Genomic DNA, 72,089 nt, shown 5'->3' on the forward strand with positions numbered 1-72,089 from the left:
CGACCCCGCTCTGAACCGCGGTGGTCCTGGGTGCCACTTGTAGCCCGGGACCGCCGGTATTAGGGGGCACGGTCCGATCGCCCTGCCCGATAATACAGTAATCAGATGCAGCTGTCAAACATGACAGCTGCATCCGATTACCGGACGCAGCATTTCCCTGGTGTCTAGTGGAGGAGATCGCTCCTCCGCGACGTTATCCCGGAGGAGCGATCTCCATAACTGAAGCCGGCCGGGGACCGCTCCAAGATGGCGGCGTCCTCGACTCGGCACTCGTTTGTTATCGGCTGCAGCAGCCGAAAGCAAACGAGTGCCGATCTCATTGATCTTTGCTGTATATCTATACAGCAAAGATCTCGATGAGAGATCAAAGTGTATATACTAGAAGTCCCCTAGGGGGGCTTCTTGTATATGTGTATAAAAAAAAAAAAAAGGGATTGTCTTTAGTAAAAAGCCCCCTCCCCTAATAAAAGTCAGAATCACCCCCCTTTTCCCAGGTTTTAAATAAAAATAAACAAATAAATAAATAAATAAATATACATATTTGGTATCGCCGTGTGCGTGATCGCCCGAACTATTAATTAATCACATTACTGATCTCGTAGGGCGTAAGCGCCAAAAAATCCCAAAGTGCAAAATTGCGCATTTCTGGTCGCATCAAATCCAGAAAAAATGTAAATGTAAAAAATGACACCTCATACAGCCCCATAGACCAAAGGATAAAAGCGCTATAAGCCTGGGAATGGAGCGATTTTAAGGAACGTATATTTGTTAACAATGGTTTGAATTTTTTACAGGCCATCAGATACAATATAAGTTATACATGTTATATATCGTTTTAATCGTAACAACTTGAGGAACATATATAACAAGTCAGTTTTACCCCAGGGCGAATGGCGTAAAAAAACATTCCCCCCAATTTCACCACACTTTGAATTTTTTTCCGGTTTCGTAGTATACGTTATGCAAAAATTCAGCCTGTCATTGCAAAGTACAATTAGTGATGCAAAATAAGCGCTCATGTGGGTCTGTAGGTGTAAAAATGCAAGTGCTATGGCCTTTTAAGAAAAAGGAGGAAAAAACGAAAACGAAAATTAGCCTGGTCCTGAAGGGGTTAATGGCCACACATCTCCCTGTGTAAACAGGGGATGTACAACTGATAGCAATACATTTTAGTGGACTCACAAATGATACAGGGCTGTAAAGGCACTGCTAGCAAACCTTAAAGTGTACCTGTCGTTATAAAAAAAAAAATAAAAAAATTGACACGTCATAGAGACATGTCAAAAGTTTTAATTGGTCTGGGTTTGAGTGCTCAGACCCATATCATTCGGGAGAACGAGCAGGGAGAAGACGCACTGCAGTGCGTCCACTCTCAGCTCTGAATTGAAAAGAGAGTCTGACTTATAGAGCGGGGAACGGAGGTGCTTCAGTCGTCTCCCCATTCCATCTCCTGATCGTTACAGGTGTGAGCACTCAGACCAGTACCAATCAAAACTGTTTACATGTCTCTATTACAAGTCAAAAGTTTTTTTATAACGACAGGTACACTTTAAGTGTCTACATAAAATACCAGTGTGAACCGACATGACTTCCTGTTTATTTTCATAAACATTGTCCTATAAACCTTGCTAGTCAAGATGCTCCTGGGCATGCAGGTACTCCCTCCCATTCAGCATTTCTGACATTCATTGAAAACACACCTTTATTATTTACATTATTCATTCACTGTACAGAGATTGTGTCACTCGCATGACTTTATTTCTCCTTTAGGGTGAGCCATGGAAACTTAAAATAAACATCATGGCTTGTTTTTTTAGTGTTTAATGTTGTTAGTTGAAAAATCACTTTTAAGTGAGGTTTAACTTTTTGGTGATGCTTTAAAAAATATACCATATTATACAATCTCATAGACAATGATTACATATTATACCTCTAGCTGTAAGGGTCCTATTCTACGGGCCGATTGGGGCCCAATTAATAATGTAAACGAGCGCCGATCTACTAGATTCGGCCGATTATCGCTCCGTAGAATAGGCTTCTAAGAATGTCTGTGAGCTGCACACTATTGGAAATCATGAACTGGAGAGAATGGAACCGCTGCACATCCCATCTATGGCTGATACTAATGCCGCTAGGCCTATATTAAAAATCAACACCAGAGTGTCTGTATATGAATTGATCAAGCCATATTGCCCCGTGTACCACCGCGCAGGTCCTCTGGTCCACACGGGTCCCTACGCTAACTCCACACCGTGTCGGTCAGCGACCGCCAACCCCGCAAAGCGTGCACGTGCAGGGAAGGGAGGCCATGGAACGGCCCTGCAACCCCAATGTCACAGGACCAGACCCAAAAAGCCCCACCAAAACCCAGCCAGCACCACCGGCGGGGAAGGCTGCCCCCAAACGACACAAGTATGGATATGGTATTACACTTACCATTGCTGCTCTCACAGAATGGGGAAGACATAGGGTCCAGACATGTGAGCACAGGCATATCCTGCTAATTTTGGTCATGTGGGTCTTATAAAGGAGTGCTAGCTGTTCAGAGAGGGAGAACTGTAAAACACGAACTGGAGAGAATGGAACGGCTGCACATCCCATCTATGGTTGATACTAATGCCGCTAGGCCTATATTAAAAATCAACACCAGAGTGTCTGTATATGAATTGATCAAGCCATATTGCCCCGTGTACCACCGCGCAGGTCCTCTGGTCCACACGGGTCCCTACGCTAACTCCACACCGTGTCGGTCAGCGACCGCCAACCCCGCAAAGCGTGCACGTGCAGGGAAGGGAGGCCATGGAACGGCCCTGCAACCCCAATGTCACAGGACCAGACCCAAAAAGCCCCACCAAAACCCAGCCAGCACCACCGGCGGGGAAGGCTGCCCCCAAACGACACAAGTATGGATATGGTATTACACTTACCACTGCTGCACTCACAGAATGGGGAAGACATAGGGTCCAGACATGTGAGCACAGGCATATCCTGCTAATTTTGGTCATGTGGGTCTTATAAAGGAGTGCTAGCTGTTCAGAGAGGGAGAACTGTAAAACACGAACTGGAGAGAATGGAACCGCTGCACATCCCATCTATGGCTGATACTAATGCCGCTAGGCCTATATTAAAAATCAACACCTGTTTGTCCCATTCTATCTTTGATAGCTATGGTGAGTGCAATACCTTATCCAGACTTGTGCTGTTTGGGGGTAGCTTCCTCCGCCGGTGGTGCTGGCTGGGTTTTGGTGTGGCATTTTTGGGTCTGGTCCTGTGGCATGGGGGTTGCAGGGCCGTTCCATGGCCACCCTTCTCTGACTGTGCACGCCTGCGGGGGTGGTGGTCGCTGACTGGCACAGTGTGGACTTAGTGTAGGACCCATGTGTATCAGATACCTGCACGCGGTACATGGGGCAGTGTGGCTTGATCAATTCACATACAGAATTCTGATGTTTTTTATGCAGCTGAGAGGTACTAGTATCAGCCATAGGTGTGAGGTGCAGCACTCTTTTTCTTCCCTGAACCGCTATTGGAAATCATGTTGCAAAAGCCAGAAGCATCTATGTAATACAATGCAGACAAAAAAAAAAATTCTAATGATACTGTATGAGGGGAGGAGATCACTCAGGAGGCTGTACTCTTCAGAAAGTTTTCAGTACTTAATTATGAAAGCATGTAGCATTGGAACTGCTTGTGTAGTTATTCCAGTTCATTCATTCAGTTCTGGTAGTTTCTCTAGATTTACATTCAGAGGTGGCAGATATGTCTCAAAAATATTTCTCTCGTATGTCTGAATGTACAAAACGAAACACCATGCACAGACTCCACACAGAAGTATGGAATACAATTTTATCTATGAAATTCTTACAATACCGTACCTCACTAATTCTTACTGACTTTAGGCTGGGTTCACACTACGTATATTTCAGTCAGTATTGTGGTCCTCATATTGCAACCAAAACCAGGAGTGGATTAAAAACACAGAAAGGATCTGTTCATACAATGTTGAAATTGAGTGGATGGCCGCCATTTAATGGCAAATATTTGCTGTTATTTTAAAACAACGGCTGTTGTATTGAAATAATGGCAGTTATTTACTGTTATATGGCGGCCATCCACTCAATTTCAACATTGTGTGAACAGATCCTTTCTGTGTTTTTAATCCACTCCTGGTTTTGGTTGCAATATGAGGACCACAATACTGACTGAAATATATACGTAGTGTGAACCCAGCCTTAATGTGCAACATTCTTCTCCATGAGTTGGAAGAGTCAGATCAGTGGCGCAAATTAATAAAGTTATCTGGGCATTAAAAAAAACAAAAAACACAGCAACTCTCTTGCAAAACAACACCACCCCTGTCCTCAGGTTATGTGGGGCATTACATTCAACTCCATTCACTTTCATGTAACTGAGCTGCAAAACCTGATCCGAACTGAGAACAGATGTGGTGCTGTTTCTGAAAGAAAGTGGCCATGTTTTTCTAAGCCTGGATAACCCCTTTAACCTTTAAAATCACAGTACTGGATTCCCACTTCTGTGCAGCCTGTTTTTATTTTCACAGTGTTCCCCTCAGGGCACTTCAGCACAATGTCACCGATTATAAAAAGAAGTTCTCTTCGTGAAGAAGCCAGTGAACATAAATATACAAATCTTGTGAATAAGAAACCAACTTCGGCTGCAGTGTAGTGCTACATGACACTAGACTGTACTCAGAACTCCGGGACAGAGCAGGCGGGATCAGGTCAGAGCTGCTGGGCTGTGCCAGTCTTGCTGCTGGGCGTGCTCTGTGTTCAGCACCTGTTCTCACTACCAGACTTCTAGAGACAAGGCAGGAAGTCACTGCAAGGTCTTTCTGAATCAGTTCTTTGCATGCAATGCCAGGGATGATGCCAATGACTGTGTGACTCCCATAGTCACCGAACAAGGCACATCTGTATGCTTATTCCTAAGGATATACGCCATGAACCAGCGAATATGTCGATGCTTGCTCTACTCCTTGCCCATCTGTCTCATCATATTCACTCGGGTAACTACTTCATCTCCTGGCTCCAGTCCAGAGACCAATACCCAGCATGGGGTCACACCAGCTGAGACTCGCCTGTCAGTCTTTACACTTGACTACCCCCATGTACAGGTGCCATTTGAGATCACTTTATGGATTCTGCTGGCTTCCCTGGCTAAAATTGGTGAGTAGATCTAATGTGTTCTCATTACAGATCTGTCCTATACTGGACATTATGACTGTCATTTCTATAGAATGGGTGTCTGCATCCAGCAGCTTGTGGGCACTTATTTATTGTGCAAGGTTGCGGTATAATAATACATTATAGTCTGCTTAATTTTAGACTTGTCACAGGGCTGACAGGTGCCACTATGTCATATGCCATTCACCCTTTATTGTTATTGTCCATGTACAAAGCGTGTAAAACTTACAAGCAGTGGAAGCAATGTCCTGCAAAATGCCCAGACCTACTGTATGGCATGATTTATAATTTATCGATTTATTATTAGATTTCCCATACCTGCTCTGAGTTGTGTATGTTTTCTGTGCTCTATGTAGTATATATACACTGTATAATATACAGTGGTGCTTTGGATTATGAGCATAATTCGTTCCAGGTCTGTGCTTGTAATCCAAATCCAGTCTTAAACCAAAGCAAATTTTCCCATAAGAAATCATAGAAATGCAGACAATTGGTTCCACACCCCAAAAATAATAATTTATTATTCTGAATAACATGTAAAGATGTACAGATGAAACAAATATTCAGAAACAGCAGAATATGTGATGATATAAGTTACTGTACAGTAATGGAGAGGATGGGAAACACAAGGGCGGACAGAGACTACAGGGAGTATGAAGGAGTGAGCAGGACAGATGTGGGCACATACACGCAGCACTCTCTGTCTGGGAGAGAGGGGTTTCAGCTATGAAGAGATTACCCCCCACAGTCCTGTCCCCTGATGCAAGCCCCAGCCTGAAGTGGATCTGCCATGATTTGGAAGGTGAGGGAGACTTCCTGGGTCAGAGTACAGTACTGTAGACCCCGCTATGCAGACCATGCCCCTCCCCCACTCCCCTCCCAACCAGTACAGGGAGCTCATAAACCAAAGCAATGCTGTTAAACCAAGTCACAGTTTTGAAAAACTGTGAGCTCTTAAACCAAAATGCTCTTAATCCAAGTTACTCTTAAACCAAGGTACCACTGTATATTAGTATCTATGCTATAGCTATAGTTGTTGGTAACCTAGACAACAAGCTGTCAACCAGGGGAGGGAAAGAGCAGCATATCCAGAGAAGGAGGCAAGTTTGCTAAATGAATGTATTTACAAAAATATTATTTAACTTAATGAGTCCTACCAGTTTAACTATGTTAGCTGAGATGGGAGTTCCCCTTTAAAGTTGGTAATAAAGTGCATTTGGCCATCATATATCTGTGTCTACATTTTACTAATAGTCTTGGTTGGCTTAAAGGGTAACTGATGACCTCCAGAGCAATTGTGAGTCCTTTTTGAGTACTTTTTGCAGTCCTCCAATTTATGATCAGATATTAGACAATATAAAAGGATTTGATTATGAGTAGATTAGGAAATGGTAAATTGTGCAAATCTTTAAAACTGGAGCTTCACTGAAACCCCAATTACACAGGGTCAGGGCCGGACTGGGACTGAAAATCAGCCCTGGCATTTCAGAGCACACAGGCCCACTCTCCGTGCGGATAAAAGGTATGAGATGATGTTGTGTGTGCAGCATGGCTACATGTTGTATCATCACAGCCATGACTGGAATTACAGATAATAACACAGTTAATGGGGTCAGAAGCTTCTGTCTCTGTTCTGTGTAGCGGTGCTGCAGTTACAGGTTGTCACCATTACACAATGTACAGAGACAGACTGTTTCCAGCCCATACCACACCACATACTGACTAATGCCACCGCATACTGACTAATACCAGCGCATTCCTGACTAATATCACCACATACTGACTAACACCACCGCTGCTACTAAGTAACATCCAATGTACACAGATTACTATGACCTCATCCAGTCATATAGAGGTGGACGCAGCTCCACACAGGTTCTGTACACCATATACATTATAGTGCAGTTATATCAGGTTACTCACAGGGGACGTCTTCCCTGATCAGAGTTTTTCCCTTTTCATTTTCTTCTTCTTCTGCCCTGGGCCATTATGAGAACTTCTCCGAGCCACAAATCCACAGAATCTGCCAGACAGACATATTAGGCTCCTCACTCTGGCACCATAATCATCTCTCTGCAAACTGCACATCTGTATTGGCCCCTTTACACCTTTACACCTGTGCATCCCCTATAGTATATGGCCCTCCTCTCTGTAGCCCCTCCTTATAGATGGCCCCCTTATGTTGTCCTCCTTATAGAACCCCCCATGTTGTCCCCTTATAGATGTCCTTCTCTCCCCTATGTTGTCCTCTTATAGATGGCCCCCTCTCCCCTATGTTTTCCCCTTATAGGCCCCCTCTCCCTCTATGTTGTCCACTTATAGGCCCCTCACCTCCTATGTTGTCCCCTTATAGGCCCCCTCTCCCCCTGTTGCCCTTCTTTATAGATGGCCCCCTTTCCCCCTATGTTGTCCCCCCCTTATAGATGGCCCCCTCTCCCCCTATGTTCCCCCCTATAGATGGCTCCCTCTCCCTCTGTGTTGTTATCCCCCTTATAGATGGCCCCTTCTCTCCCCCTCCCTTATAGATGACCCTTTCTCCTCTTCCCCTCCCTTATAGATGACCACTTCTCCTCTCCCCCTTATAGATGGCCACTTCTCTTCTCCCCCCTTATAGATGGCCCCTTCTCTCCCCCCCTATAGATGGCCCCATCTCCCCCCTTTATAAATGGTCACTTCTCCTCTCCCCCCCCCTTATAGATGTCCCCTTCTCCTCTCCCCCCTTATAGATGTCCCCTTCTCCTCTCCCCTCCCTTTATGGATGTCCCCTTCTCCTCTCCCCCCCTTATAGATGGCCCCTTCTGCTCTCCTCCCCCCTTATAGATGGCCCCTTCTACTCTCCCCCCCTTATAGATGGCCCCTTCTCCTCTCCCCCCCTTATAGATGGCCCCTTCTCCTCTCCCCCCCTTATAGATGGCCCCTTCTACTCTACCCCCCTTATAGATGGCCCTTTCTCCTTCCCCCCTTATAGAGGGCTCCTTCTCCTCTCCCCCTTATAGATGGCCCCTTCTCCTCTCCCCCCCTTATAGATGTCCCCTTCTCCTCTCCCCTCCCCTTATAGATGTCCCTTTCTCCTCTCACCCCCTTATAGATGGCCCCTTCTGCTATCCTTCCCCCTTATAGATGGCCCCTTCTACTCTCCCCCCCTTATAGATGGCCCCTTCTCCTCCCCCCCTTATAGATGGCCCCTTCTCTCCCCCCCGCCCCTCCGTGCAAAGCAGATTAAAAAAACAAAACACAATTCACCTAACAACCCGTCTCCTCGTCGAGCCTCTCTTCTGCAGCCTCCGCCTGGCCCCCGGATGATGCGTGGCTACCGTCGGTGTAGCATCCTGTAGGCAGCGCGCGCATGTAGGCAGCACGCGCATTAGAGAGCTCCCTGTGCGCCGGGGCTGGGACTTCCGGCACTGGGAGTGTCTCTAACGTGCGCTCCGTGTACCGGAAGTCACAGACACAGGGAGCTCTCTGATGCGCACGCTGCCCGGGGATAGGACGCAACACTCCCGGCAGCTGCGCATCATCCGGGGGCCAATCCAGTCTTTCTCCTAGCCCAGTGACTTATTTTCCCTACGGTAGGGGAAAGGAGTCTCCGGGGCAGGAGGAGCAGGGGGATTTGCCAGAAGTGCCCTATGGCCAGTCTGGCCCTGCACAGGGTGATTAGAGGGAGAAAGCGAGCTCCGTCCATTCAGGGCAGCGCTCGCTTGCTCCTTGTTCCTCGCTTACTGCCGGCGGTATTACACATGTCGACAGCAAGTGGGTAAATGTGGGGGCGCAGGGAACTGCATGGGGCTCCCTGGACAATCTTTAAATTGTCTGGGCAGACCATAGCAGATAGTGGTGGCGGCAGCAGATAGTTGCTATTGTTGTCTATCGTTGAAAGATGGTAAAAGACACCGATCAGCCATAGTCCATAGTCCATCAGTCCAAATAAACCTTTTATTGCCTGGGAGCTGCAACACCCGCAGAGCACTGCCACTATGACACACCTTTCTGTTTTCCCCATTGACTCTACAATGACTACAGTGAGTACAGTGTGTATGATCACATAATAGGACTGGTTATGACTCTATCATGGGATTAAGCCTACAGTATTATTTTAATGGTGATTGTTCTCTGCATAAAATCTGCACCTAATGTAGTGAATTTGATGCTAAGGATTTTAATGTGGATATTATGCTGTGTCCAATGACTGAAAGAAAAATAAAATTATTACCAGGACTTTTTAGGAAAAATAGATAGGTCATCAGTCATTGATTGGTGGGGTGCTGACACCCTTCACCCTTGCTGATCATCTGTTCAGCACCTGCACTACACAGTGAACAGGGCAGGAAGCAGTAATATCCATTCACTGTGTAGTGGTGGAACCTCTGCAGCTCAGTTGCTGTTCATTTAAACAGTAGCTGAGCTGCAGGTACATTTTTACCATTGCTACACAGTGAGTGATGCTAACTGCTTTCAGCCCAATCACTGTGTTGTGTGGGTTCTGAACAGGAGCAGACTACCCCTTTAAATATTTTTCTAAATAAATTAATTTAGCAAGCTTGCCTCCTTCTCCTGATATGCTGCTCTTTCCCTCCAACTGTTGACAGCTCATTGTCTTAGTTACCGACCACCACTCTGCTCTAACAGCAGACCACTGTATGGCTGGTACATATATAGTTTGTTAAATGTTTCTGCAAAAAGTATTTAAATTGATGAGCTATACAAGTTGACCTATAGTTAGCTGAGATGGGAATAGCCCTTTAAAAGTTTTTTTGACCTATCCTTATTTTGGGTCATACATTTGACCGAAAGCCAGAAACCTGTCAGAAAAGAATATTGAAATATGCCCGATATATTCCTGGCACACCTATAGACTTTAAAGAGGCACTCAGGGCAACAATGAATAATCTGGGGGGTGGGGTGGGGGGTGCAGTTTCAGTAGCTTTTTTGCTTCTTTTCATCATCTGGGCTCCTGAATCTCCTAGTAATGGCCCTACAGGAACTACCTGCTCAGGTAGTCAATGAGTGCGGAAGTTACCCACAGTCATCAGTGCCACTGATTGACTGAGCGGGCATTCCTGAGCCAGGGCCATGACGTGACAGAATTGGGAACTTTGGGAGCCCGACGGGGGAACATGAGTGATGCTGTGCTATGAGGACATGGAGATGGATAAGTAAGACTTCCTTATTATGTTCCTCCTCTCTAAACGGATATTTCAGAGATCTAAAGGCCCTATTACACAAAGCGATATTATCGGTTATTACAGCTGATAATCGCTTTGTTTAATAGAAAGGCAACAATCAGCCGACATGCAACATGTTAAAAGACTAAAGGCTAGGATGGCAACGATCTGCTGCCATCGCTGATGCTATCTCCTATGGGCTCCCTGGACGATGAGCCCCTCCCGCAGTTACTCGCCTCACTGACGACGTGTGTAATATCGCTGGCAGCAAGCGAGGAACGTGGAGCAAGCGAGTGATGACCTGACAGGTGAATGCTCGCTTAATCCCACTGATCGCCCCACGCAATAGGGGCTTAACTGTGCTCAGGGTGCAGTTAAATAGAAAACACACCTATACCCATCTTGCGCCTCTCCTGCTATCTCTATCAGTGCCTGCGACAAAGAACAAGGACCTTTTCATTTAGCCAATCCGTGGTTGACAAAGGGAAATGCATCAGGCCCAGCACCAAGACCGTGGCAGGGGAAGGTAAGTATGTTTTTTTGTATTTAACTGAAACCTTCACAGGTAGATAGAAAAAAACTTCCAGAATCCCTCTCCCATACTCTGAGTATGAAGGGACAGTGCACCAGAGCATCATGCTGGTGTTTTTACAGGGAAGGGAAGGATTGGGAAGGTGTTTGCTATTAGCACAGAATGCTCTCTTGACAGCCTGTGTGAGATCAGAGAGGCAAGCCCGATTCCCCCCACCTTCTTCCAGACTGCTAATGGTTAACCCGTTAACAGGGGCGGATTAACTTTACCAAAGGCCCCGGGCTGTTCACCAAGCCTGGGCCCCCCCACCCCACTGTAACTATGGAAGCACTAGCCTGGCCTTCATAGTACAGGATAGATAATGTCATGGTGTCCTGATTTGTGCAAAATTGCCATTAAAAAACTGTGATTTTTTGCAAATCATGGCAGAAGTGTAGCCAGGAGACAGTACACCACTGAAAGTATAAGTCTTTTTAGGTGGTCATGGGCCCCCCAGGAGCTCAGGGCCCCGGGCTGCCGCCCAAAACGCCCCTATTATAATCCACTACTGCCCGTTAACCCTTTAGTCTCGAGTCTTCATTATTGTACTAGAGACTCTGCCTGTGATGCAGGTTTTATAACCCGAGTCTGTATAACCTGCCTCCTGCAGGCTTTCCCTCCCACGTTCTGTCCCCTGATGCAGCTCATTAACAAACTATTTTGATGCTAACCTTGTTTGAGCATTATACACTGTAGTGCTGTAGTGTCATACACTCTATGTCCTATATACTGTGGGTATTTTTTTTTTTTTTACTGGATCTTGCTCTATGGTCAGAGGTGTGAGCTCTATGGTAGGTATATAAGTACATATGGTTAATGTGCGCAAAAACACAACCTGATTGATGGAGGTTTGACCAATGGAATGCTCTATTCATTCTCTTTGGGGCCTCCAAACATTGCCAAGATACCACTTTAAACTGTGAGTAAAAAGAATACCATAAAACTTTATGAATCCATACTTAAAGGGATATTCAAGTATCAGAAAATCATGTGCTTCAACACAGACTGGAAATAGAAAATAGAGGTACTTCAAAATATGTATTGTCTCCAGCTCCCTTACTCCTCCCACTCTCTCAAGTTATCAGCCTATGACAACTGTAGGATGTTGTAAGTTGTGTTTAATACACGCAGCCTGCCTTGTAATAAATGATGCTACAGAAAGAACAGACAGGGAGTGAACACAGCAGGTGCTGCAACCCACTGAGATGTTATGCAACAGCTTTAGGTGGGGAACTGGCAGTAGTGATGTCGGAGGGGATTATAGGGGACTGTGACGAACAGCTGAGAGAAAGCAATGCATTAACCACTGCTCAACCAATAAGTACAGCCAGGAAATACAGAACTAAGGCCACAAAAATAAATAGATTTTGGTGATTTCAGAACTGGGGCAGACAGGCAAGTAATGCTATATACTTCTGCAGCATGTATATTTCTTGTAAACATTGAAAATCATACAGTGACAGCCCGACCTGTTGTGAGCATAGTGTGTAATTGTAAATGGTGGGAAGACTGGAGCTTCCACAACTGAATGGTGATTGGATAACACCAGTTATCTGTACTTTTATGACCATCTTTTTGGTTTACAAAGTAAACGTATTCCTGGCAAATGCTCAGAATTATTTGCTTCATCTCTCCATTATATTCTGTATAATATATGGGTATATACATTTATTATATCATATAAAATGAGGTAAAACACTGCAGGCTAATACATTCCCGGCTAACTCTATGCAGATGTCTGCTGGCAGATAATTAGAGCTGAATAATTGATATGCATCCCTCTCAGAAGCTGGGCTACACTAATGTTGCCTTCATTTAACAATTACACTAAACACAATTAGACAACGGCTTCTCAGATGAGATTTCTGGATCAGGATTAAATAGTACAGGTCTCCTTTATATCTATTTATATGTATGTACCTCTCCATACTCTGAAGGAAGTTACACTTACATTAACCATACATCCTTCACAATGCAAATGATAGGTAACAAAGTTTCTGTTGTGACACAACCGGTTTTAGTACCTGAGCAACTCAGATAAAGAGGTCTTTTATAGTGGTGCTCACAAGTGGCTTTCACATATATTGTAGTTGCTGCAATGTTTTGTATCTAGTGAACTTTTACTTCCATGATAGGAAAGATAAAAGCGAATTGCTTATATGTACATGACTTTAAAACCAATCTATCGGATCTCCTGTGCTGTGCCTTCCTATCCGAGAATAGCATAGGTTGGGCTCTGTTCACACATCTTTTTTTTCACTCCATGTGTTGGGAAATCTCCCAGAGCATACAGTAATCTCTGTACAGAGGCTAGAAGCAGAGCGAGCAGTGATAGCAAAGTAATAAAACATTATTAACCCCTTCAAGACAGAGCCCATTGATGCCTGGATGTCCGGGTAAAATTAATACAATGTTCCTTCCTGCCTTCTAAGAGCCATAGCGCTTTTATTTTTCCACCTACAGGGCTGGTTGGGTGTCATTTTTTGAGCCATGATCTCAAGTTTTTATAAATATCATATTGGTGTAACAGTAAAATTTTGATTGCTTTTTATAAAAAATTTTCTGCTATATAATTTTAAAAAATCAGCAATCTTGGTGGTCACTCACCATGTGGGAACAATATTGTTATATTTCAAAAGATCGGACAATTCCGCAAGCTACAATATTATACGATATGTTTATTTAAAAAAAATATTTTTATATTTTTAGTTTTATAATGGGCAAGGAGGTATATTAAACTTTTATTGGGAGGCGGTTTATAAGGGTTTTTTTTAAATACGTTTAAGAACTTTATTAGACTTTTTTTACACTTTTATTTTACAGTAAAACATCCAATCATTAGATTGCATGTACTGATCTATGCTATTCCGTAGAATAGCATAGATCAGTGTTATCGGCAATCTATGAATAGAGCCTGCCTGAGAGCAGACTCTATACTTGGATGGCCAACCCGACAGGACGGAGGTAAGTGGATTACCCCCGCCCGTCGGTACAAGCTATCGGGACCCCTGCAACATGGTGGCAGGGGTCCCGATCACTCAGTGGCAGAAGCTTGTTCTGCCATTGAGTACCTTAAACGCCACAACCGCTATAGATTGCAGCGTTTAAGGGGTTAATGGCATTACCCTGGGCTCTGATGTGTGCGGGGCCGCTCGCACTGCAGCGGCCCTGCACACATCAAACCCCCTGAAGTCAGGAACGTATATGTACATTCCTACTGCACGGGGTATGTGCAGTAGGAACGTATATACACATGTTACTGATTTGAAAGGGTTAAGGCTAGATTCACACTAATGGATCAACAGCAGATTTCACACTGTGAGTTAACAGGGAAACCCGCTGCACGTCCCTCACTGTCATTCTGAATAGGGTTACATACGCGCAGCTCAATGAAAATGAAACATAAAAATTAAGTAAACGTCAGCCCCCCTTAACCCACCATGGCCCGGTGCATACACTACCTGGTCCATGCTCTGGCCTTCTCCTGTGGCTCCCAGCATCCTGACTCCTCGCTCAACCAAACAGTGGCTGCGGCGGGACAGTGCACTGACACAGGAGAAGGCTGGAGCCGCGGACCAGGTAACATATGCACTGGGCCACTGTGGGTTAAGGTGGCTGGCGTTTACATATGCGCAGTGGAATTAAATGTATGTACTGTATTTTCCGGCATATAAGATGACCCCTGAAGATTGTCAGAGGTTTGCCTTACACACTGGAAAATTTTAACTCCTGCCTGACTGCAGCAGGGTTCACTAGCTGAAGCCCTGCTGCGGTCAGGCAGGGGTTAACAGCAGCTTTAGGAAAAAAGCAAAAACAACAATCAACTCACCTGTGACCCTTTCTCGGCAGCCACGTGTCTCCTGTCCTGTTCCTGACACAGGCATTGTGATGTACACTGCCTGCACCAGAGGTCCCTGAAGCTCTCCTGGGCAGCTGTGCATCTGAATTTTTGTTTTTTGTAGTGGTCGCTAAATTTTGAGCTCCCCCACCTTATGGGGCAACCAAACCCGGCGTATAAGGCGACCCCCGACTTCTAAGAAAATTTTTTGGGGTTAAAAAGTCATCTTATACGCCTGAAAATACGGTAACCCTATTCAGAAAGACTGTAAGGGATTCGTAGCGGATTTCGCTGCGAACTCGCAACATAAAATCTGCTGCTCATCAGTTACAAGTGAATCTAGCCTAAACCAGTGTATTAGAAATACATTTTTAGTCTCTCGAGTACCCCTTCAATGTTCAATCTGCCCCTCCCATCATGTGATTTCACAGATTACACAATAAAAAAATATATTGCAAACTGTAATTGCTTACCTTGCCACTGGCAAATCAAAAGACATAGCGAGCCACACCTATGGCATTTGTTCTTTGGGGAAAAAAATATATCTCATAAACATGTGTGGTGACTGGACAATGTGTGGTGAAAGGTTGGTTGTTTTATGACAGTGTTTTAGTAAATTGCCTAGTTAAGATATTAGCTAGATTAGATGTCTTCTACGAGGAGGAACAACATTGGACTATAGTAATATACAGCACTCACCTATAGCCTCACCTCTACATAAGAAGGAGCTTCAGCTATTGTCTTATCTATCCAAAAGGTGTCACAGGTGTCTGTGATGATAAAGAGGACACTGCTGAAAAGTGAAAGTCTCTTTGTAATATAAGCCCTAGTGGCCAAAATGAAAACTGCAAGATTTCAGTATTATTTTGTAATATAGACAGTAAAATGGAAAACTAGAAAAAGTATTGCCAAAAATTGTTAAAGGGAACCTGTCACCCCCGCACCCAGGGTGGAACCCTCCCAACGGGCCCAATATGCAAATTAGAAGAGATGAGTCCGATGTCCATATGAAATCAGGACATCTGAGTCATCTCTTCTAATTTTTATATTGGGCCATCTATTTTGCTGTGGTTTGGGGCATGAATTAGCCACGTTGTCCACTGTATAATTTACTTATATTGTTATTTCAGATTAATAAATAAGCCATTTGTCTTGTTCCTTTAGTGAAGACAACAAAATGGTCTATTATGATGACTGCCAACTTTTCTCCATTGATGGAATACAAAGTGATCCAAGCACATGGATCTTCATCTTGCTCCCAACAGCACTAGATTGTATTACAGCTTATTCTTTCCCTTTCTTACAGGCTTCCATCTCTACCATAGGCTGCATACCATAGTACCCGAGAGCTGCCTACTTATCCTGGTTGGGCTTCTTCTTGGTGGAATTATATTTGCTGTCAATGAAAAGTCTCCCCCTGCAATGAAAACTGATGTCTTTTTCCTGTATCTTCTACCTCCAATTGTACTAGACGCAGGCTACTTCCTCCCCACGCGCCCCTTCTTTGACAATGTGGGCACAATTTTCTGGTATGCTGTGGTGGGAACTCTCTGGAATGCCTTTGGGATTGGAATATCGCTATTTGGGATTTGTCAGATTGAAGCATTCGGGTTACTGAACATATCTTTGTTGCAATGCCTGTTGTTTGGCAGCCTAATCTCAGCTGTGGACCCGGTTGCCGTTCTTGCAGTTTTTGAAAATATTCATGTAAATGAACAATTATACATTTTAGTGTTCGGGGAATCCTTGCTGAACGATGCGATTACAGTGGTGAGTATACGAACAAAGATCTGACTCTCTTTTATATAGTAATATTATTTCTGGCAAAATTGGTATTCTGTTCTTATTAGTATTAATTGTAGTACTATTAGGGTGCTTTCACATATAGAGAGTTCCCAGCAGATGTTATGCTGCGAGTTTAGCAGCAAATCTGCTAGGATACTTGGTACCATTATAGTCTATGGACCTGCATTCTTGCAGTGGATTTTCATTCCGCTGTGAGAATGTAGTGATGGTCTTGTTTAACTATTTAACTGCTATGGGGTTAAAATAATAAATATCCAATGTTTACCTTCCCTTATCCGATCCTCTAGCACAATAATCATTGAGCTGTCCTGTCTTAGCCAGTGATCGACTCAGTGACACTCTTTTACTAATGTATACCCTGTTTTTGCATAAAAACTTAGGCCTCAAGCATATAAACCAAACAGTATGTGTATAGTAACCAGGGGCGGATTAACTTTACCATAGGCCCCGGGCTGTTCACCAAGGCTGGGCCCCCTCATCCCACTGTAACAAAGGCAGCACTAGCCTGGCGTTCATAGTACAAGACAGATAATGTCATGATGTCCTGATTTGTGCAAAATTGCCATGAAAAAAAAACAGTGATTTTTTGCAAATCATGGCGAAAGTGTAGCCAGGAGACAGTACACCACTGAAAGTATAAGTCTTTTTGGGTGGTCATGGGCCCCCCAGGAGCTCAAGGCCCCGGGCTGCCGCCCAAAACGCCCCTATTATAATCCACTACTGATAGTAACCAAGGCACTAGAGTTCACATCTACAGTATAGGCTCCACTGTCTTATGATGCAGGGTTGCGAAGTGTAGAAATTATGAAAATACAATATATAGCAGGAACAATATTAATCTGACATGGAAAATGACAGCAATTTCTTACATATTTGTCACTTGAATTTTAATTACATTTTTAATTAGAAATACAATCATTCAGGGAAAAAATAAAACATTAGGGTAATTTTTGCGGAATTTTAAGCGGAGCCCACGTCACAGACTCAGCTTGAAGTTCTGCCTGTCTTATTCATTAAATAGGATGCATCAAGTGCCCTCCGCCAAAAGAATTGACGTGTCAATTCTTTCAGTGAAGAGTGCACGAGGCATCCAGAGTCCGCGGCCCTTACTAGGTAAAATTATCTATAGAGGAAAATCTGTAGATTTTATTGTGTAATTATATTATTAGCGTAATATATAAATCATAGCCATTAATCAGAATTAAGTTTTTTTTTCTAAATTTCCCCCCAAAAAACACACAAAAACATTTTCTTCTCCTAAATCTATTCTGGTTTAGGAGGGCCACTAAATGAGACTATATGGTCAATCAGCCAATGCACCAGCGACACAGACTGTCCTTGTTACTGCTTGAAACAACATAACATGCGGCAGTGCAGAAGTCCCCTTAACCAAACAGAAACTGCACTTTATTAACTGTTTTTACCTTGTGTGGTATAACATGTGCCAACGTCTTAAGTTCTGTGGTGAGTAAGTTAATTGAACAGGCTGGTATAGAGAGTTCTGTACTTCCTTAATGCATAATAATAGTTATCGTCAACGTAGAATATTTTCTTATAATTGTAATAAGCCAGTATAAAAATAAGTGAGATGTCTACATGCCATAATATGTATGTGCATTCATTGCCCTAAATGTTTTACAACTATTCCCATAAAGTTTACCCAATCATCAAACGGTCAGCTAAATAGGCTGCCTATGTAAGGACAGCACATAACTGCTATAGGTCTGTTCTCCCAGTAGCCAAAATGTATGCTGTTTGGCTAACAGAAGCGTTATAAGAATACATCAGACAAAGTTATGGATCCACTATATTTATAGGTGGGATGAACTCCTCCACCTCTCCCCTCTTTGTGGAGACTGAAAGGATGCTGCATACATACATTATCGGCACCTCCCCTCATAAAAACAGTGTACAGTATTTAAGTGGGAACAATTTCATCTGCAAATTGTCTGATCCTCCCGTTAGGTGCCAAATATTTTTGAGCGGATGTTAAAGCTGGGTGTTGTATATGCAGAATTATTCTCCACCAGAAAGTGATAAAATAAATGGAAAACTGGCAACATGGATTGAACAGATAATTTTAAGGACAAAATGGTTAAAACTCTTTTAGAACCCCTGTTTCACAAAAAAAAAAGAGAAAAAATAAGAAACAGAATTTGTACTGCTCCCTTTCTAGAAAACCTTGTGTATAGTACACATTTCTTTGACCGATATATTTACCAACACAACCTAGACCTTTATGGACTATTCAAAATAACCATGTGACATGTACAGGGATCCAAGAAGCCGAGAAAACCTAGTTCTGAAAAAATAAACTTACTCTGGATTGATTCACAATCCATGCATATGAGATATATATATGTATCTTCGGTAAAGGTAATATAATTTATATGGGGAAAATAAGTTTAGTATTTAAAATATACTCAACATTCGCTTGAATGGCTCATTGTGTTTTATCCAGTAGTAATATTAGATGGTAGGGGGGATATATTAATTTAGGAAAGTGGTTAATTCTCACGTAAGTCTGGTATACAGTGGGGAGTTTTGAACAAGAGCAGCATATCCAAACACTGGTCTTACCTTAAGTGCTACCTTTTCCCTCACTCCAGATTTATAATGAGGCGCAAGACTCTCAATGAATCTGACGCACCTGAGGCCACTGCGGGGTGTAAACTGGTGTGAGTGTAAACTACAGTTTATGCCTATGTGCAAGTGTAAATTGATCACAGGGGAAGGGTACATCCCTTTTGCACCTTGCTGTGCATCCCCGCGGCCTGTGCAGTGCAGTCATGGTAAAAAGGCACACATTTCTGTACACTTTGCACAATAAATTTCACATTTTGCTGGGTCTAAGTGCACCTTTAATAAATTGCCATATATTTTTGTGACAGTTTTTATTGTTACTTGAGCCAAAGAGGTGAGTGGACCCAAACAGAAAGAAAACTATATAGAAAAGACCATCATTTGTATACACTGCTGTGTTTGGCTCAAAAATCTGCCTGTGCCTCATATGGCTCGGTACAAAACATAGCCATAATACAGCCTTGGGCAAATGTCCTTAAGGCTGGGTTCACACTACGTATATTTCAGTCAGTATTGTGGTCCTCATATTTCAACCAAAACCAGGAGTGGATTAAAAACACAGAAAGGCTCTGTTCACACAATGTTGAAATTGAGTGAATGGCCTCCAGTTAATGCAAATATTTGCTGTTATTTTAAAACAGCTGTTGTATTAAAATAATGGCCGTTATTTACTGTTATATGGCGGCCATCCACTCAATTTCACCATTGTGTGGACAGATCCTTTCTGTGTTTTTAATCCACTCCTGGTTTTGGTTACAATATGAGGACCACAATTCTGACTGAAATATACGTAGTGTGAACCCAGCCTAAAAGGTTTTTCTTGAGGCAGTCAACAGTCGGTAAATACTCAGGAGCAAAACGGATGTCTTTCATTCTAAACTTATTGATATTTTTTTAGAATGAGTGATACAGTCAACCATGCAATTTACTGCTATTAAATCACACTTTGCTTCACTTAATTGGTAAAAGTTTAGTTTGTGACGTTTTTAAGTTTGTTTGCTTCCAATGTTTAGTGAAATGCAATGAATGAAACTAGAAAATCTTGCTTAGCTGTCCTCTCATCCAGCAGGTTGTACAATGTCACTAAGGCTCTGTGCACATTGTGTTTAACATATACATTGGGAAAACATCTCAGCTCATACATTAAACATATCCATAGATTCCCATTTACCCAAAGAGCGTAATTTGAGCCTCTGTTCAGCCAGTATACAGTGTCATATGTTTATATGCATAAATAGAGTAGAATACTCTTAAAATTGTACAGAATGAAACCATTCCCCTTTTTTTCTAACACAAAAGTATTACTTCTAGAGGGGAATGTAGAGTCCGGGCCCTTTTACATTAACAGATTATCTAACAGAATTTTTTAAGCCAAAGCCAGGAATGGTTTTCAAAACTGGAGAAATCTCAGACTTTCCTTTATTACCTGTTCTCTGTTTATAATCCATTCCTGGCTTTGGCTCAAAAAAAAATCTGTCAGATAATCTGTTGGTGTAATAGGGCCCTCCATCTACATAGCTGAAGGCAATCCATATGGGATCATATACAATGTGCCACTATACAGCCTTGATGGACCCAGCCTTGCCATGTGTCACAGTGTTATAGCAAATATATCCCACAAAACTCCTGAAACTCGACTAGGCGTGTATATTTGCACGAGCAGTGTTATCAGTTTGCATCATATTCATGCAAACAAATCTGAAAATAGTCTAGGAGTTTGAAGTAGTGACTTACTACTATATTATATTTCCTTCAGTGACTGCTTACCTTTGCCTCAATTCATCTCTCTGACAAATAGCAGGACATCTAGAGGATATCTACATGCTGCACATATCGAATCCACATGGAAATAGTTTGGATTTTCAATCTGATGCATGTCAATTCATGTTGGGGAAAAGCTGAACAGACTTCAAAATCTGCCATACTATAAATTCATATTGTTGTCGTTTTTGCTGCCGAATCCACAGTTAGGGTCTGTTCACATGTGGCACAGAAGCATATTTAAATTTGCAGATTTTATGCTGCAGGTATCAATGTAAGGAAATGAATATTGTAGTATGCCATACTGCAGAATAGTTTTCCATTGATTTACTTTATGAAAATGAAAGATTGAAATAGATCATTTTTTGTTTGACAAACACAAAAATGTGATTGGCCATATTCATTAGGGTGCATTCACACGTACAGGATCCGCAGCAGATTTGATGGTGCAGATTTGATGCTGTGTTCGGTTATTTAGATGTAATGTAGCATAAAATCTGCTACTATACAGTATGTGTGAAGCTGGCCTTAAAATTAATTAAATAAAACAGAAACAGTGAAGAAAGAAAAATGCAGTCTGAACATTGCCTCAGAAAACAAATGCACAGATTAGAGCTCATTATATGAAGCGCGTAGACATATCTTAAATCAAATGTACCAGTTCAGTTAGTGAATTTTTTTTCTTACTACCTCATTAGTGCCGGCGTGGAGATCGTGGTAGCAAGGTCCATTTTTAAAATGCTGCCCAGTTCCCACGATTGGCACTGGCTTCTTCTTCATGTGCACTTTGGCCCGCTCTATGCATTAGTAACGATATTGTAACGATATTCCCTCACCTCAGAGACACGCCTCCATGAGAACAAAGTCTGGCCACATCACCGAGGGGAGGGGGGCAGGGACAGGGCAGGGTTTGAAAAATGGACCGAGCCACCGGGATCTTCGCACCGGCACTGACCAGGTGCCGAAAAACAATTCACTAATCGAACTGATTCGCTTTAAATGGCGTTAACAGTTTGTGACCCAGAGGAAGAGCAGATTTTGAGAAAAGCCCTTTTACTGTTCACAAGTAAGGGGTTAGAATATTATTTTATTAAAACTGTTTTAATCTGTCTACCAGAAACATAGGAAAGCAGAATAGTATCAGTAAAGGAATATTCATCCACTAGTTCAATATCCTGTAGGGAATAGTTAATCCTCTAAATTGGAAGGTTAAACATTTCCATCACTTTGCATGTCAGTTCTTATAGTACCAGGCAGTATTTGTTTAGAAGCAGGCTTGTGCCAGAAATACTAAGGCACTACTGCATGTCATTGTGTACACAACTTGCAAAGAGGAAATAAAGTATGATGCGGTGTTAAGAGGCACATACCGCCTGTACTGTATAACTATTAACTTTATCATCCTTACACAACGATATCTGCCAACATATCACTGTTACACTGAAGTATGTGTAAGACAGGAATGTAATGTGGCCTGCAAATCATTTAAAAAGTCCCATTAAAAAAGTAACATAGTAAAAAGCCTTAGATGAGATGTCAGTATTTACTGCATCTCAATGCTAGCGCATCAAAATACTTAAAGAAATAACGTAAAGGCTTTTGCAAGAGCAGTTTAACTACAGTGTCAATGTCAGTTGTTTGCTTTACTAAACCATTAGACTATACAACAGAGTTAACTGGCATTACGACCAAAACTTTTGCATGGGGGTGCAGGATGTTCACTCCTAAAATCGTTTTAGGACATTTTTAGAATTAATGTTTGGTCGCATCACCGAGTTACGCTTGATGTCTATCTGATTCTATTTGAATTATTTGATCATCTTTTTTGACACCATAGTTTATAATTAAAACAACTTACTAAGCCCTATAGCCTCTGGCAGTAAAGCCATGCTTGTTGCATGTGTCATGGTAGTCATGACCTTATTAACAGTAGTCGTCTTGTAAGTTTACTTTGGGGCTCAGGCATAAAATTGCAGATAAACATCTGACAGTAGGAGTAATAGGCTGCTAATTCCTTTCCTGAGGTCTGATGTTGGGAAAAAAAATAAAAATTGATCTGAACTCCCTACAGAGGACTGATCTGCAATCAGAGACACTGGCTGACAGCTGAGCCAGCAGGAGGCCAGGCAGCATTGATTATTTATAAAGAGAAGGGAGGAGGAAGGAGTGGTGAGGCATAAACATCTCCTCTTTGACACTTCATTACAGTAGGATTGTGCATAATCCACTGCACAGACAAATTATCAAAAGGTAGCATGCTCACTAGGGGACTACCAAATACAGCACACTGTCAGCACCTTAGGGTGCCTTTACACAGAGATTTATCTGACAGATTTCTTAAGCCAAAGCCAGGAACAGACTATAAACAGAGAACAGGTCATAAAAGGAAAGACTGAGATTTCTCCTCTCTTTAAATCCATTCCTGGCTTTGGCTTCAAAAATCTGTCAGATAAATCTCTGTGTAAAGGCACCCTTAGATAGGGTCCGGGTGCTGATAGATTCCCTTTAACAACCCATGTACATGAGCTGCACTAGTCACATACAATCCCTTTAAGTTTTTCCCTATATTTTTTCTTATCATTATAGTCACATGACAGCATAACACAAACAGAATGAAAGTACTGTACTGCAGTCAAAAAGGAAATTTATAATTTTTTTTAAAGTTTCAAAATTGTATAAATATACACCCAAAGTAATAACACAATGGGTTTAAGGCTTTTTGTATTCCTGCACACAAAAATAATGTAAATAGGGAAGACTTTTTTTTTCATCATAGAATTGTCTTGCATCCCTTCTGAACCTCTGTAGATGTCTAGAGCTCAAACCAAGGTACAGAACAACTTAATCCTTGCTGGCGTCCTGCAGTGCAAGCTTCCTTGTTAGGCTCTCACTTCCTTTATACTTTTATTGTTAACTCCTTGTGGCTAATCCTGCAACTTTACATGTAGAGAATATGCAGATACTGATTTCTTACATTAGAGTCTAATCCAATAAATAAGTGTGAGAGCTGTAATAGGACATGTTTGGACTACAGACAGGAGAGGGTCGCTCTAAATTTTCTAAAGCTGTAAGCCATATCCAATGTGGTCTCCAAGTCTAGAAGACTGCATAGTTACACCTTCATTTCTAAATATTTTTATGACATAACGCCAAAAGTCATTCAGAAGTAACTCTCTGCCTGGGGAACGCCTGGAAAACATAGATATAAGGGATATACAGTATATATTGCTTAAAAAAAAAAATCTGATTCACTCATCTCTAGAATCTATATATACAATATATCACTAGAAAAAGAGGAACTTAAAGGACAACTCCCACGAAAAATTTTTGTTGGCTTATTTAACACACATTACAAAGTTATATAACTTTGTAATGTGGTTAAATGCCCGGTCTGGTCCCCTTCCCCCACTTTCCGCCCCCCCCCGGAAGTTAAAGAATGTATACATTACCTATTACGATTGTCAAGGTCCTCTTCTCCCGGGCGGCATCTGGTGACGACGACGTCAGAGCCGGGGGACGGTCCAGGTCTTCTTCCTCCTCGGCGTCTTCATTGAAAGTGAATGGGAGAGAAAAGGCTGCTGGTGCACATGCGCACCAGCAGCTTTTTCATTGGCTGGAGCGCATCACATGGCTTCCAGCTTGCTCAGCCCTGATTGGCTGAGCTTGCTGGAAGCCATGTGATGCGCTCCAGCCAATGAAAAGGCTGCCGGTGCGCAAGCGCACTGGCAGCCTTTTCTCTCCCATGGGCCCGGAAGTAAGAGGCATCGCTGGACGCAGGTGACGGTGAGGTGTACAGCGGGCGAATGGAGTGGCGATCGTCACCGGAGGGATGGTGAGTATGGTGTCTGTGTTTTTTTTTTTTTTTGGGGGGGGGGGGGGGGGTCCCGCCGGAGTTGTCCTTTAAGGTAAGTGCCATTGGCACCTTATCAGTGTCATGAATAGCAATAACATAACTACACTCCAGTGCTGTTCTCCTGAAAAAAAAAACAACAAAAAAAAAACATTTTCTCCATGGGTCTTTATATAAAAAAAAAATGTTTATTTTCTTTTCCTATAGCCTCTCCAATGTCCTATTATTTGTGAGGTCCATCATTTCTTAAAGCTTTCTTATCAGCCACTTTTGAAGTAACTTGTTATATATGATCACATCAAAGGTCAACTTCTACATTATAATAAATTGGCGTACAAATCCAGAATAAAACATGCTTTCAAAGGTGACCAAAGCCTTTAAGAACCTATGTGTTATTACATTACTTTTCACTACTTATATAGATCCTGACTCATAGACGCATAAGTGTCACTGGCTGTCATCCTAAATAGTAGACACACTTGTCATCAGATAAATCCTAACCTGTTTCAACTATTAATGCAGATGGAGAATTAGTTTTTCCTACAGTATATTATACTACTATACAGTGTCTATGGTAAAGATTATAAGATATGGAGCCAACAGAATTCTGGAAGATTTTAACTCATAAGCCAGCAACATTGTTAATGGAGTTCTGGGTTATAATTTAAACTGTAACTCAAGACCAGTACCAGATTCTGTACTGGAAAGTGCTGAATTATTCCAACTGCTTGAAAGGAAATCTACTGTTATCTAAAAAGCTATAGCTGACAATATCTTCAGCACATTCTTTATTCAGTTACTACATGATAGTTCCATACTGCTAGCCTGAGCTTCCTGTAACCAGTCTTACCTGCTCTACACTGAAACTCACAGTTGGTGAGATGAAGAAGTTTCATTTGGCTGTCATCAGTATATTGTATTTGGTTAGCTGCAAAATCTATACACCAGTGAAGGCTCTTTATTATCCTTGTTGTGTAGAGGAGGCCCTTTTATATGAACCGATTATCTGGCAAATGGGCGTTCCTATGAACCGAATAAAAGGCCCAGCAATCAGCTTATTCTGCACATTGTCCAGTCTATACAGGGGATGTCAGCCGATAACAATGAATTAAAACTTAGCGATCACTTATGTGGCCTGGCACATAAACAATGAATGATGCTTAAAAGGGGTATTTGATTCAATTTAAACTTTCAATATGTTGCTGCCCTGGCGGAGAACATAAGAAACATGCTATTTTTATCTTTCTGCGCTCCCCTTTGTCCTCAGTCATCTTTAGGTCCCCGGTCCGCCGCAACACCGATATGAACCGCCGCGATCCAGCTGACAGCTGCATCTAAACTGCTATTTATCCCCCATCCCTGGTGTCTAGTGGGCAGATCACCCCCCCAGACCATACCAACAGAGCACCAATCTAATGGATCGGTGTTCTATCATTTACGCAGCATTGATCTCAATGGGAGATCAATGCTGTGTATATAGAAGTCTTCTAATTACTGTGTAAAAAATTAATTAATTAATTAATTCATTAATAAAAATTTAAATCACCCCCCTTTTCCCATTTTATAAATAAACATGTTTGTTATCGCTGCGTGCGTAATCGCCTGAACTATTAAATTATCACATTCCTGACCTTGCACTGTAAATAGTGTAAGCGTTAAAATCTGTCAAAATTGCCCAATTTTTGGTCATAAAAAATGTAATAAAAAGCAATCAAAAAGTCGCATATATGCAATCAAGGTACCGTAGAAAGTACAGATCATGGCGCAAAAAAATTGCATTTTATTTTCAATTTCACTGCGCAAATATTTTTTCCCGATTTTTGCAGCATATTTTATGGAAAAAATGAAGTCTGTCAAAGTACAAATTAGTGTCGCAAAAAATAAGGGTTCGTATGGGCCTGTAGGTGAAAAAAAGGAAGTGCTACGGCCTTTTAAATGCGAGCAGGAAAAAAACAAAAGCGCAAAAATGAAAATTTGCACAGTTCTGAAGGGGTTAATAATAGCATTTTTAACAAGCAAAAAAGTTTGGAAGAGAGTGTGCATCAGGAAGGCCTAAAAGGTGATTCTTGACGTTCTATCCCATTTATTTTTACATTGCTATCTTTTCTAACTTATAAAGTTACATTAGTTTGTTTATGCCTAGTAAGGACTTTGTTCTGATTCATTATAGTAGGCATTCAGGTATGCTGAATAGGGAAGACTGCACTCTGAGAAGTTATACAATAGACTTACTGTTCTGGATCTTGAAAGCACTTTGGTCAGTTTGGTGCTTGTACAGGTTGCTGTATTATTTTGTGTTTATGTAATTACACATTTCTTAGAACTGAATTTAAAAAGAAGAAAAATGAATGTAACCCTCTCGGGACCAGGCCAATTTAATATATATTTTTTTTAATTATTTGCCTTTACATGGTCTGCTAATAACACTTTTTTCTAATTATCAGCTATTTGAAGCCTTGTGCTTATTGAAAAAAGGTTGTACTTCACTAGAACATGCAGATCCCCACCAATAAAATATTCTGACATATAACTATAACTATATATACACTCACCGGCCACTTTATTAGGTACACCTGTCCAACTGCACGTTACCACTTAATTTCTAATCAGCCAATCACATGGCGGCAACTCAGTGCATTTAGGCATGTAGACATGGTCAAGACAATCTCCTGCAGTTCAAACCGAGCATCAGTATGGGGAAGAAAGGTAATTTGAGTGCCTTTGAACGTGGCATGGTTGTTGGTGCCAGAAGGGCTGGTCTGAGTATTTCCGAAACTGCTGATCTACTGGGGTTTTCACGCACAACCATCTCTAGGGTTTACAGAGAATGGTCCGAAAAAGAAAAAACATCCAGTGAGCGGCAGTTCTGTAAGCGGAAATGCCTTGTTGATGCCAGAGGTCAGAGGAGAACGGGCAGACTGGTTCGAGCTGATAGAAAGGCAACAGTGACTCAAATAGCCAACCTTTACAACCAAGGTAGGCAGAAGAGCATCTCTGAACGCACAGTACGTCGAACTTTGAGGCAGATGGGCTACAGCAGCAGAAGACCACACCGGGTGCCACTCCTTTCAGCTAAGAACAGGAAACTGAGGCTACAATTTGCACAAGCTCATCGAAATTGGACAGTAGAAGATTGGAAAAACGTTGCCTGGTCTGATGAGTCTCGATTTCTGCTTAAACATGACTGAGTTCACTGTACTCAAATGGCCTCCACAGTCACCAGATCTCAATCCAATAGAGCATCTTTGGGATGTGGTGGAACGGGAGATTCGCATCATGGATGTGCAGCCGACAAATCTGCGGCAACTGTGTGATGCCATCATGTCAATATGGACCAAAATCTCTGAGGAATGCCTCCAGCACCTTGTTGAATCTATGTCTCGAAGAATTGAAGCAGTTCTGAAGGCAAAAGGGGGTCCAACCCGTTACTAGTATGGTGTACCTAATAAAGTGGCCGGTGAGTGTATAGTAGATACCCTTTAACTTCTGGTTTTGGCCCTTACGCGTGGAGCATGGTCAAATAAAAGCTGAAACTGGTAGATTTTTTAAATTCTTTTTTGCCCCTTGGTTACTGTTGTTTCTAAATAGTTAAATAGTTGTGGTCTGGATGTTCATGCCCAGCTCATGTCTAGAATGAGCTGGGAGCTCAGCTGGATGCTTCTCTATCTGACTTTTGGCTCTCCCTCTCTTGCTGCAGGAGACAGATCCTATAGTGAGTTACATGAAGCCTGTCACTTGCAATAAAAGAGGGCACTGAACTGCGAAAGAAGCACTTAGCCAGGCGCTTGCCCTGGCTCATTTTAGTGATCAGTGAGATTCGAACGCCCGAACCTTAAATGATGAAATCTATGTCAAAAGTTTGTTAACAGTAACACTTTGCAGAATCCAGTGTTTTAGCAATATAAGGATTCATTCCTTAAAGGAGAAGTCCAGTGAAAATTTTTATCAAAGTATTGAATTGTCCTCCAAAAGTTATATAAATCACCAATATACACTTATTACGGGAAATGCACATAAAGTGCTTTTTTTTCCTGCACTTACTACTGTATCAAGGCTTCACTTCCTGGATAAAATGGTGATGTCACTACCTGGATAAAATGATGATGTTACCTCATGGATAACATGGTGATGTCACGCCCCGACTCCCAGAGCTGTGTGGGCTGTGGCTGCTGGGGAGGATGATGTCAGAGAGATGCTCAGTGTCCCCCTTCCATCATCCTCTCCAGTAGCCACAGCCCGCATAGCTCTGGGAGTCGGGTCGTGACATCACCACGTTATCCAGGAAGTGAAGCCGTGATGCAGTAATAAGTGCAGGGAAAAAAGGTCTTTATAAGCTTTTCCTGTAATAAGTGTATATTGGTGATTTGTATAACTTTTGGGGGCAATACAATACTTTAATGAAAATTTTTTGCCAGACTTCCCCTTTAACCCTATAGTGAGCAAGCGCCCATCATAGTCCATTATCTTCACAGTGCATTTGATTTCTCTGAGTCCAAAAGGGGAGGCTCGTTGGGACATCTTAACTTTCTCATCTGACTGTACGCTGCGGCCTAGCATTCCTCACGTGTTTTGCGTGATACATGTATGCACGTCATTGCGTATATATGCATGGGTGAATAAAAGATATGCTAATGCTCCGCTCCGCTATTATGTATTTTACGCTTTGCACCTGATAATCTGTACACACCGAAACGTACGCTTCTACTGTACATTCGTTATTTGTTTGTGAATGTTCGGCAAACATGAACCGATCACGATCTGTTTTTTTATGTTCCTATTTGGGATCCGAACCTAACATTGGAATAACATAAAACATTATAACAACCTGCGGCTGTCTACCTCACAGCAGGTCTCACTATAATTTATGTGCTTGTTGAGTACACAATGCATTGGAAGCAACTTAGCTCCTCCTTGGGGCACAGCAGCACAGTGCCTCTAGTGCCACAATGTCTACCAGCAAATCGCTAGGTGCATTCAAAAGGTGTCGGGTAAATATAGTTGTTTTTTTTACCACCATTACATAGCTTATAGTTCTTTACATTGCAACAACAACTTTCCAGTCACCAGTCTTCTATGATGTATGATTAACATCTCTCTCCCTATGCATATGGTGAAAGCTATCAATCACAGATGCAGGGAGTCTCATGAACATACCATATACCTACCTCGCCGTTCTGGCATCATGCTGCAATACTACAGGTCTAGTCATAATTTCAGCTTAAATTTAAATGTATAAGGTCCTGTAGTGAAAAGGTAATACAACTCTTATTTTGTTTCTATAATATCATCACCATTGCTTACCCATGTAAATAACTCACATGGGTCAAATAAAATAATGATGGATATTAAAACAATGGCTCTAGATCTCAGGTGTGATGAGTAAGAGATAAGAGAAGAACATATTAAAAGTTTTTCCCTTTGGCAACATTTATTGAGCTATGACTTTATAACGTGAGCAAAGTTAATAATCGACCAAAGATGCTAGACACAACCATCGTGTAACTTCTAATAAATCACCATGCTACAGCACCTAGCCAGTGTTACAATATATACTGTATATGAACTAACTAAACTGAAGGTAAATTAAAAAAAAAAAACATTATATTTAGAGTTTACGTAGATTTTCTGAGAAGAATATGTGATGTACTTAATATACAGTGGGACAGTATTTGTCCATGGGCAAAGATTTTGGTTAAACCTCCCTCCTGCCTTACAAGTACTATCCAGTACTAACCACTCTATACAAGTTTCCAACTCTATATATGTGGGCTACACGTGACAACAAAGTCCTACAGCAGAAAGATGTGTAGATGGCATGCTATGGACAATGCGGTTACCATATTTACAGGAACCAATTACAACTGAGCTCAAATAACCAAAGTCTGGTAAAACAATACACTGAGGAAGACTTCCTGACAATGGTTATGTATCCAGTAGTACACTTAAATAATACATGCACGTGAATAACTTATTCATTACTGTATAGTGCTCACAACATCCACTTGTTATTTCTTTTTTGTCTAAAGTATGTTAGGTTTATCTTTTTGGTTATATTATTGGGTGAAGTCTATCCTAGAAAAGTATGCTTTCTATTCTATTAAAAAAAGGGGTTGGCCCCTTTATAGTAAAAGTTGTTCAGTGTACAGTATTAGTAAATTTACTCACAGCACTTACTGGCAGCAGCTCCCTGTGTACCTCATAGAACTAAAATCAGACTCCTCTCCTTCAGATTGTGCTGTCCTGCTCTATGGTGATTCTGTCCATAAGATGGAGAAGCATGTGACCATGTCCCGTCCTCTGTGTCCATCACTGCCCCTGTATATGCCTAAAGGGTATGTTCACACTGAGTAAAACAGGCGGAATTCCACAGTGTATCCTGCCTCAGTGTGTCAATGGGACTCCTCGCATGCCTCCGCTCAAAGAATTGACATGTGAATTCTTTGAGTAGAGAACGGTGGAGAGTGGAGGTGCGTAAGGCATCCCATTGACACACTGAGGCAGGCGGGGCTTCGCTGCAGAATTCCGCCTGTTTAACTCAGTGTGAATGCACCCTAAGGAGGACACAGAGGGTGGGAATGGTCACTGGCTTATCCATGCTGGCCTTCTTATAGACAGAATCCATAAGATTCTTCAAGGGGGAGACATCATAAAGCTGTCTCACAGTGTGGTGCCTATACTTACACAAGTCTGTATGGCTTGTAACACCTGTAAATGAATTAATCAGCCTAAAGAAAAAACAGTCGACACTGCTAAGTTACTTCATTTCTTTTCAGACCAGTACTAATGGGCTTGTGTTTAGGTGGTGCTCAGCAACATCCACAATTGTATCATCTAAAAGAAATGATCATGGTTAGAGATGAGCGAAGCGGGTTTGGGTTCAAGTCCATCCGAACCCGATCATTAGGCATTTGATTAGCAGTGGCTGCTGAAGTTGGATAAAGCTCTAAGGTTGTCTGGAAAACATGGATACAGCCAATGACTATATCCATGTTTTCCACATAGCCTTAGGGCTTTATCCAACTTCAGCAGCCACCGCTAATCAAATGCTGAAAGTTCGGGTTCAGATGGACTCGAACCCGAACCCGGTTCGCTCATCTCTAATCATGTCACTCAGCAGCATTTTTTGAGCCGGGATTGTGCCAAGAGAAGATATCTTGTTATGTTATTTTTAGAGCAGTGTTCAAATTGCAGACACAGAACAATGAGCGTTTTGCACCACCTGTGCTTTGTCAAGGCCACAATGGTTGTGGGCCTGACAAAGCGCAGTTCGCGTGTAGCGTTCATTGGTCTGTCTCTGCAATTAGAAGTTGCACTATTGCACTAGGAAGTGCCCCATTTAGTGTCTTTATTTCTGGCCTAAATGGGCCTTGTGGCATAAAAGAAGAATAAAATCACACAGAGCTAGTGATTACTACCATTGCTCCCTCTGCTAGAACCACTAGCAGAGCAATCAGCGATCGATCACCTCTGGTTCTGCAGAGGCTGCTGCTCAGACATCACTACTGACAGCTGGCCTCCATTGGTGTACTGTTTATTCTAATGCATAAGAATACACATGGAGCGGAGGGAGCATATGTATGTTGGTGACAGCCCCTGATCAGAGCGGGGTAAGGGGAATCAGGGCTTGGACAGCCCTACAGTTCATGAAATAAACGTCAGTAGCAAAGCAGAGGGGCCTGTCACTCCTTTCTGCTACAAATCAATATATAATAGTAAATTAAATAAAAAATACATTTATTTTATTAAGTTATGTTACAGAATAATATAACTTCATTAAAGCAATGTATAAAGCTTTATTGTAACTATGAATTTGCCCATTTCCAAATGTTACAAATTATAACACCTGTCTCTCTATTTGTTTTTAGGTACTGTACAATTTATTCAAATCATTCTGTATGATGAAAATAATTGGAACAACAGACATCCTATCTGGAGTGGCTAACTTCTTTTTAGTGGGAATAGGTGGTGTTTTAATTGGTGTCATGTTTGGATTAGTAGCTGCCTTCACCACCCGATTCACTCGCAATATCCGCGTGATTGAGCCGCTTTTTGTCTTCCTGTACAGTTACTTGTCGTACTTAACTGCTGAAATGTTCCACCTTTCAGGCATTATGGCGTAAGTATTTAGTTACAGATTTTTATTACATACTGTACTTTCAAAGTTATGCTCTACTTTCTCTACTTTTTATTTTCCAGTAGTCAAAAACCCAACACATCTAATCCTCTTGATTATGTACTTCTATTAGGCTCAAAACACAGGGTAGCTGATAACTTGTGGATCAGTAGGGGTCTGATCACTGGGATCCATGCCAATCACTAGAATGAATGGAATGGTCTCACTCTCTATGTAGTGACAGAAAAAAATTCAATGTTTGGCCATCCATAATGTCTCCTATAGAGAATGAATGGTCCCTGTTCTTGAGCTTGTGTGGGAGAGGATACCAGCGATTGTACCCCTGTGATCAGACAGTTATCTGACTGCCTTCTCTCTGTGAGGGCTCAGATGGCCTGGGATACACAGGACTTCCTGTTTTCTGACTGTTTCCTGTTTTTTTGAGAAATAAATACAGGCAGAAAAAAGGAAGTGCCGTGTTTTTCATGATAACTAAAAAAAAAAAATGAATGTAAATTGCAAAGCTGCTTTATATCACATCTACTGTTGATATAGATTTTAAAAAGGTGACACTTTTTCATTAGCTTTTTTTAAAAATTTTTTAATTTTTGCTATTAGGGTATGTGCACACTACGGAATCCTGACGGAACACTCACAACGGATTCCACAGCTTGCGTCCGCTGGTGGCAGCGCGCATCTCCGCTGCTCCCATAGGCTTCATTCTATGGTTGACCATATTCTGCTGTCTGCCCAAAGTATAAACCCGCTCATTCTTCAAGCAGAATATGGAAAACCATAGAATGAAGCCTATGGGAGCAGTGGAGATGCAAGCGACCGCCAGCGTCTGCGAGTGGGTGCGAGTTGCGGAGCCGGTGGCAGGTGTTCCGTCAGGATTCCTTAGTGTGCACATACCCTTACAGAGGATTTTTCTTGGTGATTTGCTGAGAGGGATTATATGGGAATATCCATAGGATGGTGCCCAAAAAAATGACCATGTGTTTGTGACTGAGTACCTTACACTTACTGTGCACTCTCTTTTGCTTCAAAGTCCAGTTAGCACCTAGAGACCTGTTTCTATTAATTATTTAATTATCAACCATTTGCATGGATGCCTCACATACATGTAATATGTGTACATCTACAATTATACCTGTACTTCATCTAACAGGGGTTGTGATCTATTTGATCATACTTATAGTGGAGTGTTTAAGATGAACTACAATTTATCCAGATTTTTGGGAGATTTTGTTCTTGTGTTATAGTGACTCATCTGCTTCCTTTGGCTTCTTTAATAAATCACAGTTTGGCTGTACTTTTGGCTCTCACATTGTGATTAAACAGGTTTCAGGTTTGCAGCGAGTGAGAAGAGAGAGGGGCGATGTGTCAGTATTACACAGACTCTGTATTTTAGGCCATTAACTACAGTACTGTGTTTTTCAAAGCCTAAAAATACTCAGGGTTTTTTTTACTTTAAAAATAACGCCACACCTTCATGTATGCAGAGTTCCTGCAATTTTTACATTTAAATGAGATGTAAAAAGTATCATTCCTCATTGTATCTCTGGCATAGGGATATGTGCTTCCAATAGAGTTTTAAAAATGGGGGTGGGGGGGGGATTGTTAACACTTTGCTGAAGCAGTGCAGATGTGCAGTGATGTATTTTCACATTTATGCTGGTATTTTCTATCATGCTATACTGTAGGTGCTCAGCTCTGAAGCAAGTAGAATAAGTAACTAAATGTTCTATCAGTATTATGGGGTACTGGTCCATCTGCAAAAGTGAAATGCAAACAAATTGCAAAGAATGTCCCGCAAATACAAATTGTACCTAGCGCCTCGTCCCTTTATAGATTGCTCCAGAAACTGTCAGTCCTGTACTAAGAAAACTGGCCACATCTGGTATAGCCTGTATCTTTTAGGCTTGTTTGGCCTTTACTTGTGTTTACAGCTTTTAAAACAGGTAGAAGCTGCAACGCACATATAGGGAGAGTTATCAAACATGGTGTATAGTGAAACTGGCTCAGTTGCCCCTGGCAACCAATCAGATTCCACCTTTAATTCCTCACAGACTCTTTGGAAAGTGTAAGGTGGAATCTGATTGGTTGCTAGGGACAACTGAGCCAGTTTCACTTTACACCACGTTTCATATATCTCCCCCATAGACTTTATTGTCAGCCATACTAGTTCCCAAAGGGCTACATTCTTTGCTACCCAGAGGATTATCTTACCTTTTTTCACAGTTCACTGTTCTTGTAACCTTATATATGTCATTTAGCATTCCTATGGGGAATGTTGTAACACAAAAAAAAAAAAAAAAAAAAAAAAAAAGGACTGCTCTCAATACTTTTATGAATATATGAATATGAGTGCTGTCATATAAACACATCAAATATGCCATAACCCCTGGTCACGAAAGCTCTAGTGTAACCAACATGTCATGGTAGCATATGAAGAGTAAGTGGAAAACCATTTCATTTACAGATCTCAAGTAGCAAGTGACAGGTACAATCAGTCATCCTCGTAATCTTATCTCCTGAGCATATAAACCTTTATTACTTTTTCTTAGTGCCTTCATTAGTTTTTATGACCTGAAAGTAATTCAATGGAGCCCAAATAAAGTGGTGCTTTGAGTGAATGAAGGGATCTATAAGTGGCACAATCCTAAAAGATGTCAGATTATTTTATAGATTTTTTTCAGCCAAAGCCAGGAATGGATTTGAAAAAAGGAGAAATCTCATTCTTATCTTTACGACCTGTTCTCTGTTTATAGTCTGTTCCTGACTTTGGCTGAAAAAATCAGAATCTGTCAGACATCGTTTGGTGTAATACAGCCACAGAGCAGCATAAACAATAAGCTATGACAATGTTATACTCTATATGCAAGAAAATAATACATTTACAGCTGGAATAGTTACACAACGTTAAAGCGACTCTGTACCCACAATCTGACTCCCCCCCCCCCCCCTCAAACCGCTTGTACCTTTGGATAGCTGCTTTTAATCCTGGGGTCCGTTCGGCAGGTGATGCAGTTATTGTCATAAAAAACAACTTTTAAACTGGCAGCCCTGTGCCCTTTGGCCGTGGCTTAGTTTGTGTATGCATTAGGCTAGCACAACCTCTCCGTCCCTCCTCCCTGCCCTCTTAACCATTTTTCCTGTTCCTCTGCAGTGAAAACTACACAGGTCCCTTAACGATCCAGCCCATGTGCAGAGCTGACACAGGTGATGAATAGGAGGCAATATGCCTGAGCATTCCTAATGATCAGGAGGGTGGGGAGGAGGGACGGAGAGGTTGTGCCAGCCTAATGCATACACAATGTAAGCCACGGCCAAAGGGCACGGGGCTGCCAGTTTAAAAGTTGTTTTTTATGACATTAACTGCATCACCTGCCGAACGGACCGCAGGTCAGAATGTGGGTACAGAGTCACTTTAATGATGCAGTTCCATTCAAGCCCAGATCCTTATAGTGATATTAAAGGGGTAGTGCGGCGCTAAACAATTATTCACTAAATAACACACATTATAAAGTTATACAACTATGTAATGTATGTTATGTTAGTGAATGGCTCCCTTTCCCGTGTTTCCCCCCACCCACGCTAGACCCGGAAGTGTAGTGCTCTATACTCACCTGATCCGTGTCGACCCCCGTACGCCATCTTGTGACAATGATGTAATCTTCGGGCGGGCGGCCGAACCGATCCGACCGTCCCTCGCGCCGGCCACCCTCTGCCGCGTCATCAGCTGCTCAGCCGCGATTGGCTGAGCATAACTGTGCACAGCCATTCACGGCTGAGCAGCTGATGACGCGGCAGAGGGTGGCCGGCATGAGGGACGTTCGGAGCGAATCGGCCGCCCGAAGATTACATCATTGTTACAAGATGGCGGACGGGGGTCGACACGGATCAGGTGAGTATAGAGCACTACACTTCTGGGTCTAGCGTGGGTGGGGGGAAACATGGGAAAGAGGCCATTCACTAACATAACATACATTGCAAAGTTGTATAACTTTGTAATGTGTGTTATTTAGTGAATAATTGTTTAGCGCCGCACTACCCCTTTAAGATAACTAGCTTGAGCAAAAAATGTATGTTCCAAATTATTTTGTTGTCAAGGGGATCTTCGACTCAATAAATATTTTGTAGCCAACCACTGGCGTCAGTAGTCACGTGGCATACATAGAAAAAGAGATCACTGAGGCAGTGATACTTTGCAGTGTACAGGGCTGTATCTTTCATGAGGTGAAATGAGTCTAATGCCCAGGCGACTGATTTGCAGGGTTTGTAAATTTCCAGTTAACACTTACATCTGTACAAATCTTTAATCTCTCTCTCAATTATATTTATAAATAGAACACTTAATAGGATACTAAAGTTTATAATGGTACCCGCCTATATTTACAGATTTGTATAGATTTTATCTGTATTTACAGATATACAGATTTGTATTATTTAAAAATTGTAGATTAGTTGCCTGGGCAGGATACTTTTTACATATGTGCCCGGGGAGGGGTGAAGAAGAACAAACACACATCCACTAACCTTGCTGGCAGTCACATCACCCCCAGTATTATGAAGTAGCTGCACAGCAGGGACTGGAGTGGCATAATATTGGAGACAGCATGGGAGTCAAGAAGGTAAGCGCCTGCGTGTGCATACCCACCCTGGGCGCATATATTAGTCCTGCCCAGACAACCCCTTTAATGCAAGACCTGATATTATAAGGGTTTTGACACTGGTCTTTCTGTTTCAGAATCACAACTTGTGCAATGACCATGAATAAATATGTTGAGGAGAATGTGTCTCAGAAGTCGTATACTACTATTAAATATTTCATGAAGATGTTGAGCAGTGTCAGTGAAACCTTGATCTTTATCTTCATGGGAGTTTCCACAGTTGGAAGGAACCATGAATGGAACTGGGCCTTTGTTTGCTTTACTTTGTTATTCTGCTTGATTTGGCGAGCGATGGGTAAGAATGAGACAGAAAGGGTTTCATAATATAACCTGGCATGTTACATATATTGCTTTCTTACTCCTTATATCATCACTTTACAAGGGGGATGTATACAGTATACTGCAGATATCACTAAGTAACTTCACTTATCATGTTGTATGTGTGGACAGGTTTACTTAGAATAATTCTCTGCTGCATTGTTATAGCCTCAGTTAACACTGTTGATGTAGGCACACCTTATGAATATATGTCTCCAGGGAAAAATGTTTTTATTTTTTTTGCACATAACTTTCTTGGCTCAGTCATGGATATATTATAGACCACTATTTGCCATTACTAAGATCATCACATTTTTTCTACATTTCCAATCTTCCAATCAAGATCACTCTCTCTCAGTTTTGGTACTTTCTTAGTGGTCCGTCCTCCATTGGATAAGACCACTCCATAACTAGCTTGGTTATATACCAGGTTACTGCTTTTCTGACCAGTCATTCTCCAACTTTTCTGCATGCCAGTTCTTTAGTTTTCATATATACTCTCCAATGTGCCAGACTGCTGCTTCTCTGTCCATATTCTGTTCTCCTATGTAGTAGATTATTCTTAACCTAAATTTCCAGTTTACCACATTTCTTTTTTCCCATGATTTAGTCAGATTAATTATTCCCAGCTTTTCCATCTGTCAGAATCCTCTTTCCTATATACTCACATTGCAGATTACTCTTTTCACAGTTTGCCGATGTAGTAAACCTCTACTGCCTCAAATTTTCTTTCTGCCATACCCTTTTTTCGCCAGTTTTCATTTGAGCTTGCCCCCTCCAATTTTCCTTTGTTACCCAATCCCTTCCTACCTTTGTTACATGCCAGATATTGTCTTCCAAACTATTATTATCTGTGAAAATCTAATTTACACTACCAAAGAATTTTTAGCATGTGAAATAAATACTAAAATACTATTGAATCGGACTGAATTCAAAAAGAACCCAGTCCATTGTTCTTCACGCTGTGGCTTAGAAGCAATGTACATGCGCCTCACTAGCGGTTGGCAGCAGCAGATATTATTGTGCGTTACTTACTTATTGCTTAAAACCTGGCTCCAGTGTCAAAATCATATGGCCAACAGTAACAACAAGAGCCATATAACCAAAACATTGTTTAGCTTTTCCTCATATAGCAGGAAGTTGCCACTAGAAGATCTCTGCCACCTAGGGCTCATCCACATCACAGTCTGGCCCTCCACTGCATGTATACTTTGGCAACCTGTCAAAATCAGCTGCCCACCTATACTCACACACAGGGGCGTAGCTAATGTCTCCTGGACCCTGGTGCGAAAGGCCCCCCCCCCCCTCCTTTCACGACCAAGTGATGCTATTGTTGTGTGTGTGTGTGTATATATATATATATATATATATATATATATATATATATACACACACACAGTGGTGCCTTGGATTATGAGCATAATTCGTTCCAGGACCGTGCTTGTAATCCAAATCCACTCTTAAACCAAAGCAAATTTTCCTATAAGAAATCATGTAAATGCAGACAATTGGTTCCACACCCCAAATATATTTATTATTCTGTACTGTACAGTAATGGAGAGGATGGGAAACACAAGGGCTGACAGAGACTGCAGGGAGCATGAAGGAATGAGCAGGGCAGATGTGGGCACATACATGCAGCGCTCTCTGTCCGGGGAGAGAGGGGTTACAGCTATGGAGAGATTACCCCCCCCACAGTCCTGTCCCCTGATGTAAGCCCCAGCCTGAAGGGGATCTGCTATGATTTGGAAGGTGTTTAGAGTACAGTGCTGTAGACCCCGCTATGCAGGCCATGCCTCTTCTCCACTCGCGCTCCCACCCAATACAGGAAGTTCTTAAACCAAAGCAATGCTCTTAAACCAAGTCACAATTTTGAAAAACTGTGAGCTCTTAAACCAAAACGCTCTTAAACGAAGTTACTCTTAAACCAAGGTACCACTGTATATATATACATATATATATATATATATATATATATTATATATACACACACACCAAGACAGATATTACCTATTACCGCCATACTGTTACCGACCAAATCCTGTATACTGAGACCAATATTACCAGTAATACCAGTATATAGGGAGGAAACATTACCGCCACACCACAACCACTACTATCACCACCATATTGTTACTGACCAAATCCAGTATACTAAATCACCTCATCCAGTCATATAGAGGTGGCCCCCAGCTCTACACAGGCTCTATACACCATATACATTACTGTGCAGTTATATCAGGTGACTCACAGGAGACGTCTTTTCTGATCGGAGTTCTTCCCTTTTCATCTTCTTCTCCATCCGTCCTGGGCCGTTATGAGAACTTCTCCAAACCACGAATCCACAGAATCTGCCAGACAGACATATTAGGCTCCTCACTCTGACACCATCTCCATCTCTCTACACACTGCACATCTGTACTGTCCCCTTTACACCCTCATTTAGTGGGTAGCCCTGACTCTATGTGACCTCCTAATAATATATGCCCCCCTCTGTGTATTCCCTCTCCCCCTATGTTGCCCCCCCAAATAGATGGCCCCCTCTACCCCCTCCCTTATAGATGGCCCCCTCTCTCCTCACCCTCCCTTATGGATGGTCCCCTCTCCCCCCACCCTCCCTTATGAATGGCCCCCTCTCCCCCCACCCTCCCTTATAGATGGTCCCCTTCCCCCCCCCTCCCTTATAGATGGTCCCCTCTCCCCCCACCCTCCCTTATAGATGGTCCCCTCCCCCCCCCCTCCCTTATAGATGGTCCCCTCCCCCCCCCCCTCCCTTATAGACGGTCCCCTTCCCCCCCCTCCCTTATGGATGGCCCCCTCTCTCCTCACCCTCCCTTATGGATGGTCCCCTCTCCCCCCACCCTCCCTTATGAATGGCCCCCTCTCCCCCCACCCTCCCTTATAGATGGTCCCCTTCCCCCCCCCCCTCCCTTATAGATGGTCCCCTTCCCCCCCCCCCCTCCCTTATAGATGGTCCCCTTTCCCCCCCTCCCTTATAGATGGTCCCCTTTCCCCCCCTCCCTTATAGATGGTCCCCTTCCCCCCCCTCCCTTATAGATGGTCCCCTTTCCCCCCCCTCCCTTATAGATGGTCCCCTTTCCCCCCCTCCCTTATAGATGGTCCCCTTTCCCCCCCTTTATAGATGGTCCCCTTCCTCCCTCCCTTATAGATGGTCCCCTTTCCCCCCCCCACCCTCATAGATGCCCCCCTCCTTTCCCCCCACCCTCATAGATGGCCCCTCTTTCCCCCCCCACCCTCATAGATGCCCCCCTCCTTTCCCCCCACCCTCATAGATGGCCCCTCTTTCCCCCCCACCCTCATAGATGGCCCCCTCCTTCCCCCCACCCTCATAGATGGCCCCCCTCTTTCCCCCCACCCTCATAAATGCCCCCCTCTTCCCCCCACCCTCATAGATGCCCCCCTCCTTCCCCCCCACCCTCATAGATGGCCCCCTCCTTTCCCCCCACCCTCATAGATGCCCCCCTCCTTTCCCCCCACCCTCATAGATGGCCCCCTCCTTTCCCCCCACCCTCATAGATGGCCCCCTCTTTCCCCCCACCCTCATAGATGCCCCCCTCCTTCCCCCCCACCCTCATAGATGGCCCCCTCCTTTCCCCCCACCCTCATAGATGGCCCCCTCCTTTCCCCCCACCCTCATAGATGGCCCCCTCCTTTCCCCCCACCCTCATAAATGCCCCCCTCTTCCCCCCACCCTCATAGATGCCCCGCTCCTTTCCCCCCACCCGTACAGGCTGATAAAAAAACAAAACTTAACTCACCTGACATCGCGCTCCCACGTTGATCCTCACTCCTTCGATCTGTCCCCGGCTGCTGCGCGGCTGCTGGGGGTGTCGCGTCTTATCCCCGGCAGCGCGCGCATCCCAGAGCTCCCTGCGCGCCGGAACCGGAAGTCAGGGCCCAAGGCACGCAGGGAGTTCTGGGATGCGCGCGCTGCCGGGGGTAAGATGCGACACCCCCGGCAGCCGCGCAGCAGCTGGGGGAAGACCGAGCCAGGCTCTTGTGACCGCAAGCAAAACAATGCTTGCGGTCACAAGAGTGATTGATCGGCGGGCCCGGTCGCGGCGGCGACCCCCGCGACCACGGTGGCTACGCCACTGCTCACACAGACAGCCATGGGCTTCATTTACTTCCATGACCCAAATGTAGTCAGCTAGTGAATGTGTTTGGGTAATTTCCCAGACATACATGAATGTACATGAGCACATTATGTTTTTGAGTCCGAGTAAAAGCTCATGTAAGGCTAGTTGACTACCATATTTTCCAGCTTATAAGACGATCCCAAACTTTTCTAGTTAAAATATAGAGTTTGGGATATACTCACCGTATAAAACTACCCCTCTTCCGAGGCACACCAGATAAATATTAATAAAAAACAAGGGCAGCCAGACGGGTGATAGAGGAGTGTTTTTCTGGGCACAGCGCCACCCTACCGTATCTCTTTTTTCCATACCCAAGGCGCCTGCAGCTTTTCTCTGCCCTTCATACGGTTGGTGCATACAGCGTCTGATGCAGCCGTTTTTCCCCAAAGAATGTGGCGACTGCAGATTCTACAGTCCGGAAGTTTTTCGCCCTATAAGACGACCCCTGACTTTTGAGAAGATTTTCTTGGGTTAAAAGTAGTCTTATATGCAGGAAAATACTGTACTTTTGGGCCATTAAAGTAAATGGGTGCAGGAATAGGTTGACGGCAAAATTTTGCAGGTTGCTGACAAATACACTTATTGTTAATGGATTCTGTACACTGACATTTTCTGTTCACTTGTTTCATATGCTGGTTGGCACTTTGCACACACTAAGGGCTGTATTACAAAACCTGACAGGGGCACAGATCTCCTAGATTACTAATCATTTATCAAACCTATTACATGGCTCTGTATCGGGTACCCGGGGCTGCATGAATGACCAGTTCTGTCACTCATGAGCCATACATGTCCTATAACATGGGCCATAGTACATACAACTTTTAAACCTGTCAAAACATTGGGGGTTAGCTGATGAATTAATATTTGCTAATTTTTCGGCCTATAACAAAGAAGTGAGTAGGGGGATGCCTACAAATATATTCATCTGCAATACCAGATAGTCAAATCCCTAAAGAAGAGACCTACACCTACAAAAACTCCTCACTTCCCATAAAGTATACTAATGCACACAAATACAATACCAATGTTTGTACTTCATAGAAACAGCTTAAACAGTAAAACTATTAAAATACATGTGGGGAAATGTAGGCTGTTACACCTCTATAATGATACATAATGTCTAATATTTGATGTAAACCACAATACAACATATAGAAGATTAAATGATAACATCATATTACAAAGGACAACATTCCATAAGACAGCCAGCCACCATATTATAACAGTTTATACAATTAGTAAGGTTGCCTTGATGTGGTTGTCAGCATATGAAGTGCTGCAGAAACAAGGTCAAAGAATAAAATACCTAGTACAAATTACATAATACCCAACATATTTCACCACACAGTTTCATCAGGGGGCGGCCTATTCCACTATGGAAGACCTGGCACATGCATTACACAGACTGGTTTTGGTGCTGTGGAAATACCGAACACTTATTAACCATTATAACCACAGATTATAGCGAATTAACAGAAATTTTAGCAGCAAACACCATGCAATCAGTTTCATGCATCGTCCAAAGCAGACCCTCCTTTTAAGGGGCTGTTCACACTATGGAATTTGCGCAGTTTCAAGCAAACTCTGCAGCGAAATTCTGCGTAGATTTCATAGTGTTAATGGCCTCTTAAGTTGAAAACGCAGTTGTAGTCCATACTGTAAACTGTTTCTAAACAAGCGTTTTTTGTTGTTTTAATACAGAAAGTTGTACAGAGTCCACCGAGACATTTTCTCATAAATATTAGTTATTGATATAAGATTTTTTTTTTTATATATTCTATAGGTGTATTTATTCTGACTCTGATAATAAACCGGTTCCGTACAATACAACTGACATCAAAAGACCAGTTTATCATTGCATATGGGGGACTACGAGGGGCAATCTGCTTTTCCCTGGTATTTCTCCTTCCAGATACTACTGCATTTCCAAGGAAGAAACTGTTCATTACAGCAGCTATAGTGGTTATCTTTTTTACTGTGTTTCTTCAGGTAGGAATATATTTATAACATGTTTTTAATATTGTTTTCTGTATGGAAATGAAGAGATGACATCCTCTATTTTGGGTTATGTGCACTCTCGGATTGTGGCTTCTGTTTTTAACGGAAATGAAGGATACCACTCATGCCTGACCCAATTGACCAATAATAGGGTCATAGGGTCTGGTATAGTGATTCTGGTTTTAATTATAAACTATAGTGGAATCAATGGAATTGTATCTGATCATATATATTTTTATGTTTTGTATTTTTCCTTTTTAGGGGATTACGATTCGTCCTCTGGTGGAATTTTTAAATGTTAAAAGGGCAGATAAAAAGCAGCAAATTATCAGTGAAGAAATCCATAACCGGGTAAGGCAGGACCATACACACTGATAATTGTGATAATGGATCTCTAATACTACAGGGCCTCAATATTCCTGCAAAAGACAACCCCTTTTGAAGCGGATTTAGAAGTTATTACTTTCCATAAAGGTCCCCATACACTTTCAATAACTGACGGCCGTCATTTACCTCTCCTTCCTGTCCTGACAACACACAGGAACGTTTAACACGTTTGATACAGGAGGATACAGGAGCTCTTGCTGTGGCTTATCGCTCTGAAACCAAAGGGGTTGGCCATGATTTTCGCCACTGACATCGTATGCTAATACACTGATTGACGAATTAATCCACTGCGAGCGGTGGGCTTGGTTGCTTAAGGTCTAAGGTGTATGGGGACCTTTAGAGTTGATTGCAAATAGGCTTTTTTCCAGAAGGAAGAAAACTGTCTCCTATCCATGGAGCACTGACTAAGGGTGTGTTTACACAGATTTATCTGAGAGATTATTGAAGCCAAAGCCAGAAACAGACTATAAACAGGGAACAGGTCAAAAAGGAAAGACTGAGATTTCTTTTTTTTTTTTTCAAATCCATTCCTGGCTTTGGCTTCAATAATCTGTCAGATATATCTCTCTGTGTAGACACACCATAAGGGGGCATGTCCCTACAATGTCTGAGTCTGTCAACTTTGATTGGAAGGTCTTATGGTGCCTTTACAAAGAGATTTTTCTGACCGATTTTTGAAACCAAAGCCAGGAATGGAATTAAAAAAGAGGAGAAATCTCAGTCTTTCCTTTATGACCTGTTCCCTGTTTATAGTCTGTTCCTGGCTTTGGTTTCAAAAATCTGTCAGATAAATCTCTCTGTGTAAAGGCACCCTTAGACTACAGTATGTGAGAGCACCCCTCCTACAGGTAACGCCAATTTACTCATTCTGTAATTTTCTATTAAGAATAACAGATGAATGGAACATTGTAGAACCATAAAAAGATGATCCAGAATTGTTATTGGAGAAGGAAAACCTGTATTTACTAAAGCATGTTAGAAGAGGTCACAGGTCCTGTTTAAATAACCTTGTATACTGTATATACTGTACAATCAGGTTAATTCATAGTGTATATACTGTACTATCAGGTTAATTCACCAAACCATTGAATAAATGAACATAAATTAATTAGATCCTGCAGCACATAAAATAAACATATACAGGTTAGAGAAAGGCAGATGCAAGTTTACTCCATTCCATATTCACAGCTGAAATGTATAACAAATACCAATGGAGAAATGACTAAGGGCCCTATTCCACGGGACGATTATCGTTCGCATAATCGTTAACGATAAATGATCCAAACGACCGCTATTGCGAAAGACCTGAAATCGTTCACCCATTTACATGGAACGATAATAGTTACTTATGATCGTTCTTGCGGTTGTCTTGTTCGTCACTACTAGGAACGACCGAATGACATCTTATTCAATGCGAACGATTTGCGAACGAGCAACGATAAAAATAGGTCCAGGTCTTAATAAACGATCAACGATTTCTCGTTTGGTCGTTAATCGTTAACTGCTATTCAAATGAACGATTATCATTCATGGTCCTTTTACACGAAACGATTATCGTTCGAATTTGCACGATAACGATCGAATTCACAGCGAACGATCAAGCGACGAGTGACAAATCGTTCATTTTGATCTTTCAACATGTTCTCAAATCATCGCTGGTCTTCGCAAAAAATTCGCAGCTCGTTCCATGTAAACAGTCTTTCACCGATTTCACCTGTGTGTGAGATAGGCTTAAGCAATCGCAAAACGATTTTTCCGTACGATGTATCGTTCCGACTAAAAGCTGATCGTTATAAAAAAACACATTGTTCATTCAAAATCGTTAATCGTGCCATCGGGCGAATTATCACTCCGTGTAAAAGAACCATTAGATTCAAACGATTTAATGATAATCTGAACGATAATCGTGCCGTGAAATAGGGCCCTAAGACTTACCTTCAAGCTGTGCATTACTGATGTATCACACTAGCTCTATCAGTAACTAAGTGTCATTTCATTCACAGTTCTTGGATCATGTAAAAGCTGGCATTGAAGACATATGTGGTCACTGGGGACACAACTACTGCAAAGACAAGTAGGATTACTATTACATGCCTTTTATTAGTACACAAAAATAGTGATTTGGAAATTGTAGACATGTGAACAGCTATTGTTCTTTAAAAGAGCAGGTGAGCTCATTCATCTGTAATGTGCTTCCGAAGGCCCCCCCCCCACCTCCACATGACCCACTTCAGAGAATGGAGAGAACAGAATTGGCGCTGGCTAAACCAAGTGGTATCGTCATAGTCAGATATGATAACAATGCTTAGGATTAATCTGTGCATCCACAAATCCAAACCTCTGCTAAAACAGTTTTCAGAATGTTGACCCAGCTCGCCCACTGCAGGGTAAATAAATTATAACATGGCTTTCATTATAATGAATAGGTCTGCCACCACCAGATTAGCTTTATTGCATTGGCACTCTACACCCCCCCCCCCCCCCCCCCCCACATTCTATAACATCTATATGCTGCAATAGGGCTTCTGGAAAGGAGTTGTCCCAGGGTTAGAATAACATGGCCGATTTCTTTTAGACGGTGCCACACCTACCTGTTGGTGCCATAACTAACAGGCAGCCATTTTTTTTAACCTACCCTGAATAGAGATGATCGAACAGTGGAAAATCTAAGGTTCTATAGAACTCGAACCTTGCCGAACCTTCCGCATTTGATTTCCGATGCCTTCCCAGGCCGTGGGGAAGGATGAGACAGCCCGGGTACCACCTGGAATTCCGGGATTCAGCCTAGGTAATAGGCTGTATCCCGGAATTCCAGGTGGTACCTGGGCTGTCTCCTCCTTCCCCGTGGACCAGGAAGGCATTGGGAATCAAATGTGGAAGGTTCGACAAGGTTCGAGTTCTATAGAATCTTAGATTTTCCACTGTTCGATCATCTCTAACCCTGAACAACCCCTTTAAACTCATGACATAAGAGTGATGTAACCTTTAGAAAACCTAGGAATATGGCATACTGCAAAAAAAAACCTTTTGCTCAGTTTTTTCATTTCTGCATAGTTTGAATTCTGGGTTAGTTGCTCAGTAGATTGTTCTGGAGAGCCCCCTTTAACCCCTTCCCGTGCAGTAGGAATGTATATATACGTTCCCTGTACTGACAGGGTTATTGATGTGAGCGGAAGCGCTGTAATGACTGCAATCCCGCAGCTGAGTTTCATTAACCCCTTAAATGTCGGGATCTACAGCAATCGCAGCGTTTAAGGTGCTCAGTGACAGATCAAGCATCTGTCACTGAGTGATCGGGACCCCTGCAGCCGTGCTATGGGGGTCCCGATCGCATGTGCCGACAGGCAGGGGTAAGCTTCTTACCTCCGTCCTGTCGGATCCGCGATCTATGTGTAGAGTCTGCTCTCAGGCAGGCTCTTTACATAGATCGCTGATAACACTGATCTATGTTATTCTATGGCATAGCATAGATCAGTATATGCAATCTAATGATTGCATATTTTACTGTAAATAAGTGTTAAAAAAAAGTGTAATAAAAGAGGTTTTAAAAGTATTAAAAAACCCCTTATAACCCCCCCAATAAAAGTTTAAAATACCCCCTTGCCTATTATAAAAATATAAATAAATAAATCAACATATTACATATCGTAGCATGCGGAATTTTCAAATCTATTAAAATATAACATTGTAGCGTGTGGAATTGTCCAATCTATTAAAATATAACATTATTGTTCCTCCACGGTGAACTGCGTAAACGCAAACAAAAAAAAAAAACGCACCAGGATTGCTGATTTTATTAAATTATATATCACAAAAAAATTAATAAAGAGCAATCAACATTTTTCTGCTACACCAATATGATAGTAATAAAAACTAGAAATCATGGCGCTAAAAATGACACCCCAACCAGCCCTGTAGGTGGAAAAAGTGCTATGGCTCTTAGAAGGCGGGGAGGAACATTGCATTAATTTGACCCGGACTTTTTTGCATCAAAGTCTTGAAGGGGTTAAGTAGAAATGTTACTTACATTACCAATGGGAAAAGTAACTGCCTACATAACCCTTCCCCCAAATATTACTATATGACCCTGTAGCCCGGAAACTATAATTGGTTTCTAATTATACACAGCAGTTTGGCATTGCATATTATTAGCAAGGTTGCAAGTTTACGAGGATGACATTGTTACTGATTTACTCAGTTTTTTAATGCTGGACATAAGAAATGACTGGTAGTTTTTATTGTGTGTTAGTAAATCTTATGTCAATAATTGACTGGTGGGTTGGTTGAATGTTTTCTATTATTTTTCTTGTTAACTTTTTGACATTTCGGTGAGTAGATAAATGATGACCTTTTACTCTTCCACATTTATAGCAAATGTAAATATTTCTGCTTTTTTAATAGGTTTAAATACATTGATCAAAAATTCTTGCGAAAGCTGTTGGTCAGAGAAAATGAGCCCAAATCAAGTATTGTTTCCTTGTATAAAAAGCTGGAAATAAAGCAAGCTATTGAGATGGCAGAGACCGGCCTAAGCAGAGATCCTTCTTTATCTTCCTTAGGGTGAGTACACAAGTACTATGGGCAGGTGGTCAAGTGAATGCACTATGCTCTGCTATCTAGGAATCTTTTTCATTTATTATTTTTATTCATTTAAAGTATATCGTGCTGACATAATCCATAATGACAGGTCAGAGGTTATCACATTGGTCCCTGAGCCACACAAATTTCGAAATGTGTGTTATTTTTTTTTATATGGGAAGAAACCTATACAAACACAGGGAGATCACAGAAATATGGTGCAGATGTTCTCCTTAAGAAATATAACTCTTATTTCAATCTGTCGCTCCAGCACTAAGATATAATTTATAGAAGTTGTGTGCAAACTAGAAACTAGAAGATAAAGTCCACAGGGAATTCCCCAGGCTGCAGAAGCCCTGCAACATTCAGCCCCTTCCCCCCTAAGCTCAGCACTGGAGCGATGGATTGATATAAGAGTTATATCTCCATTCAGGTTAACAAGTCATATAGCACACTGCCTTTCTTTTTTTTTTTTTTTTTAATTTTAAAATTTTTATTAAATATTACACCATATGACAAAACATCATAAAAAAAGGGGAAAACCACGTACAAAAGGACTTACAGACCCTTTCACAAGAGGTAGTCTTTTGACATCAAGTTTGTACTACCCACAAATTGGTCCTTGCCCAGCGGATCTATCACAACCCAATTTCGAATTACCCCTCTTATCCTCCCCATAGCAAAATAACAGACCCAACATAAACCTTAGCACATCAAATGAAATAAGCACCCCCCCCCCCAACCCTACCCCAAATAATCCCTATTTCCACAATGTACACCTAGAGAAGGGCAGACCTGGCACAGCATGGCGCGGCACTCCATATCCTCCTATTTATAAACACTACTATTATTAATACCATTACCCTTACCCTTCCCCACCCAACCCCCCATTATCCTCTCTCAACACCTTGGGACGCCAACCCCCCCCCTCGCCCTACACTTCTCTAAACACCATGGTTAAACTACCATATACCCCTCCCCCTCCTTTCCTATTATTCCCCCTACCTCTACGGACCACGTCCAGGGCGCAGAGGACGACGACCGCCCACAGACCAGGTCGATCACAAAACACCAGCTTTCATTCACGGAGCTACCATCGCTTTTAATCCCTCTTACTATCGCAAGGAACCCGTAAAGACCATCCCCAACTTGGCTCCCTCCTCTCAGAAGGACACCCTCGGGAATGTTACCCTCCACAGGTCCCTTTACATGTGCTGGTAACACCTGGGTCGCCCCCGATGGTCAATGACCCCATGTAAAGGCCATCCCCCCGTACGGCGACCCCCGGAAGTCATCCCCACACACTACCAAATATATATTTATTGTTATGCTATCAGCATTTTCCTTTATTTATATATCCCTACTACGCAAAATCAATTATTGCACATTGTTCTCTCTATGGCGTCTCCTTTACTCTCAGTCACGCCTTTCTTTAAGTCAGTAAAAAGCTGCTGACAGGTTCTCTTTAAAGGTAAAAAAAAAAAAAAAAAACGGAAAAAAAAAATTACACTTACCTGTCCTGATCCCTTGCAGATACTATCTAAAAGTTCTCACATGCTCAGTGTTTCCTGGTTTCTTTTTTTCACACACAAGAAATGCATGTGCAGTCAAATCACTGACTGTGGTGATAATTTCTTGTGAGTTGAAGAGGAAAACTAGACCGCTGAGCAGCAGATACCGGGAACCTTCCAGATAACAGGGGCAGGGTATCTTTATTTCTAAGTCTGGGAGGGGGGGGGGGGGTTGGCACCAAATAACCCCTAAAATTACTATATTGTGACTATATTGAAATTATATATTTTGAGAGTAACTAAAGAGGTTTTGGTGCTCTAACATTTTAGAAACCACAAATGACAAGCCAGAAGATGACTTTATATTTAAACTTCTCAATGAAATTTCTCACTTTTTCTTTTTTTTTGGCCCATAGCAACCAATCAGAGCTTAGATTTTATTTTACAGAGCAATATGCAATATTAATTGGTTGCTTTTGCCAGCAAAGAGACTATTACTATATGACTATCTGTACTTTTCTCTGAATAATCAGAAGGGAACTCTATTGCAAAATATGGTGTATAGTGGGTAACTTTATAAGCCCATCTCCACGAGGGACATCTGTGTGCTAAAAGTCCCACCAATGATAAGAACAATGGGGCAAAGAATACAACTGATTGCTTTTACCATTTACTGAACTTGTTAAAAAAAATTTTGGCTTTTTAAAAAAAATCATGTTTCGATTTTTCTCCCACAAACCAGAACATATGAAAGAAATAAAGTGAACCCCCTTTCTGCAAATGAAGTCAATGAGATGCGAGATGTATTATCAAAGAATCTCTACCAAATCCGTCAAAGGGTAAGATATTATACTTTATTATATGCACTATTTAGTTGTTTTACATTCATCAGGTAATACTGTATAGCTTACAATCAAATGAGGTTCTGTTAAAGGTTGTTTCCACTCATTATAGTTTAAAAGGAAACCCATATGGGGACTAGATACACTGGTGGCTTTCCTGTGTTCCCCGCTGTCTCTCTGCTTTTATTGCTGGACATGGCCAGTGATGTCACTCCCTCACTGCTTCCCTTCAGAGGTTGTTAGTGGTTATGCTCATATCTGAGCACACCCCCAGTGGTCAGTGTGTCAAAGGGTTATGTGAACACTGTGTATTCTTCTCACTACTTAGGCTCTCCTCCCATTAAGACCACATAAGCCTAAAAATATTTTTTCTCCAGCATTCTGCACATCACAGAGCCACGTCCCCAGCTCTTGTCTTCCTTTCCATTTGGCTTGTAAGGCGAAGTCATGGCTACTAAAATGACCGTCATACCTGGTCTTTTAGCTACCTATATACTCCCCACTACTCAGTGGGAGGAATGGAGAAGGAAAGCCATGTAGTCCCCATATAGGATTTATTTAAAAATAATAATAATAATAATTATTATTATTATGGGGAAAACCTCTTTAGCGCTATTGTTTTCTAGTTTACATCATGACTTCTGTATTGTTGATTTATGATTTGTTGGACACACATCAATGCTAAATAAAGATCACACAAACAGACACCAGTGTGAACAGAGCCATAGAGAAATATGCACAACCTTTGGATATAGAACTAGCTGGTTATATCTAGTATAAACTTTAGTAAGTGGAGAATCTGTACATGTAACCAGGCTAATGTCATTGTGGTTACAGGATATACATAAAACACTATTCTTTTTACCTGCTAATGTAATAATGACCAATATGGGCGATGGTCTCATAATATTGTATTTTCATTATTGCAGACACTTTCCTATAACAGACACAACCTTGCAAGTGGGACCAATGAAAAACAAGCCAAAGAAATTCTGATTCGAAGAAGGCACAGCATGAGAGATAGCATAAAGAAGCACAATAGTCTTATTACAAGGAACAGAGCGGTATATATCATTTGCTTTTTAACATTTTGTAGAGTAGCCCTACAAATGGGAGACGTTAGATAACATAGAGCTTTCACTGCGGTTACAGTGGGTAAGGTGATCTTTTGTATGAGTATTTCATTGAAGCCCTGCAAGCATGTACAGTAGAAATATAATGAAAAATTAGGTAAATATTAGCTCATAAAGATTCTATTTTTAGTGAGGATTTCTTCCTTAGTTAATTCCACATTAATATGATGGTACATCTTAGACTGGGATAGTTCCAAACAAAATCTGGATGTACCAGGACACCCCTAGTTGTCTTTTGGGTGAGCACACTGTAAATGACGAATGACAATGACAAGTCTGTTTTGAGGTGTGTTCTTTCAGGTCTCCAGCCGTTCCTACAATACAGGATTATAAGGGTGTGCTAGTAACACTCATCCTTTAATCTAAGTGGGATAGTTTTCCAACATTCTAGTTAAGTATGTTACATAAACATAATGCACCACAGACCAGATATTGTATTATAATAGAGAGAAATGGTATAAAATAGAAGCAATCTGCACAACTTGTTGATCTATGTTGCACGTTTCTTTTACACAGGCCACAACACACCACACTCGGTATTTGTCTCTTCCTGGGCACACTAAGCTGTCTGAAGCAAAACCAAGAAAGAGTGCAGCGTCTTTTAGAGGTAAGACTTAAAGAGGTATTCCAAGATAAAACTAATTCGTCCCCATCCACTCTACTCAAAACAAAGGAGCTGAAGGCCAATATGGAGATTGCCAGGGGGTACAGAGGTCGGACCCCACAATCTCTTACCTGTGGGTTGGAAACAAGTTAGTTTTATCTTGGAATACCCCACTAAGAGAATCAAAAATATGTTCTTAAGTTTAGGTTTCAACATGGAGTTTGCATATTCTGCCCATAATTTTTTTCCCTACCTTGTCAGTGCCAGTACCGGGATCCCGTTGGCGCACTGGAGGTGGGTCCAGCGCCCCCAGTGTAACGATATCCCCTCTCCTCGGTAAAATGCCTCCATTAGAAACAAACATGGCTGCATCACCGAGAGGATAGGAAATTTGTTACACTGGGGGCACAGAGCCCATCTCCACTGCATACAGCGGCCAGTGCAAAAGAAGAATATGGCGCTGAACGCAGAAACTGGGCAGCGTTTTGAAGAAAAGATAGTGCCACCTGGTACCCCACGATGGCACAGTAGTGAAAAAATTCATGAATACTAATAGTACAGCCATATAAAACATGTCATAGAAACATAGAAAATCTATCAATAGTTTCCATGCACTGTGACTCATAATGTTAAGTAGATTTTTACATTATATGGAAGCTGGACTTACCTGCTATAGAGTACCAGGTCATTTTCCAAGGTGGAACAGCGGACAGGAAGACATCAGTGTGAAGCATCAAGGGGCTAGGTAAAGGCAATGAGTCCAAGCATAGGTTGTGGACAAAATAGTGGGAACTGGAACAGGTAGAAGGTTTAGGGAATGTGGTGCAGTTTCAATATCGATGGTCAGCAGAACAGGGGTGCTAATACTTTAAAGGAAAATCTCACACATACACTTATCACACAGAGTTGCAAGATCAGGCAGAAGTCAAACTCAAGATTTCACATGTTACAGAATACCTTTGCTAGGGATAAACCACAATATAGCTTACGCATAAATAAACAGGTGGCACACATTTAAATAGATAGAACTATGCAAGAAAAGGTGAATTAGGATTAGTAGTGTGCCTGCTGGCCCTTTAAGAGGCAGAGAGAGTACAAGCAACCTTCATGCCAGACCATAACATGCATGGGAGGAAGAAGCATAGCAGTGGCAAGGGCTGAGCTGAGCACGTAACGGAAGCATGAGGTGGCATACGACAAATCAGTTACAGCCATATCCAGTCTACACCTCTAAACGTCTGATATCACATTAACTTGACACGTTTTATAACTGTGGTTAAACTATTTTTAGGGTAATATTGTAAAGTGACATACTGTAACTAGTTTATCACATTATATCTAACCTCTAAGTCATGTAATATGTAACACTGAGAAACCATTGTTCTTTTTCTATGTGCACAGTGGGTGATTGTGACTCAGATGGTGGCAGCTCCAGCCAAGAATTAAATTTCTACCCCAGTGCGGCTGACATCTTGCGGAAGGAGAGGCAACGGCGTGCTCCATACAACAGCAAGTTTGAATGGGCAGATGAAAGGCAAAATAGTAAATCTGAGAACTCTAACACAGTGGGCGACTCCCCATTACAGAGAGGATTTATGGAGCCACTCTTACCTAAACCAAGGTTTGGCACTTTAAGAGATGACAGGGGGCCAAATGAAGAAAACTTAACACCTGTTCCTCCACCAAGAGTAAGAAGAACATCTGAACATGACAGTCAAAGACAGAGATTTAGAGAGGATAGACCTCATCCTCGAGCACCAAAGTAGTTAAACAAACTTTAGTTTCGAATCACTTTAAAGTAAAATCAACCCATTATTTGACTTCATTCAATTAGGATGCAGGATGCCATGTACTTGACAAGGTTTCATGTTTTAGTTACTGCACTACAAACAGTTCAATATATTGTCCTATACAGAAATGTTTTATAAAATGTAATGTTAATGCAATGCTTACTGTGTAAAATGGTAAAAAAGACACCTGGAGCCATGTCAACTGATGTGTGTTCATATATATACAAAAAATAGCACATTGCACTGATTTTCTGTTTCCAGGAACCTGCAGGTAGGAAACCTGAAACAGTATAGTATGAAAATAGTTTTTTATTGTAAAGACTAGAGATGAGCGAACCTGGAGCATGCTCGAGTCGGTCCGAACCCGAACTTGCAGCATTTGATTAGCGAGGTCTGCTGAACTTGGATAAAGCCCTAAGGCTATGTGGAAATCATGGATATAGTCATTGGCTGTATCCATGTTTTCGAGACAACCTTAGAGCTTTATCCAAGTTCAGCAGCCCAAATACCAAACGTTTGGGTTTGGATCGACTTGAACTCAAACCCGGTTCGCTCATCTCTAGTAAAGACTAAAAGAAGCACAAATCATTTGTACTATTCAAAGTTCCAAAACAACACATGATTTAAAGGGTTGTTGCAAGAAAACAGTGCTCCCAGTGCATTAAAGGGCAGTGCTCCCAACGGTGCTCCGGACCGAGGATTACACTGCTTACAGCACGGGAACAGTGCAGAGGAGGAAGGAAAAGACACCGCTTCCTCCTTGGCGCCCTGTGCGCAATTGGAGGTTATCAGCAGGTTAGATTGGTCTAACCTGCTGATCCTTCCCCTAGAAATCTATTTCAAATATACAAGCATTTCTGAAACTGCACTGTTGGGGACAGACTTACTTATCTACTCATGTGCCTGCATTGTTTTTGTAACCTGCTGTCATTGGTTACTGCTCAGGTAGGCCAGGCATGCTCAGCTCAACTGTTATTTCCATGAAGTACTGACAATTGGTCTTTACTTAGTGCCCTATTCCACGGGCCGAGCAACGATGTAAACGAGCGCCGATCTGCTAGATTGGCGCTCGTTTACTGGGCCTATTCCACGGCCCCATGATCGCTTAGCGAGGGCTGCAGGGACATCGTTACCGATGTCCTTGCAGCCATTGCAGCATACGTTACCTAGCAGGGCTTCTCCTGCGCTCCGTCTTCCTCCCTGGGTCCCGCGGCGCAGCATCAGATTCGGTGCGGCCTGACTGAGCTGTCAGACCGCTTAGCCAATCACTGGCCGCGGCGGTCCCGGCCTGTGACTGGTTGAGCGGTCTGACAGCTCAGTCAGGCCGCTCTGGAGTTGATGCTGCGCGCGGGACCCGGGGAGAAAGACAGAGCGCAGGAGAAGCCCTGCTAGGTAATGTATGCTGCTTGGATCGTCGGTCACCACCGCACGCCGCTATTCCACCGTACCGATGCGCTGGTGGCGAACGACGATTTTAGGTTTGAACCTAAATGAACGATCAACTAATGACACGATCGGCTGAACGTTCTCTCTATTTCACCGAGCGATAATCGGCCGAATCGGGCCGATTATTGCTCCCGTTGAATAGGCCCCTTAGCCTGGGGGATTATGGAAGTATATGTGCACTGTTGCATGGACAGCAGGGTGACACTTCATAGAGGAAACAAGAAGTGAGTGGGGGAGAAAAACAGTACAGTGATATCTTACTTTATTAAAAAATAGCATGTGTACTCCTTTACATATACAGTACGTATGTGGTACACAACTGATTATACTAACTTTGCTTGATGGGACAGCCTCTTTAACCCCTTAGCGACCCATGACGTATCTGATACGTCATGGTGCCGCTCGGGGTGTTCAGAGCGGGGTCCCGCCGGGACCCCGCTCTGAACGGCGCTGATCCAGGCTGACACGTGCAGCCGGGCAGTGCCTCTATTAGCCGGCGCGGGTCCCGTTGCCGCGCCGGCTAATTAAGCCTCTAAGTGCAGCTGTCAAACCTGACAGCTGCATTTAGAGGCACTGCGCCGCACGTCCCTGGTGTCTAGTGGGACGGATCTCCCCCCCCGCGATGCGATCGCGGGGGGGAGATCCGTTCTTCTGCCCGTGCCAGGCCTCAGCGTCGGAATGACGCTGATCCCGGCTCGGCAATAGATTGCTATGGCCTGCAGCAGGCCATAGCAATCTATGACCGATCTGATCGATCTTTGCTGTGTATATACACAGCATTGATCTCTATGAGAGATCAGTGCTGTCTATATACAAGTCCCCCAGGGGGGCTTCTAGTTACAGTAAAAAAAAAAAGTAAAAAAGTGTTTTTATTAATAAAAAATCCCCTCCCCTAATAAAAGTCCAAATCACCCTCCTTTTCCCATTTTATAAATATAAATTAATAAATAAATAAACATATTTAGTATTGCCGCGCGCGTAATCGCCCGAACTATTAATTAATCACATTCCTGATCTCGCACGGTAAATGGCGTCAGCGCAAAAAAATTCCAAAGTGCAAAATTGCGCATTTTTGGTCGCATCAAATCCAGAAAAAATGTAATAAAAAACTATCAAAAAGTCGTATATGCGCAATCAAGGTACCGATAGAAAGAACACATCATGGCGCAAAAACTGACACCTCACACAACCCCCTAGACCAAAGGATAAAAGCGCTATAAGCCTGGGAATGGAGCGATTTTAAGGAACGTATATTTGTTAACAATGGTTTGAATTTTTTACAGGCCACCAGATACAATATAAGTTATACATGTTATATATCATAGTAATCGTAACGACTTGAGGAACATGCATAACAAGTCAGTTTTACCATAGGACAGACGGCGTATATGCAAAACTCCCCGAAATCAAAACAAATTAGTTTTTTTTTCAATTTGACAGCGCAAATGATTTTTTTCCGGTTTCGCAGCATATGTTATGGAAAAATAATGCTGGTCATTGCAAAGTACAATTGGTTTCGCAAAAAATAAGCGCTCATATACGTCTCTAGGTGAAAAAATGCAAGCGCTATGGACTTTTAAACTTAAAATGGAATAAGCAAAAGCGCAAAAATGAAAATAGGCTTTGACCTTAAGGGGTTAAGCATATATCTACCTATAGATGTGTATGTAATACTCTGTGGGAGGAATTTACTATGCTTTTATGGCAGATCTCTGGTTAAAAAAAAAGTCACACATTTCTGGAAATTTTTATGATTTTTTTTTCAGCAGATTTATGTTGCGCTCACAATGGTTTAAAAAGTGGGTGGTGCGTGCATCATAATGGACAGCAGCCTGCTAGATTTACACCAATGGCCATAGCTTGGAGCTGCATTAGATTTCCCTGTGAGGTACACAGCTGGTTCTGCACAAGAGCAGATTTAGCGAGGGATCTGTGCCAGAAGTGGGAATTCACTTAAGACCAGCGTGTGATATGCCGCTCTTAGTCAATTCCGCCCATTTTCTACGATGAAGGATGCAATTCCAATAACAAAATTATTCAACGTAAATGCAGTCATTTTATCCATAGCTATTGAAATAGATCATTCCCTAGACTGGCCAGTAATTGAGCCTATATTACATTGATCAAACTGTGCAGTAAATGGGAAACAATCTCTTAGATTAGCATTCATTTACAGAGCCTAGTACGTGGCTTGATAATCATGTGGCATGGGGTGTACGGACAATGTATAAACAATTTCTACATTATTTATGCAGCCACATATCAGCCATCGGCCGCATATCTCCTATTACACAGGGATGTGCTGCTAACAGACCATTATTTATAACATAAGTTATTCGCTGGTCCTCTTACATGGGGAGATTTCTGATTTGACAGATAGTAGACCTATATAATAGGACCTTTACAGTAAAGGGAATCAAACTCTCAGCATTACAGGGTCACATTGTGTACTGTTGTGATTGAGTAACTAGCGAGTAGTGTTGAGTAGACTTAAGGAAAGTGTCCGGGTTCAGCAGCTTCTCTGAATCTGAACGCTGTCTATGGCTGTATCCATGTTTTCAAGGACTCCCTAGGGCTGCATCCCGCTTCTCCAGATGCCAGTTTCCTCAAGTCTGCTCAACACTACTAGAGAGACTTACATTGAATACTCAGTATAATGTAGGGGAGATTTACTAAGCTAAATGCACTCAATATTGTGCCGAAACGAGAGTTACCTGCCTTGTACCACATTTGGTTTGTGCTTAAGACACTATTTGCACCTTACTTTAGCTGTGGCTAAAGGAAAAGGAAAGAACAGTTTGAATTACAACATGCTGGAGAATGTTGGTGCAAATTGAGCGTTAAACAAAAGTGCTTAAGATGTATACCAAGATGCACAAATGTATCATACAATGTAGGCCTCTGTGATAAATCTGGCAATCTTCAGACAACCTGGGGGGTATTCAAACCTCAACTAATATAGTTACACCTGTAGGGCTCATAAAGGTTAATATTTTTGCAATTAAATTTGTTAAAGAGGTTATCCAGTGCTACAAAAACATGGTCACTTTCTTCCAAAGACATCACCACTCCAATTTGGGTGCAGGTTTTGTTACTCCGTTCCATTGAAGTGAATGGAGCTTAATTGCAAACCACACCTGAACTGGTGTTGTCTCTGGAATAAAGTGGCCATGTTTTTGTAGCGCTGGATAACCCCTTTAACCCAGGGAACTTATCACCCTTGCTTTCATACCACAAAGTTGGGAATAATAAATTGCTTCCTTCTATGGATATTCCCGATCTTTTTCTCCCATTGTTGACAATTTGTTGTCTAGGTTACCAACTACAGCTCTGCTCTAAAAGCAGTGGACTGACTGGTATACATATAGCTATAGTATACATAATTACCTATATTATACAGTATACAACATAGGTATATGTTATAGCAATATATACACACCAGCCAGACTACTGCTTTTAGAGTGGTGATCTATAACTTAGACAAAGAGCTGTCAACAATGGGAGGGAAAAAGCATCATATCTGGAAAAGGAGACAAGGTTGGTAAATGCATTTGCAAAAATATTTGACTTGTTGAGCCCTAAAAGTTTAACAAATTAGCTGGGATGATAATACCCCTTTAAGCTAGTAAATCTGCCCCGTGTGCCTGCAGCTATTTCTCTACAGTTTAGATTTGTTCTCATCTCTACAGTTTCATGCACTTACTGTCTGTAACGCTAATGTTATACAGTCCCTAACCTGCTGTTTTGTTCCCATACTAATCCTCAGCACCATCAGGAAATTTAGGGGGAGATTTATCAAACATGGTGTAAAGTGAAACTGACTCAGTTGCCCCTAGCAACCAATCAGATTCCACTTTTCATTCCTCACAGACGCTTTGGAAAATGTAAGGTGGAATCTGATTGGTTGCTAGGGGCAACTGAGCCAGTTTCACTTTACACCATGTTTGATAAATCTCTCCCCTTGACTTCATTCCATATGCAAATGAGGTGATGTGGTACGACGAGAGTGGGGCTACTGTCCTTAGTGCACCGATCTGCCCATCAGCCTGGCGCTCATCACCAGAGAGCACTGGAAGCATACTCACTAGCAGGGCCATTTGTGCGGATCAGTGCGGTAGTCTGACTCCATCCCAGTGCACCAACCCCGCATCATTTGTATGTGGGATACAGTCAACGCTTCCCCCAAATGGCACTGAAGATCAGGAAAATCATCCTCAAGGCCCCATGCACTCTGGGAACATAACAGCAGCTTAGATATTATTTTGATGAACTTCTCCTGTACAAAAATAATTCATAAATATTTTAATATATACCTTGATTTTAACGTTATTTATTACAGTAAAGTTTTTCCAATGCTGTAATACAGCACATATTTTCTATAATAAAGAAGGCATAAACCCACACATCCTATTGGTCTTATTATCATTATTATTATCCTGTATAACACTGCAATGAGTAATATCTGTTGTGACTGTAGCAGACTGCAGAGTGTGTGACATGGCTGGGCTGCACACGGTGCATTTTTATTGCTTTTAACAGTTCTTGTGAGGGCACTGGGATTTTTGCCCATCAGTAAAGAAACATTTTGTTGAATGTTTTATAAATTTACTTGTGACAAGTCAGACAACACAAATAGAAGACTCATGGGAACCAAAATAACATGTAAAAGCTGGTGAAAAAGTCAGACTCAAGCCCTATTTAGAACACTTTTCTGACATATACCATGGCACAGCCATAGACTTTAACAGACCAATAGTAGCCTAACTGTGACTACGTCTAGTCTGTTTTACAAATGTATAGGTTTTGTTTGCAGGACCAAAAGCAGTATAATATTATTTTATGTCCAATAAACAAAACCAATACGTTCCTAACATGACTACACATTCATGAACTATAAAAGAAAAAAGACAGCAGCGCCATCTAGTGGATTTTAAATATGCAGCATACTTTCTACAGTAGAGTAATGTTTATAGTCAGCACTGACAAAATAGTCATCTATATGCTCTTTTTATGTACTTGTATGAGGCAATGTGGCACATTTACTTATAAATTTATTGCAGATATTGCTCCATATGACTGCAATAAGTCCAGATTGTTGTTAGCAGAGCAGAGGGCGCAAAATTAAACATCTAAAATTATAGTGCGTTTACACAGATTTATCTGACAGATTCTTGAAGCCAAATAGCCAGGAATAGATTTGAAAAGAGGAGAAATCTCTGTCTTTCCTTTATGATCTGTTCTCTGTTTATAGTTTATTCCTGGCTTTGGCTTTAAATATCTGCCAGATAAATTTGTCTGTGTAAACACACAATTAGAGGGCTCCAAATGAGATGAATATGACACTTCAAATTACATACTCCAATTAAATAAAAAAAAAAAAATACATTTGCAAAAAAATTTGCCTGTGAGTGACGCTGGAGCAGTAACAGTATTGTATTTTCATTTAGTGGGGCTTGGGGGACCAGCATATGTTAGAACCGGCTGATACTTTCCCTATAATAAATTGCAAGCACAACATCTGAACTGCCCATTGTCCGCGTTTGATTTTTGCTAACCTTGTATATAGTAAATAAGGTAAGGGTCCATTTACACAGAAAGATTATCTGACAGATGATCTGCCAAAGATTTGAAGCCAAAGCCAGTAACAGACTATGAACAGAGATCAGGTTATAAAGAAAAGCCTGAGATTTTTCTTTTCAAATCCATTCCTGGCTTTGGCTTCAAATCTTTGGCTTAAAATCTTTCCGTCTAAATGGACCCTAATGGTGCGTTTACACAGGCAGATTTATCTGACCAATTTTGGAAGCCAAAGTCAGGAATGGACTTGAAAAGACAGAGAATCTGTCTTTCCTTTATGACCTGCACCCTGTTTATAGTCTGTTCCTGGCTTTGGCTTCAGAAATCTGTCAGATAAATCTTTCTGTGTAAACGCACCATAAGTGTGCTTTAGTTTTCTATTTAGCACAAACAGTATACTAATTTGGTTATTAATCAAATTTGAAAAACCCTTTAATGGCATGTCCTGGCATATCACTCACAGACATAATGTTAAGAATTTCAAATTCGAATTTTAATACACCAATAGCATATTTGTAATGAAGAATTCAATATTAAACTTCATAGCGATACTGGTTTTGTTAAAAAACAAACAAACACTAAAATAGATATTTGGGGGCACATTTATCAAAGTCTGCAAAAAAAAAAGTTGTAAATTTTTGCGCAAGGACTTCCAATGCACAAAAAACTATGCTTTTTTTCAAGTTTGCGCCTAGCGCACCATATAGATGCAGAGGGGGCAGGGCACTGCGTGCAGAGAGGTGTGTTTTCCGTGTGTGCAAAATTTACCCAATTTTTCACCCGAAATAAATACTGATCCAAACAGATGGCGTACAACTGCATCTGTTTTTGCGTCTGTTTTTTTTTTTTCCATAAAATGAATAAGTTTAACGGACTGCAAAAATTCAATGTGAACCCAGCCTTACCATAGGATCAGATACACAAGCTTAGCATCTGGGGGTGTGGCCTATGTGTACAACTGCTGGCCTGTGTGTGCGCAACTGCCAGCCTATGTGTACAGATGCTATCCTCAAGATGGCCACTTCTACGAGCTCTTTCCATGGTAGCTTTCTTACAATATAATGACAGAATTAATAGACCTAATGCTTCCAGGGGTGATTTGTTTTATGTGTGGTTATATTTACTACCTTCCCACTCTAAAATAACAGTATACCGAAGACCAGGGTCAGTAAGCGTACGCGCCTGACTTTCCAGGACAGATATTGGGCCTGTAGATAGTTTTATTCAGGCCCTATTCCACCAACAGATCTGACGACAGATTATCTGCCAAAGATTTGAAGCCAAACCCAGGAACAGACTATAATCAGAGAACAGGTCATAAAGGAAAGACTGGATTTCTCCTCTTTTCAAATCCACTCCTGGGTTTGGCTTCAAATCTTTGGCAGATAATCTGTCGTCAGTGTAAATAGCTGCTGTGCTACACCACAAACGCCCATGAGACGCTTAATAGGTATATGGCAGCCGGCCTATCTGAGCTCGCTAGTAGGTAAAGTTACTTTGTGTGTATTCATACAACATATTTGTTCCTATCTTTGGTACCTTTTTATGTTTCAGAAAAGTGCAGTTTTGTTTAACCGTTTGAGGACCAGGCTCAAAATGACCCAGTGGACCACGCAAATTTTTGTTTTAGTTTTTTCCTCCTCCTCTTCTAAGAGCTCTAGCACTTTCAGTTTTCTATCTACAGGCCATGTAATGGCTTGTTTTTTACAGGAATAGTTGTACTTTGTGTCTTTCATTTTACCATAACATGTATAATGGAACCCCAAAATTATTATTTATGAAGATATAAATTGATAAAATTGTAAAAAGAATACAATATGGTAACGTTTGGGGGGTTCCTGTGTCTACGTAATGCACTATATGGTAAAAGCGACATAATACCATTATTCTATAGGTCAGCCCGAACACAACCATATGCAGGTTTACACAGATTCTCTAATGTTATAATATATATATATATATATATATATATATATATTTTTTTTATTATTTATTTATTTTTTTTGATTAAATCTTTTTTTTCAATTAATTATTTATAAAATGGGCCTATTGTGATGCTTAAAACAGTTTTATTTTTTCACCTACGGGGCTGTATGTGGTGTCATTTTTTCCGTTATGATCTCTAGTTTTTATTATTACCATATTTGTAAAGATCGGACGTTTTGATCACTTTATTAACTTTTTTTTTTTTATATATGTAACAAAAAAATAAAAAAAATAAAATCGGTAATCCACTCACTTTTTTTCGCTCTTTTTGTTTATGCCGTTTGCCGTTAGTGATGAAGCTTGCTATATTTTAATAGATCGGACAATTACACACGCTATGGTATAAGATTATTTATTTATGTTTTATTTATATAAAAATGGGAAAGGGGGTGATTTAAACTTTTAGTGGGGGAGGGGCTTTGGGGCAGAGTAATAATTTATTTTTTTTTCTTCTTCTTTACACATTTTAAGTCCCTTTGGGGGACTTTTACATACATTTGTGTGATTATTCACACTGATCATTGCTATGCCATAGCACTGATAAGTGTGATAGGCGATAGGCGATCTGCTCATTAAGCCTGCCTGTGCAGGCTCAGTGCGCAGATTGCCGATTGGACCGCGCAGAGGCAGGTGAGAGACCTCTGGCGGTCTGTTACAACGATCGGGACCCCCACAGTCACACTGCGGGGGTCCTGATCGTTAAATGGGTTGGCCACTTTATAGTAAAATAGGTCAGTACAAAGTATTAGTAAGTGTACTCACTGTATATACTGACAGAAGCTCCCTCTGTACCTCATAGAGCTGAAATCAGACTCCCCTTCACCAGGCTGGGCTGCCCTGCTCTGTTTTGTTTCAGTCCACAAAATGGCTGACATGGAGGAGCATGTGACCATGCCCTGTCCACTGTGTCCTCCATAGACATATACAGGCTCAGTGGTGGACACTAGGTGGGGGGGGCATGGTCACATGCTCCTCCATGTAAGCAATCTTATGTACCAAAACACCACAGAGCAGGTCAGCACAGCCTGGATGAGGGGAGTTTAATATTAGCTTTATGAGGTACACAGGGAGCTGCTGTCAATATATACAGTGAGTACACTTACTAATACTGTACACTTAGCAATTTTACTATAAAGTGGCCAACCCCTTTAAGTGACAGGAGACTCCCCCATCACACTTAAACGCCGCGTTTAAGGGGTTAAAGGGGTGCTCCAGCGTGGGGGCACCGGGGAGGAGGTGGCTGAAATAAAAGACGTCCACTTACCTCCCCGGTTCCAGCGGCGGGTCCCGCATTACTGCGCTCCGGTGCCCGGATCCCGTCCGCTTCCGGGTGTCTGACGCGGGCCCGAGACGTGACGTCTCAGGTCCGCTCAGCCACTCAGTGAAGGAGGCGGGATCAGTTTGCTCGGATCCTGCCTCCTTCACTGAGTGGCTGAGCGGCCCTGAGACGTAGCGTCTTGGGCGGCATCAGACACCCGGAAGCGGCCGAAAACCGGGGACCGGAGCGCAGTGATGTGGGACCCGCCGCTGGAACCGGGGAGGTAAGTGGACGTCTTTTATTTCAGCCACCTCCTCCCCGGTCCCCCCAAAAAAGTGCCCCCACGCTGGAGCACCCCTTTAATGACATCGCTGCAGCCTGTCATTAACGGCGAGGTGCCAGCTGCTCACTGCAGCCGGCCCCCACCTCCTATGAAGCGGACTCCGCGGTCGTCCGGGCACAGACTTCCAGGGCATACCTGTACGCCCTAGGTCGTCAAGGGGTTAAACTGGTGTTGGAGTTGTTTTCCTTGTTCTTGACTTCGCTATATCCTAGGGAGCCCATCCAGGTACACGGCTTACACATTTAGTAGTTTAATCCGACATCTCTCCCTGCTGTGTGCCTAGACTGCAGTTTATGGTCACATATGGGGTATTGTTAAAACAGGAGTAACTGTAGAGAACATTTCCCAGCCGGATAAGCCCACAGATCATGTTCACAAATGTGTCCTATACAAAGAAAAGGGTCTAGAGATGTTTGTGTATATTCATGAGGCTTGCTGCAAAGCATGTGACTAAATGCTGTTAAATGCTGCTTAGGCAAAATGGTGACCCCATATTAATGTCATACCAATAAAATTACAAACAGAAACAGATTGGAAGAAAAGAACATGTAGCCGTATCTGTGTCTATTCAGTCAAAACAAATATAGGTAAAACATTTCCTTTAAAGATATCTCATTAATAATAGGCCAGTTTTGAACCTGCTCTTCTAAGTATATAACACATGTAATTTCAATAAAAATAAAACAGATCACACAAATGTAAACTGTAAACCACATCCATAATTTATTCTGCAGCATATGAAGAAATGGACATAATTAAGAAAAAACAACTTTCAAACACAAGATAAACAGTATATCATGTATAGATGTGATACAGAATACCTCAAGATCAGGTATTTGCACAAAAGTTTCTTGGTCATAACTATAGTTGGCTAATAAACCCATCAGTAGGAGGTGTTATAGCACCATCTAGTGGAAGATTTGGAAAATACATGCTAGACAGTATTTCAGGTCAACTATAAATTCACTATTTTTAAAGTACTTAATGTTCTTGCCAATTATTTGTAATCATATTAATGCATTACCCAATTAAAAGCTTGCCTGGATATTAAAGTGTACCGGTCATCAAAGTCTGTCAGATCAGCGGTGAACTCCACTCTGCACCCAGAAGTCTTTGTCTCCATAGCTATGAACATGCATGAACTGCATGCCACCCTCATTGGATCAGAATGGAGGTCAAAGACATTACAGTCTCATGCATGTTCATAGCTATGGAGACCTTCTGGGCACAGGGTGGAATTCACTGCTGATCTAGCAGAGGCTGTTATGACAGGTAAACTCTCTACACAGAGAAAACCAAGCTTTAAAAAGAAGGAACTACCATGCACTTTAAGCGACATGTACTAAGAAGTCTAATGTGTGAGACTAGTCTAATGTGGGTTGGAGTTTATTATGTTTCAATGTATTGTGTGATTTATGAAAAAGTGGATGCGTCTAAGTAAAAAGTTGCAAAAAAAGTTGCAAACATATTCACCTGGTACTGACCAGATGTAGGCCTGCACCAGTTTTTGTGACTTTTTAAAAAGTCGCAAATGATAAATTGGGCATAAATCCCAGATTATGCAAATCTTGGGTGAATACTCAAAAAATGTGGATTAAAATAAAATTGCATCTAAAAAATACTGGTTCATAAATAGAACTTAGACCAAAAATGGGGAAAATCCAATTATTCACCTAAAAATAGGCGCAAAGCCCTTGATAAGTTTCCCCCCTTTGTGTTCCATTCACTTTTTCAGATAAATGATTTGTTTGCACATCTCACTACATTGTTCTTGCTTATGATGTTTTTAGAGGTTGCCGTAGTCTCCTGACATAAAGCATACTCCTTCACAGACTGTACTTTCATAAATTGCTAGCCTCAACATTTTGGGATATTAGAAGAATACCACCTCTTAATAGGACAGATATACAGGTTCTTTTTCAGAAGTTCAGATTACATTATGTATTTCACATGTGCAATAGATACAGACCTACAATATAATGTGTAAACATGAAACAAAAATGTCACATTGTTAACATTTACTGTAAGATGTCATAGGAGGCATTCCCTGAGCTAAGACCAAGCCAACTGCATAAGTGAACAGGCTGCAGCGCTATATAGAACGCATTGATATATATAACTGGAGACTTCTGTGACTGGACATTTCAGGCACCATACTCGTATTACTGTGCTACTGCTTTCTAAACAAAGTGATTACCAGTATTGAAATTATGCTCTCAACCAAGGCCCTTTTAACTGGAAATTGGCTAGATGTCCAAAATTAAGACATTTTAGAAACAACATCCTCAAACATGCCGCTCTGCCATCAATCATATTCAGATGTGTCCAATAAATTTGGTATATCGTCAGGCTGTCAAACTCTGTGTGTGTCACATATTGCTTGCCTTATGGTGCATTTACACAGACAGATTTTTGAAGCCAAAGCCAGGAATGGATTAAAAAAAGGGGAGAAATCTCAGTGTTTCCTGTATGACCTGTTCTCTGTTTATAGTCTGTTCCTGGTTTTGGCTTCAAAAATCTGTCAGATAAATCTGTCTGTGTAAACGTACCATTACTCTACACCAATATATGTCAGAATTTGCCGCACAGTGTTGCACTCGAAGCCATGGTCTTTCCACCATGCTAAACCTCTTTGCCTCCCAACCATGTCTCTATACTGAGAAGAAAGGAGTTTCTAAAACACAATATGGTGCCTAGCATGTACTTAATTTTTTTTTTGTCACAAATTGAGGAACACTTCTAGAACATTCTTCTACAATGACCTTCATACTACTCAAAACTTAAAATACTCAAAAAAATAAAATAAAATAACAAATAACCTGGAGTAGCAAAATGTTTATGGTCCCCTCTGTTCAGATTTACAAAGCAGGACTTACAATTTACACTATACAGATTAATAACTAAGATCTCTACAACTGAAGAGTTTCAGGCTATGTTCACACAACCTTAAATGTCAGCCGTTTTAATTGGATGGCCGTCATTTAACAGCAAATAACAGCCATGCCAACAGGCATTAGTCGAATAACAGCCATTATTTGCTGTGAAATGACTGCTGTCCAATGAAAAAAGTCTGTCATTTTGACGTTGTGTGAACATAGCCTTACAGTAACCAATAAATATATTGCACTATTTAAGTTGTACTTGATTCCAGAGCACTGTATTATAGTTCAAAGCTGCAGTAACTATACTGTATTTCTAGACTAAGCCACCTAGACACATTAAGAAGGATCTAGTTACAATGCATTTGCAGGGCCAATTTGTTGTATGCATTGGAAAAGCCCCCAGCACATACGCCAAACATTGTGAGAAAAGTGTATTATGAATGTATATTATTGTTTCATTCATCTGACACATGCAAAGTGTGACCGTCTGGTATATATTTTTGGAACTACAGTATATAGAAATTGAAGTCTGTTCTGCCATTCCATACAGCAGCATTAAGTAAAAAAAATTCCTATAGGCAATGTAGCTATACATCAGAGATCCATCAGATACACACTATAAAATGCCCATAGACCCACAAAAGAACTCTAAAAACATCCATGCATCATAACATCTGGTTAAAGCATTGCACCAAGTAAGGTTAATTTAATTTCTTAAAAAACTTCTATGCAGATCATTGTTACGTGAAACCAAGATTCTGCAGTTTTCGTGCCAAAGCTAGAAGAGGATCCAACAGGAATGAGTAGTACAACTCCTGCCTTTATATTTTCCATCCTATTTGAATCCATTTTAGGCTTTGGCACAGAAACTGCAGTGTGTGATTCCAGCATATAATCTTTTATTAATGTTAAGTGAAGCATTAATAAAAATCCTAGGAAATAAAAATTATAATGGAGTGGGGGGTGCAGTGGTCTGATGTAGATGGCATGTGGCATACCTTGCCACTCCTGAGTATGAGCCCACAGTGCACGTCAACATCTTCATGCTTTTTGGTGCCTGGACCCAATGTAGTGGCAGGACATTTGAATGGGGAGGATACCGAACAGAGAGATACTTTCAGCCTACTCCCATGTGTGCTCCCCTGTCTGCATAAATGCCCCCACCCGGTTTTTGTTTCTCATACACTTTTTTATGAACTATGAATATTGCATCACGGTGCATATTAAATTGTATCTTTTTTTTACACTTTTCCTAAAAATTAAGTAACTCACATTAAATGAGACTGAGTTGCAATTGTCTGCACAGTGAAGAGATTCTTGCAGGAAAAAGCTGAAGGATCATTTGTTCCTATGCCCTCCAGATCAGCATGGTTCCCAGAGGTCAGGCCCTATCAATATTTATGCAGTTAGTTATGGACTATCCAAGCAATAACATATATCCAACCTATAACATTTCATGATGGGAGCACCCCTTTAATCTTAAAGCCATACCAATTATAAGGGCATAATAACCAAGCGCACCCACAGCCAAGATATCAGTTTTAATATAAAATCAATGTGTTAAATGTGTCCGGTTTTGTGATAATTTACCCTATTTTACTGCAATAATACATTTACAAGCAATGTATAGAGGCACTTAAACTATGGCTACATGCACTAAAGCCATTCCCAGGCAATTCCAGCCTACTGACAATTAACCGTATTAAGGAAAATTGTTTTCTCGACCATCTGAATGGCAATCATAGTGCTGATTTCAATAAGTAAACTGTTCCCTTAACATCTGTACATCAGTGGTATAGCTTCCAACACAAGTCACAGCTTATGTTTTACACTATAGGTGTCAGTAGTCATTGCACATGCCCCTATTTAAGATTCAGTGTATTCCTTCACTATATTAAAGAACAGCTATTTATTCTCTTTTCTGTTTGCTTTGTGCCGACCCGTCGTAGTACGATTTACTTTTGTACATTAAGAATATAGATGCTAATGCTAAGACAGCTCCAAGCTGCGGCGGGCCACAAGGGCTGTATTCCTGTGCAATTCCTGAGAAAAGGGGAACAAGTATGCGTCCTACTGATGTCACAGACTGCCCAACACCTATAAGAGTACCACTTCCATGCTTATGACCTAGCGTGAGCTCTAGATCCACAATGCATGTTCTCCCTATACTTGTAGAAAAAGCCAAGAAAGTTGAAGATAATATTACAATCCACATCTTGGGGGCCACTGAATACAAGAGGATGGAAAAGAATGTGAGAACACTGGAATGTAACAACATTGTGTACGTATTATATTGATAAAGTCTAGACAGTGGTCCGAGTGAGAAACCAGCAAGAGCTCCCAGCGTGCTGCCATAACTTATTAAATAGCCGGTCATCCGAGGAGTCAAATGGAATCTTTCTTCCATTGCTAAAGCAAAGTTGCTGTAATATAGCATGACAGCAACTGCTATTAGCAGACGAACTAAAAATATGTCCCACATCTGAGAGAAAGCCACGCCTGTAACTTTGGTAAGTACCGATACAATCTGTGCCCACAAAGTCTGTGCAGATCTGCTAGGAATTACTCCATTGAGTTCCTTTGATACATGTATTGTATCAGACCTAGGTTTCAGGTCATTGTGAGAGCTTAAAAGGCTACTAGGTGCAACCGTGTTTGTTCTGTCCACAGTCAGTGGCATCATCCAAACAAGACCTAAAAATAAAAACATTTCATAAGTGACATTGATGTATATGTCCTTAGGTACAAAATTACAGCAAGGAGACAATCTACGCGAAACGATCACCTTTCTGTGTATTTTGATGAAGCAATTAAATAGCTGATTCCATAATTTGGTAGAAACCATTTGGACATCCTTTGTGGACTTCTTGCTCCCATGCATTACCTGGATCACTGCTCTCAAGATGTTGACCCCAATGCTTTTTACGGAAGCATTGCAACTCAGCTGTTTTCCACTTTCCAGCCATGATCCACATGCACTTTGGATGGGGTCAGGGGCTCATTCTTGAAATAAATGCAGTTCCCAGAGGTGGTAACTGCATCTATCAGACATTTATTGCATTATCTTTCCATCATTGACATGATGGGAACACCCCATTAAGTGAGGGGAAAAAAAACAACAACTACAATCTAGATGCTAGGAAATAACTTAGAAAAGAAATCCTCAAAATTAAGGAGCAGACATTCTGTCTGAGGTAAGGAATTGTATTACCGCCTGTGGTTACTACAATGGCCACCGGGGGCAGCGAGAGTAGTGCTTGTTTGCTCAAACACATGGCCAGGCTGCACAAACAATTTCTGGATTGTTTGTGCGGCTCATTTAAATTTATTATTATTGGCTGCACATCCCGTGTTAAGGCTGTGTTCACACAGGCAGAAATGCAATGGAAAAGCATAATTTAACGGCAGATATCATTCATTGGGTTACTGCAGTAATAGTCATTTTATTGCCATCCAGCAATCCTACATTGTGTTAACATAATGAAACATACCGTGAATATACTCTTAGGCTATGTTCACACATCGCTTGTATTTAGCTCTATTTTGCAGAGAACTGTGCAATCGCTGTAAAACAGAGCTATTTTTGTGGTGCACAGGGAGTTTGGGATCACCTTTGGTGCACCAAACTAATTTGCATATGCAGCTTGCATTTCACAGGGAAAAAACAGCAGATTACAATAGAAAACGCAACACCATGTTCAGGGTTGCAGTG

At 41.7% G+C, this 72,089-nt stretch overlaps 2 protein-coding genes across 3 annotated transcripts in view; one reads left to right on the forward strand and one right to left on the reverse strand.

Moving 5' to 3' along the window:
* Nucleotides 1-4,823: 4,823 nt before the first annotated feature.
* On the forward strand, nt 4,824-55,296 carry LOC138792901 (sodium/hydrogen exchanger 2-like). Its single transcript, XM_069970977.1, has 12 exons — nt 4,824-5,186; nt 16,082-16,545; nt 32,641-32,891; nt 37,639-37,856; nt 43,826-44,031; nt 44,302-44,391; nt 46,431-46,501; nt 48,829-48,987; nt 51,259-51,355; nt 52,288-52,422; nt 53,008-53,098; nt 54,497-55,296. The coding sequence occupies exons 1-12, from the start codon at nt 4,961-4,963 to the stop codon at nt 54,859-54,861; spliced, it is 2,373 nt and encodes a 790-aa protein (XP_069827078.1). The 5' UTR covers nt 4,824-4,960; the 3' UTR covers nt 54,862-55,296.
* Nucleotides 55,297-69,394: 14,098 nt separating this feature from the next.
* The window catches only part of MFSD9 (major facilitator superfamily domain containing 9), a 15,638-nt gene continuing 12,943 nt past the window's right edge, over nt 69,395-72,089 (reverse strand). For both annotated transcript variants that reach the window (XM_069970978.1, XM_069970979.1), the window contains exon 6: nt 69,395-71,071. In XM_069970978.1, the coding sequence (XP_069827079.1) occupies nt 70,287-71,071 (785 nt within the window). In that variant the 3' untranslated portion in view covers nt 69,395-70,286. The remainder of the gene's footprint in view (nt 71,072-72,089) is intronic.

Source organism: Dendropsophus ebraccatus, chromosome 5 (assembly GCF_027789765.1).
Source record: "Dendropsophus ebraccatus isolate aDenEbr1 chromosome 5, aDenEbr1.pat, whole genome shotgun sequence".
Taxonomy (NCBI): Eukaryota; Metazoa; Chordata; class Amphibia; order Anura; family Hylidae; genus Dendropsophus; species Dendropsophus ebraccatus.

Coding starts and splice junctions, on each gene's coding strand:
- LOC138792901 (XM_069970977.1), top strand. CDS start 4,961: ATGAACCAGCGAATATGTCGATGCTTGCTCTACTCCTTGCCCATCTGT. Junction 37,857..43,825: donor CTTGATTTGGCGAGCGATGG/GTAAGAATGAGA, acceptor TATATTCTATAG/GTGTATTTATTCTGACTCTG. Junction 48,988..51,258: donor CCTTCTTTATCTTCCTTAGG/GTGAGTACACAA, acceptor CCCACAAACCAG/AACATATGAAAGAAATAAAG.